Source organism: Gracilinanus agilis, chromosome 4 (genome assembly GCF_016433145.1).
Source record: "Gracilinanus agilis isolate LMUSP501 chromosome 4, AgileGrace, whole genome shotgun sequence".
Classification (NCBI taxonomy): Eukaryota; Metazoa; Chordata; class Mammalia; order Didelphimorphia; family Didelphidae; genus Gracilinanus; species Gracilinanus agilis.
This window is the reverse complement of record NC_058133.1, coordinates 436,012,645-436,077,711: the sequence shown is the minus strand read 5'-3', so window position 1 is coordinate 436,077,711 and position 65,067 is coordinate 436,012,645. Positions and strand designations below refer to the sequence as shown.

The following is a 65,067-nucleotide window of genomic DNA, read 5'->3' as shown; positions in this document are numbered from 1 at the left end:
TCTATCTATCTATCTATCTACAAAACAAACATTAGAAAATTTAAATACAAGCTTTTCAGGGAGGTGTTTACTAATTGGAAAGATTAGGAAAAGTTTGAGTATAAGGTGGTTTTTTCATATATATATATTTATATATATATATATATACACACACACACACACACACACACACAATATAAAAACAGAAGGCAAATGACCTTCAGAATTGGGCTGAATTAAATATTTTGAATTCAGCCCCAATTCAGTATATGTATATATATATATATATATATATTTTGAATTCAGCCCCAATTCTGTCTTTATATTCTAAAACAGGGCACTCTGGCATTCCACATTTCCCGGGATGTTCACAAATGTAACAACTCCATATATACCTTATAACCCTATTGTTGAATTCAGGAAATAATAATATATAGGAATTATATAGCTCCTTTTAGTCTCACAACAACTCTGGGAGTTGTGTAGTCCTGTTATCTCCATTTTATAGGTGAAGAAACTGTGTCTGAGAGAAATTAGATGTCTTGCCCAGAGTCACAGATCTATTAATTTTATGAGACCAAGGTGAATAAGTGGCTAGAGAAACAGGTTGGGAGATGGGAGGTCCTATGTTCAAATCTGGTTTCAGACAACTCCTAGCTGTGTGACCCTGGGCAAGTTACTTAACCCCAATTGCCTAGCCCTTACTGCTCTTCTGCTTTGGAACCAACACTTTGTACAAATTCTAAGACAAAAAAGTAAGGATTATAAAAAGGTTTCTGAGATCCTGTTTAAACTCATGTTTTGATTCCAGGTTCAACACAACTTTCTTGAATGGGTAAAAATGACAATCAACAAGAATACTCTTTCTTGGTCAGGGTCATACCCAGAATATGGCAAATGGGATTTACCTAAGAGAGCTGCATTAGCAGTTTAGAGGGAGATAACAACTCAAGTAGTTTTTCAGCAGAGGAGAAAAAAACCCCACAGGGTTTAGCAGCTATTTGGCATGGATAGTAAATTAAGATAGGAAACTACCAGTTTGACATCTCTATCTATCTGAACCTTCATGTTCTCCTTCTACCTCATCTGAATCTCTGTTGAGTTGGTGTGCATTGTGGGACTTGCTTCCAAAGCAAAACTTCCTACTTATTGTTCTGAATGTAGGGAAATGAGATCCAACTTCCATCTTTTATTTAAACTAGCAAAGATGATCTCATGAACAAAGATCAATAAACTGGCAGTCAGTGTCTACATATAATTAAATGGGCTACTAAAAAAATAAGATATTGGGTTAATTTTGGACCAGGCATAACCCAAGTGCTTAGTTCTTTAAATTCAATTTGAAAAAAAAAACATTTAATGAGTATGAAGTATGTGCAAGGCACCATTTTAGCCCTTGGAACTCTAAAGACCAAAATGACTACAATCCTCACCTTTTAGGAATTTGATTTCCAAACCTTGACTTTCTCTCTAATTGTAGTATGAACATCATTGTTGGAAAAAACCATGTTATTTCATCAGTATGAATAATCTCTCCATGGATAAGTCTTCCAAAAGATTGAAGATCATGAACTGGAAGAAATCTTGGACATCTAGTCCAACTTCTTCATTGTACAGATGAGGAAGATGCATAGACATTAAGTGATTAGCTTGGAGTTACACGATATATATTAGAAGCTAGACTTGAATGGAGATTGTTTTGATTCTGAGAGGAGCTCTCTACCATGCAACACTGAACCTTGAGGTAGGTAATAAAAGGATGATTGTCTTCAGTTGCTACAGTGGATAGACTGCCAAGCTTGGAGTCACAGAGACTTGAATTTTAATCCAGCCTCAAAATCTTACTAAGTGCCTGATCTGGGCCAGTCTTCCAGGCTGTCTGTCTTAGTTCCATCATTTGCAAAATAGGGATAATAATAGTAACTAACTCCTCGATTTGTTGTGAAGATGAAAGGAAATAAGATAATATTTGCAAAGTGTTTTTGCATACCCTAAAGAACTGTATAAATGCTCACTCTTAGCTATTTGTATTTTTACTTCTGTGTGCTACTTTCCTCATGTTCAATCAATATGATTTTGTCAAAAGGGAAAGAATAAAACATTGAAATGATGTTGAGACACCTTTAGAGAATGGAATAATCTCTAACCTTGGAGTTAGTTATGATTTTATCTCTTTCATTTCCTTCATCCTTTTCCTCCCCCTTCCTTCCTTTTTGGCTCCCTTAAATATACAGACCTCCTCCTGGAGCAGAACATTCCACACTCTCTCACTCTCCGCCCTTTCCATCTCCTGCTCGAGACATGGAAATCGGATCGTTTGTGGCAGCAGTGGCTACCAATGCTGCTCCTGTCTGGCTTCTAGCTCTCCACAGACCTGCTAATCAGTGCCAGGTTTCCTCAGTTTGGTCCCACTGCCAAAGAAACAATGGGGTTTGAACAAGTCTGTTTGGGAGATCACTTATCCCTTCTCAGCAAAGCACATGAAACCACTGTGTGCAGTTCTTCAAAAAGAACAACCTCCCATTAACTCCTCTCCTTCCACTAGCTCTAGATAAACATCTGAGCCTCAACCCACCCAAAGAAAGTTTTTCTATCAAGGGCCATCAGGGTGTGTCACAGGTATGCCATGGAGGACCCAGGATTTGTGCAAATGGGGTAAGGGGTCAGGTGAGAATCACATCTCCCCTTTTCTTCTAATCTTCTTTTTTGGAGAATGCTTTCAGTTGTCATTTTAATGGAAACAAGGAATTTGAGTTGCCACCTACTATTATACCATCCTGTACAAAATGGACAGGGACTCAGAATAAGAGTTGCTATCAGGATAGAAGATGGATTTGGTGAAGCCAAGACTAAACCATTAACGGAAACTTTTGGTTCAAAAGCAATTATCCATGAAAGCTACAGTGTTTCTTCATCATCAGATATTTCTGAAGTAAAAACCCTTCTGCAGTATATTCTTCCTTCAAGGGACACACACATGTATGTGCGTGGATACATATATGTCCACATATATATTGCTAAGGAAAATCAATATTTCAAATACTCTCACATACCTTTCAATATTTACATACATGTATTCAATAAGAGCTCATTTAATTTTCACTAACTGGAGATCTGAAATACTATCTCCTTTTAATATGAAAATGTTCACGGATCTTAGCCTAAATGCCTATTGCTTTAAGCACTGCATTCCTAAGTAAAAGAGCAGAGTTCCAGACAATCCTGCAATCCTAGTAGTTTTATTTATAGCATTTTGTTTCCTGAGAGAAGACAGGAAAACTAAGTCACTGACTTTCCCTTTCTTTTGTCTGGCTCCTCCTCCGTCAGCAATCTGGGATTGCCTTTGGTGGAAAAAAGGAGAAGGGGGGGCTGGTACAGAGCCCTAAAGAGGCTGGATTTGGAATCTCCTTCCAGGTACCCCAGAGCAAATTGTCAGATCAGAAGGAGAAATTATGTCATTCTTCCAAAGGAATGAATTAAAAAGTGCTTCCTCCTGTGACTGATTGACAGAAAAGGGGGTATATATAAAGGAGGGAGCTGCTGCCTAAAAGTCAGTAAGAGAAATTCTAACCTCAGCAGAGTGCATACTGAACACTTGAGAAGTTTTAGAGTAGGCTTTTCAAAAGGATTTCAGCTTTCATTCCTTCTGGGTTCAAATTGGAGCATCATTTTTCATTGGAGTTTTTTTTAAATATTAGGTAAGTGAAAATTTTAAATTCACAATTTCCTTGTACTTTCATTTTTCTGAGAATTATTATTGTTTAAAGGAAAAGGATAGAACATTGTATAGGCAGGTAATCTTTACTGTGTATATCTATGTATATAGCCCTATGTGAGCAGTTGCTATTTCTATGGTTAAAAAATTCTTTTCTATTATATTACAAGAGCCAGGATAATTATTTTTAATGTTTACTTATAATGCTGCTATTTTGTGAGCTGGCATGTTTCTTAAGTTTTTGAATCATTTTCTTCTTTCCTTCCTTCTTTTCTTATACCTTCCTGTGAACCGTGTATATTCTTGAAGATGCCAAAGTTTATATTTATGACAAATCTTACTTGCTAAATTTATTTATGGGGGGGACCATTAAGATGCATTTAGAAATATTTACTACATCTTGACAGTTTCAAATTTCATTGAAACTTTTGCAAAACCTTGGAGAGATGACACTGCTGCTAACTTGGAGCATGCTTACTTAATGAAAAAAGGGCTTTCAATATTAGTTTTCCCCAAATGAATAACCTCATTAAAACTCCATGAAAACATACTATTCGTCCCATAGATTACTTTGTATAGAGGTAGTCATTTCCCAAAAAGATTAGGAGAATTTTAAATGTGTTTATGAAGTACAACAAATAGAAAGTTGTATTTGGCTGCCAAACAGACATGGGACCAAATTTTTTTGAGGCATATTCAGATGATTTTGTGCGGAGGGTAAATAAGTGCATCTTAGTCAAGTTACTTTGCCTGCATTGACTATTGAAGTACTTCTAAAATGGGGGAAATTTTATTCTTATTTTCAGGAATTTTAAAAAATCATGTTTTAATATCCTGCCACAAAATACTTTGGGATTAATTTGCAAAATATAAACATAGACATATAATTTGAATTACTTTAGAGATGAGAGAACTAACTTTTAAAGCTAATGGATAGATATTTCACAACTCAATAATTCTAATACCTCTAATAATGTTTTTTGGTCATTTGAAAGAAAATATTTATCTACTCCCCCTCATGTCTTACTTTCCTGTTGATAATGAGATATAATTTCATTATTAACCCCATTTTAATAATTACATAATCATAATCAAATAATTTTAATTCCATTGTGTAAAGGTACTACCATAAGTTAGTGGAAGAGCTAGCTAGGACTTTTAACCTGGTAGCCACAGGATTCCCCTTCCTCTTGTTCAATGGTTGGCTCCCATGGCACTGGAAGAAAGCACTGACTCTGGAATGACAGGATCTGGGTTCATATCCCATGTCTGATGCTAGAATTTATGTAAATTTCTTAATGTCCAAGGCCTCGGTTTCTACATCTATAAAAGGAATAGGTTGAATAGGATTGGGTCTTTGAGGTCCCTTTCAACTCTGGAATTATAATCTTGGGGATAGTTCACCAAGACATCCTTGCCAGACTCAGGAATTCTGCTACCCTGAAATGGAGGTTGTGGTTTTAAGTAAGGAAGAAAATGAAGAACATTGAGACGGCACATACATGACAGTGAACATCTGGCTTAGCAACAAAAAATGTAGTAAAGAAATTCCAGATGTTTGGTCTGTGCCACCTAATCAGCATTTGAAAATAGTTGGCTACATGAATGAATTTTATAATCTAATTCTGCATTTTTAACAGTGTATAGAAATAGCTTTAGGCACTTAGTTTAGAAAAAAGTCCTTTAAATCATAAAATCCATTCCTTTGTCTTCTTATAGGATTTCAATTAAATAATTTCTTAAAGTTATCTATCTTTTGGTTTATGTCTCTTGAGAAAGAATCTCCCTAAATATCTTGAAACTAAGTCATCTCAATATTCTCAATATTATAATAGAATGGATTTTATGTTCTAACCTTCATTTAAAATGGAATGACATTTAGAGATATTAAAGGATTTGTCTTAGGTCATGCACATTAGTAGTAGAACTGGAATAATCTCCAGATACCTCTAGTCAAGGTAATAGCAACAGGTGGTATAGTAGTGAATAAAACACTAATTTTGGACTTGGGAACACCTGAGTTAAAGTCCAGTCTCAGACACTAGTTGTGTGACTGTAGGCAAGTCATTTAACCTCTACTTGCCTCAGTTTCCCCAACTGTAAAATAAGGATAATGATGGCATCTACATCCCAGGGTTGTAGTGAAAATCAAATGTTTGTGCTTGGCAAATGGTAGTCATTATTTAAATACTATTGTTATTACTGTTGTTGTTGGTCAGGAGACTTTCTCTTTGATATTGCAGTCCCTTGGATAGATCCCAGCAGTATGGGCACTCTGGTCATTGGTTCAAGTCACTGTTCATATATATCTTCTAATCCTATGTAATTCTTGTCCATCCTCTGTAGAGGGTGTAGTCCTGTTCTCTTATAGAAGAGTTACTCAACCCCCTTTCTCTGGAGTTTTAATATCTCATGGATATCAACACCATGACTGGGCTATTTATTTTCAATCCATTGCTCTTAATATATGGTAGATCCACTCTTCTTTATCTAGTTGTACATAACTTGTGACTGTGTGACTTTGGACAAGTAATTTATCCTATCAGTTTCCTTATTTGTACAGTACTTATTTGTGAAGAGGCTGGAGTAGGTAGCTTAAATGATCCCTTCCAGCTCTAGACCTATGATCCAGTGATCTGGTATTATTTATGTTCTTTCTAGTTCCACCAATTCAATATTCCTAAGAATAAAATTTGCAAAGGTAAAACATAATTAGAGTAAGAATGGTCTATGTGAAATGTTTAAAAATGGAACCTGCATATATAGCAAATGTTGCAATTTCTTCAACTTTTATGCAGTGAGAATATCTTCTATTCAATCAAGCTAAACAAAATATGTATATAATCTACCATAAATGCTATTTAACTTAAGGGGAGCCTCCTTACATAGGCACCAATGTTTCTCTTTAGATCACTTTGTCCAAATTGCCATTTCACTGTTTGAAATGTAGTACAGTGAAAGCACTTTGGCCTTGGAGTCTGTAGTATCTGGAATTATTTCTTGATAATAACTCCATGATTTTAGGCCAGTTATTTAATCCTTCTGAACTTTAGCTTCTCAATCTATATAATGGAATAATTACTGGTATTTCTTAGCCCATAGGGTGTGGGATTTGTGAAGGAAGCACTTAGGAAAAGACCTTTGTAAATAGAAACTGCTAAGATCATTTTAAATAATAGCAATCGACTTAAATTCAAGATTGCCACAGTGTCTATCACTCAATTTCCCACATGACAATATACATCTGTTTTCATGTAATTATGAATTTTTCAAATGATCAAGTGACTAAGGATCTTGTATGAATGATTAAAGTCAGTTTTTTTCTTCCTCTTGGTTTACCCATAGGTGTGATGCTACAGGGAGGTAGGATGCTCTGGTGGCTGGTCCTCTTGGCTCTCTGGGTATTCTCCAGTGCCCAAGGTATGTACTAACTAAACACAGCAAATCTCAAGATTTAACTCAGATAAAAATTGAGAGCTGGCCCAAAGAAATATTGTCTTTTAGAATAACTCACCCAATTTAAATGTCTAGCTAAAAAGGTAATTTCTCTTGTAGTTTTAGGTACACTGGATTAAAACATGATGTCACAACATGAACCTTTTTTGTCAATAAATTTAGACAATGACTTTAGGTTGTTAATTAAAAGAAAAAAACTATATGTTTATTTCCATTGGCTATAAACTAAAGTTCAATTATTGCCCCCCAAACACCTCAGGCTACAATAAAGACAAACAATTGGCCTTTGCTAAATAAACCAGTTTAAGCAAATTAATTCAAAATGCTCTTTTAAAAAATTAAGTCTATATTAAGGAAATAAAATAAATTCACTCTCCTTTCTGCATAGATCAATTTTAAAGCAGAGTTGTTAAAACAATTGAGATTTATATGTGAGATGGAAAGAGAATAGAATAGAGAAACTAGAATTTAATTTTTTTGTATGAAATAAAAGAATGATTTCATTAAATGTTTATGAAGTCTTCATAACTGATATGGTGATAATGGAAAATGCACATCTCTATATATTTATTTCCTACAGGCCGTTTTTTCATTGGTTAAAGCCTTTGTTTCTTTACCATTAACTTTTGCAGATGGTGATGCGGAAGATGATACTTCCTTTGACCTATTTGAAATCAGTAACATAAACCGAAGAACAGTTGGTGCCAAGCAGTTCCGAGGGCCTGACCCTAATAGCCCAGCATATCGCTTTATTAGATTTGATCACATTCCCCCAGTGAAAGCTGAGATCCTGAAGAAGATGATAAAGATGATGAGGCAAAATGAGGGCTTCTTCCTCACTGCCACTCTAAAGCAGGACAAACATTCACGGGGTACCCTCCTGGCTTTGGAAGGTCCTGGAAACTCTCAACGGCAGTTTGAGATTATATCCAATGGCCGGGCCAACACTCTCGACCTGATTTACTCAGGAGATAAGTTGCAGAATGTGATTTCTTTAGAGGATGTGGATCTGGCTGATTCCCACTGGAAAAACATCACTGTGCAACTGACAGGGGAGACCTATGGCCTCTATGTGGGCTGCGACCTCATTGACAGCTTCATTCTGGAGGAGCCCTTCTTTGAGCAGCTGAAGGCTGAGAATAGCAAAATGTATGTGGCCAAAGGCTCCATCCGAGAAAATCATTTCAGGGTATGTATAGAATTTCTTAGAGTGAGAAGTCAACTTGGATAGGAATGAAAAAAAGTAAATGGAAATCTTTTAAAACATTGGTTTTGCTTAACCTCACCAATTGGACATCTTTAGACTGTTGTCAAGGTAAGATAGAGAGGCTACATTCCTGAGTCAAATAGGTAGAATCTGACAATATGTATTCCCACATTCCAATGAATATTACTCTCTTCAATTGCGTGTGTATATTCCTGACAAAGCTCCTTTCCTAGAGGCCAAACTACTATCAATTCCCACATACGAATTATGACCTTTTGGTTCTGAAAAATCAGTCCCATTCAGATTCTGTTTGATGATGCAAGGCTATTTTCACTATTTTCTATAGTCACATTTGCATACCTGATTTGTTGATTTTATTGTCGTTTCCCTGTTTTTGAAGAGTTAAAGACTAGCCACTCATGTCAAGATAAAGACTAATTTGTGAGAATTTATTTCAATGCAAATGCTTTTTCATTTAATTTGGAATGAGTATCTTTCAGCAGAAGTACTCATAACTTACAGTGGAGTTTCTGTGCCAATATTTTCTTCCAGTAGTTTTGCTCTTGGAAATATGAGTATGATTAAGCCTGGTTAATGATTTAAAAACATTCAATTCTTTTATTTTGGTATTGCATTATTATTTAAAAAATAATCTAGCTACATTTGTTTGGTTGGATTCAGAGTTGGATGGATGACTCACCTCTGGTTTATTATGTTATTGGAGCCTAGTATTTTATCCCTTCAGGATGCAGCTTTCAAAGACCTGTAGACTATGCTTCAGTGACAAATTATTTGTACCATTGGTAATCACTGGAACTTTTAGCATAACGCAAGGGAACTTACACACTAAGGAATTTTAAGAAAAGGCTAACATTTTTTCCCTTGAATGTCATTCTTTCAAAATTTTTTTCCTATTTTTAAATTAATAGCATTCCAGGTCTTTTTGTGGAAGACTTTCCTTTCCTGAGCTAGAAATTCTTCTATGCCAAGGGTAGGGAGGTCCTGAGTTTCATTGGAAGTGGTACAAGAAGAACACAAAGGATACTGGGCCAACTGTTGATAGGAAAGAATAGGGATCTCATGCACTCTTTATTCTCCTCTACTGGCCTTCAAGTTTACCCTTCATCCCTCTTCTTGGGCCTATAATCTCCTTAATTCCCACGGGATGTCCATGAGGGTCAAAGACGAGGGAAAATGGACTGCTGTGACAGAAGCAGCCATCCCCTGCAAGAAAAAGTGCTACTAATGCCAATGCCTATAGCAAAAACCTGGCTACCCCACCTTTACAGATTCCCAAAGGTATGACCTTTGGGATGTGATTTCATGAGGATACACCCTGAAGATAACTACTTATCCAATGATAAAATTTACAGTTGTAAATTTTGAAAGAAAATCATCTTTATTTTACCTTGATCATTTCAAAATGTTTTCCCTTTTGTTTTTATTTTATTTTCTTTATAGGGTTTCCTTCAAGATGTCCGTTTAGTTTTTGAAACTTCTGTGGAAGATGTTCTCATCAAGAGAGGATGTCAGCGAAGCCAGACAGGTAGAGATATTTTACTTAAAGTTTCATTCCATAGTTCATATTTCATAAAATTTTTATTTAAATGTATCTCTGGAAAATTAATTTAAGTCTACTGAATACATTATATTTCATATAGCTTGGATAAAGTACCACTCAATTGCAGATGCTGACAGATGGAAATGATAAATTACCAGAGGCACTAACTTTGAATGGATTTTGTATGGTGCGAAAAACCTTTTCCATCTCAAAATTTTTTCAAGCCAAACATCACTGTCTTTTATAGTAGTTCTGAGCATATGCTACTTACAGAATCTGGCTCTGTTAAAAAGTTAAATGAATATAATCTTCATGAAGAAAGGGATTCTTGTAGGGATTGCTTTCATCCAAGATTTAAAATCTTTCCTTTATCATATCTAGCCAATGGTAATATAACCAAATCATCACGATCCGTGTCGTCTGGAGAAAGGGATAGCTTGGATTTCCAGTCAAAATTCAAACATTCTCATCTTAGTCAAAACATCACATCACTATCATTTCCAAATTAAGAACAATTTAAAGCAATGCCTCATAGAACCAAATCATGGGAATATACAAATTGGCCTTTCTTATGCTGCAAAATGATGGCCACAAAGAGGCCTTCAGCGATGAGGATGCTTAAAATGAAATTCATCAATTCATTCAATTATTGTAGTGACCTCCAAATTCATCCTTAGTAGTGTATAAGAGGAACAGAAGACATTGCTTGAGATGTTGTAGTGGTAGAAGCTCCAACTCTAGTTAGATTTTGTAAAATATAAAGGTGATGCTAATTTTTAAAAATAAGCTTAAATTAGCTAAATAAAACCATTATTTTCCATTTTAATTTCAATACTGTGCATTGGTCCCAAGGCAGAAGAGTGGTAAGGACTAAGTAATTGGGGTTAAGTGACTTGGATGGGATCACATAGCCAGAATGTATCAATGGCCAGATTTGAAACCAGGACTTCTCCTTTCCAGGCCTGGCTCTTTTATCCACCCAGCTGCTCTAAGTAATAAGAATTTAATTTTATTTACTCCAATACATTGTGTGAGTTATTACTGTCTAGGCTTTATTGTACTCTTCTTAGCTGTAGCTCTGTGACATAGTATATTTTGACACAAATCATCTCTCAATTTGCCACAAGTGCATAATTTCTAAAAAGTATTAAAAATACATAACTCTCTTGAAAAGAGCATGTGAGAAATTAAGATTAGAGAGAAGAAACTAATTGTATTTATTTTGCCTGATCCTCAGGAGTACTCTTTTCTTAATCATAAGAGTGGACACTTCTAAATAATGAAAATATGAACACATACAGATTTTTCATTTTTCACCTAGGTTAGCCATCATGTTGGAGGATAAGGGACTAGGGTTAGTTTTATTAAAGATCACCTTGATTAAGGTTGATTGGCCCTAAATTAGTTAGTGACTCTGATCAGGTGGCTTTTTTCAAAAGAAGATAAAGCCCTCTTCGTGGTCTTAAGAGCAATTCTTCTTGGAACCAGGATTGAAACACATCATATGCCTTAAAAGCCATTTATTTTTATTTCAGCTGGAATTATGAGTCCCCAAAGTAACAGCATTAAATTGTTACCAAAACTAGTTTTTGAATATTTGTGCAAAGTAAGCATAGTCTCTAAGAACTCAGTGAGAATAGAAACAACCAGGCAGTTCCTATGGGGTTAGTGGATAAACTTTGTATATACACTTGATTTAGGTAAATCTTAGTATTGCTTTTACCGTGTAGTATGTGGAGTGAAAGAACAAAGTAAAAGTTGGAGAAGTGGAATGATTCAGTTAAAAACAAAACAAAACAAAACAAAACAATGTTGAATTGAGAGTCAAAAGATGAAGCATTAATTCCTGCCTCTCCCATTCATTATCTGTTTGAATGTGGACATATTGCTTGAGCTTTCTGAATCTTGGTTTCCCTATTTGTAAAATGCACCTCTGAGTTGTCTTCCAGTTCTAAATCTATGATCCTATGAGTTGGGATGGATTGTGGGGTGAATGAATATCGGGTGGAATGTATATTGATAAATGTAGAGTTCATGTCAATCATAATTTTTTTAGACCTGGAAGCATTTTTGAAAGCTGCTAGTCCTGTGACTATTTTATGTGCATGTGTGTTTATAAATGCACATACACACATCATGATGACAGGTAGATAGAACACAGAACCTGGAGTCTGGAAGATCTGGGTGTTGGGCGATTCTGAGCAAGTCACTTAATGTTGTTTGCCTCAGTTTCCTCATCTTTAAAATGAGCTGGAAAAGAAAATGGCAAGACATTTTGGTATCTTTTCCAAGAAAACTTCAATGGGGACATGAAGAGTTTGACATGACTGAAATGACTGAATGACAACATATATCATGATATTAACTTAAACATGTTATCTTTAAAGAGACAAACCTGATCTATACATACATGTTGTATATATGTATACATTGATTATATATATACATATATACTTATATTTGTAGCTATCTTTCTCTCTGATTCTGTCCCCCATTCTGTCTCTTTATTTTTGTGTGCATATATATACATAAACATATATATATATATGCTTGTGATTTAATTGGTGTCATAACTCCCAACCTGAGAAAAAAAATTTCTCCAATAATGCAGATCAGCACCTGATCTTCATCTTATAGTCTGAGGATATTGCCTGCAATATTGAGAACTTAAAGTGTTTTGTTCAGGATAATAGTCATTATATGTCAGAAAGAAGACTTGAACTCAGATCTTTCTGGTTACAAGGCTGAACTTTTATCTATTATGCCATGCTACTTCTTTCCAAATATATCAAAATTGGGTAAAAACCTAGAATCCTATCCTCTGAAACTCTAACATGCCATTCTCTGGGACATGAACACACTGTCCTCCCCGGGCTTTGAACAAAAGAGTCCCTAAAATTTTAACTTGTGATTCCCTGGGATTCTAACAAAGTATCTATGGGGACTCTGGAAAGCAATGGCAAACACGATGGTCTTCAAGTTAGAAAATATCAAATACTCATTGACTTCATGATATTGAAAATCACTTTATTTTCCACAACAGTCTCCTCATCTATAAAATAAATGGTTAGATTAAGTAATCTCGAATTCCATTTTAGCTTTGAATTTATCCCTCTCTCCATAATATATGAATATATTATGCATATGCCTATAATAATATATCCTATAATAATGTAATATATAGTATATATGTATGCATGTACACATATACACATGCATACCCACACATATGATTTGACATCGGGAGAGTAACTATTACAACCATGATTTCGGGGGGGGGGGTGATGCTAAGGAAATGTATTATTTGATGTGAAGCAACAGAGCTGTTACTAGGTGTGGCCTTCAGGGCTAGGATAGACAACCTAAACAACCTACAAGCATTCTGGAGGTATATTTGCTCCCTCTGGCATAGACACCTCCTTCTTACTTGCTACCCTTAGCAATTTCTAGTTTCCCATCTAGTTGTAGCTCTTTGAGGTTCACAACAGGACACTGATAATTTAACAAAAATGCTGACATTTAAATATATAATCGGAAGGATATGTATTTACTAGATTCTACCTGTTTCTAAAGCATTGGCTTGTGACTCATTTATATCAAAACTATTTCCCTGACAAGTAATTGGAGCTCTTCGTCTCATATCTGACATGATCTCAAACTTCTGTGACTCACCTGCAATCTGGAGCTTAGAGTCAGATCCCTTCCTATGAAAGATGGCAAATAGCTTTGCAGAAGCTTAGAGAAAGTCAAGGTCAACTGATAATTTATTGCCCTAAGAAGATACCCTCCAGGCAATGACTTACTCTTCCTGTATATAAAGCCAGCCATGTGTGTCTCTATGCAACTCAAATGACTTAGGAGAAGCAATCACTAAATTTTCGGAGTGACCATTTATACCTTGGAAACTGGCAAATGTTCCAAATCAGAGCTTGATTATTTGTCCTGCTTATTGTCTGTGCTTAAGAAAGTGAAAGAGAAAATGTGAATAATGTACGTTTGACTTAAAAGTGTGTGGTGCATACATTATTTTTGGGGGGCAGAGTCTGATGTTAAACTTTTTGTAGCACGCTGCTGCTTAGATATCCAACAACTGAGACAAGCCCAGAAGTCTGAGTTTCTATAAGCTGTTTTAGAGAAAATAGATTTTTGAATTTTTAAGGATGAAATTCATGCTTTTTTTCTTCCTTATGAGAGATATTTGTGAAAGCCTGGACAGTTTCCTATCTATGAAGATGTGATCAGTTTTTCTATATGAGTTCATCTTATCGATCCTCTTTGAAAAGGGCTAGGAGGAGTGTAGGGAGTAAATGCTTGTTTCATAAGGTAGTATGGCACTCCCTGTTGTGATAACAGATCTTAAATTTGCTCTTAAAAGTTGAAATATGAAAGTAACCATCTCTGTTGTGCTCTGTGCAAAGACATGTTAAAGGTGAATGATTCCACATGTTGAGAAAATTGCAGCAACTTTAAGATAGCCAGTAGCAGATACAGAGAATAGAATAGTTTTAACATCACTATCTTGGGTCAAGAGGAAAGAATGCAGAAGATATTCAGCAAGATTTCTTTTGTTTAATAATTGTTAACTGTCGAATGTGATACATTGGATCAGAGAACACCACCAAAGAATCTGAATTGCTAAGTCAATGTGATTATTACTAATGATTTATTTTTAAACTGTTACTTTCTGTCTTAAAACCAAAACTAAGTTTTGGTTCTATAGCAGAAGAGTGGTAATGGCTAGGCAAGAGGGGACAAGTGACTTGCCCAGGGTCACACAGCTAAAGAGAGTCCACTGAGTCACCTTGCTGCTCCCCATTGCTATTATTAAGAAGAAAAAAATCAGTTATTCAGCACTTACTATATGTTAGACACTGTGCTAAGTATTTTATGAATATTATCTAAATTTGTTCCTTACAACAACCTTGGGAAATAGGTACTATTGTTTTTATTTTTTTTAAACCCTTAACTTCTGTGAATTGTCTCCTAAGTAGAAGAGTGGTAAGGGTAGGCAATGGGGGTCAAGTGACTTGCCCAGGGTCACACAGCTGGGAAGTGTCTGAGGCCAGATTTGAACCTAGGACCTCACATCTCTAATCCACTGAGATACCCAGCTGCCCCCGTATTGTTTCTATTTTATAGTTAAGGAAATTGAGGCAGCAGTTCAAATCATAGTTATTATGTCTGAAACTGGATTTGAATATAGGTCTTCCTGATTCCAGGCCTAGTAATCCATCCACTGTTCTACTTGGCTGCCTCATAATAACATTGAAAAAATTAACTAGAAATTGTCTTACCTTATTTAATTAGATAGAGAGTTTCATTACTAAATGTTATAATTTAAAATCCACAAATCTGTTTGTTTTTTGTAAATAAGTAAGTTGAACACATATAAGTCCAGAGAATGGAGTTCCTGGTCATCATTTAGTGGCAGGTGACCCACAAGGAGCTGGATTGATGTTCAGGAAGATGAGGTGCTTCTCTCAATATCACGATTTATGGGGTACTGAAATGGTTCATCTGCTCTAAATATTTTTAGATTATTTGAAGCTCACAATTCATTTCTTTGGTTGAAGATATTGCCCTCTCTAAGGATGCTCATTTTAAATGCAGATAACTGGGAGGAGCAACACAAGCACTGATTAATTAGCAATCTTTTAGTCTGAATCATCTTATAAGAACTAAATTCCTCTTTGAATGAAAACTAGATGAAAGAACAGAACCCAGAGGGAGAAGGAGTGTTTTGGCAGTGGGGGAATAAAGAAATTATTTTGAAATAGAAGATAGCTTAGAGAAATAAGGACTTGGTTATGATGTTCTGGGCACTTAGGTGTAGCATATGAATTTTGCTCACTGTGGATGAGGTGGCTGATGGAAAGACAAACTTAACTCAGCTGTTAGCTTTTCTTAAAGGAAGTCCTTGTCCTGTAGACTGTTTTTTTAGTCCCAGAAAGAATTTCACTTTCTTTAGCTCTTTGCCCATGCCATTAGAATGAAGGAGAGTTTGAAGGAATGAGCTGCTACATTTCTGTCCATAAACAGATGTGAGGCAGATTGCTTTATCCCAAGCCAACAATGCAGTTTCTAGTTGATTTTGTCAGCAGGTGCCATGTTTCAAGAAACAAAATACTCATTCTCATACCCTACTGGCCAACCACAGTGGATTCAAATAGCTTTCAATATTTGATTCACTGAGGGGTGCCAGTAGGACAAGCCAAGTCCCAGACCATATATTCAAATACAAGTATCTGCCTATTTTCCCAGGTTAGCACTGAATATATGACCTAGTTGGACTATAATGTGGGGAATAGAGGGGTTAAGATGAGGACATTAACCCCAATGCAATTACTCACACAACAAAACACATCGGAAAGGGAGAAGTAAGTGTGTTACTTTGCCAAGAAGGAAGACTTTCCTGATGTTCAAAAGAAGAAGAAGCGCAATTAGCCTAAACAGTCTGGCTAAATCATCCTGGCATTTATGGAATGCTTTATAAAATGGAAAAGGGAGAGCTCTGATAAGAGACAATATTGGAATGGAAACTGCCTGATAAGCCTAAATGGAAAGAACTGATGAACAGAGAGAGGTTCAATAGTTTAGTGGGAAGAGCACTGGAACTGGAATATAAGAGATCTGGGTTCAAATACTAACTCTCACATTTACTAGTTGTATTACCATCAAGATATTCAACCTCTCTAAGGATCAGCTTTCTCATTTTTAAATAGGGATAAAAATACTTTTGGTACCAACACATATAGTACCTAATCTTTTGTGAAGCAAAAAATGGGATATATATATAAAATGATAGAGATGTCAGTGATCTTTTATTTGGATCTTTATTCTTCTGTATTAGTTTATTTTATACCCATAGAAGAACCAAATTCTTTTTTCTTACATCCCTTATAAACTCACTTTAAACAGGACATTATACTACTTACCCAAAGGCTTTAGAATATACAAGAATGCTTATGCTGGTGAATAATATACCCCAAGTCTGAGAATATATCTGCTTTTGAGAATTAATTTTTATTAATCCATTTGGAACCACTGGAACTTCTATACTTATTCTGTATAGAAATAGATACTCCAATTTCTAAGCACAAATATAAACCAAGGAGGTACTGACCATATATGGCCATAGCATCTAATTTTTACTAATGTCTATCTGGTGCTTTATGGTTACAGAACACTCTCTCTCTCTCTGTCTCTCTCTCTCTCTCTCTCTCTCTCTCTCTCTCTCTGTCTCTCTCTCTCTGTCTCTCTCTCTCTCTCTCTCTCTCTCTCTCTCTGTCTCTGTCTCTCTGTGTCTCTGTCTCTCTCTGTCTCTCTGTCTCTCTCTCTGTGTCTCTGTGTCTCTGTGTCTCTGTCTCTGTCTCTGTCTCTGTCTCTCTCTCTCTCTCTCTCTCTCTGTCTCTGTCTCTCTCTCCCATTCTCCCTCTCCCTCTTACAACCTACCTATATCTATCTATCTATCTATCTATCTATCTATCTATCTATCTATCTATCTATCTATCTATCTATCTATCTATCCATCTATCTATCTATCTATCTATCTACCTACCTACCTACCTATCTACCTATCTACCTATCTTCTCTGTTCATCCATCCACTTGTCTGTCTGCCTGTCTGTCTGTGTATCTATCTATAGCTATACACACAAATATATTTATAAATGTATACATTCCAATATGATGTGGAGAAAGCAGGGTAGATGTTGGTACCTCCATTTGACAGTAGAGGAAACAGATTCAGAGATAAGAAACTTACTTGAGATAACACAATTGAACTAAAAAGAAAAAGAAAAAAAGAGAGGTCTAAATCTCAAACAGAAATCCTGTGACTTCTATATGAAGTTGTTTTTTTTTTTTTTGGTGATACCTTTCTTATTCTCATATCAGCCAGAATGCATTGCAAATTCTACATATTATGCTATTCTACAGAGTACAATAGTAATATACATTTCCTTTAAAAAAGCCATGAATAAAGTTAAATTGAAATAAAATGAAGATGATAAAAATGTTTATAAAAGGAATTCAGAGTCAGCAGAAGAGCAGAGTGCCAAGTATCTAGTGCAGTACCATGCATCTAGAAAATGTGAGAAATCTTTGCTTAATTGAATGGTGGTTTTTTTAAATAGAGAAAAATGGATTATAGCTGAAAAGGGCTCTGGAGATGGGTGGAGATCATATGTTAAACATTAGCTGTTGTAGTTCTAGAATTGAATGATAAGTATAATTAAGGCATATAAAGATGAGATAGCACATATAAATATGATTTTAAAAGTAAACTTGTGTACTGGAATAGTGGGCTAGTGTTGGTTTCAAGAATGAACAAATGAATGAAAAAAACATTTTAGTGTTTACCATTTGTCAGGCATTGTGTAAAGTTTGCTGAGGATTTAAAATATAAAAGCAAATATAATTCCTTCCTTCAAGCAGTTTAAATTCTAATGGCAGAGACAAAACACAAGAATGGCGATCAGAAGGGGCATATTGGTTCAGAACTTTAGAGGAATGGTGAATGGGAAAACCTTGATTCATGACTTCTTCTTGACACACACTATCTGTGAGTCCTCAAGCAAGCCATTTAACGTTTAAATGCCTTAAGCAACATTCAGACTTGAAAGTACAAATGAGTTATAATTTTTATTAGTGGAGGAATGAAATCACATGTGGTTTAGACCAAAGAAAATGTAATCATCTCAGTGAGGCAACAATTTAATGTTCAAAGGTAAGTCTGCCTTTGTTGTTTAGGCTATGAACAAGACACTGCTCCTTTTGGGGGCCATTAAAATTAATATGTGAGAGGGCCCCTAGGGGGCTCAGTCAATTGAAAACCAGGCCTAAGAGATGAGAGGTCCTGGGTTCAAATCTAGCCTCAGACACTTCCTATCTGTGTGATCCTGGTCAAGTCACTTAATCCCTATTGCCTCGTCCTTATCACTCTTCTCCCTTGGAACCAATATACAGGATGGAAGGTTAAGGTTTAAAAAAATTTAATATGAAATTCTAATCTGGGCTCTTTTTCTATAGATTTATGGCTTCTAACTCAAATTCAAGACCAGAACTATTTTATGGGTTCTGGATGCCTTCACTGAATGTTATATATCCAGGTTTCACTCCAGGACTGTGAACCCAAAGAAGACAATCTTATCTGTGGGAAAGATGAAGGCAAGAGAAAGTTGGTTAGAATTAGAATTAAAATTGGAACTACTAGGAATAAGTAATTCACTTGAAGAGTAAAGGAGAGAAACTCTGTTTCTAACAAGTGGAGGAGGAGGCAATAGTGAATATGCTTTGTTTCAAGAAATTGATGTTAAGGCAATCAATCAATCAATCAATCAAGACTTTTCTTAAATTCCTCTTTTGTGTCAGACTTTGACCTGTTCTAACCAATATGGATATAAAGACATCATTATGCAGTCTCTGTCCTAAAGGGCTTATATTCTATGAGGGGAGGTGGAGTGCGTGAGTGAGTGTGTGTGTGTGTGTGTGTGTGTGTGTGTATGTGTGTGTAATACAAGTTATGTTGATGGTTGGAGGTGAAGGGAGGTTATAGCTCCAAGGCTCTGGAAAAGCTTTACTGAGAAATGTGAGATGTTAGCAAAAAAGAGACGGACCCATGGAGTAAAGTGAAAGTTTCTTGAGTGTGAGAGAAACCTGAAATGAATTAGCTGAAGGAGTTATAAGGAAGACTATTTGGTGATAGGAGAGACAGGCAGTTGAGATGATGAGTGATCAGCAGGAAAGAAGGGTATGCAGTGGTGTTTTGGAGTTGGAATTGGGAAGAAGAAGAATTCAGAATCAGGGAGAGAATAGGAGAAAGCCATATCAGTGTCAGTGTCAATACTATATGTGATGCTTCTTTATGAAGTTGCAAATGTAAACTTCCTAGAGCACTGAGTATTTTCTCTTTATAAATAGAAAACTTTCTTTTGCAGTGGACTGTTTTCTAAGTGGTAAGTCAAATTCTGTGGAATCAAAGTGGACTCTCTTGTGAAAAAAGAAAAGTTGTAATTAGAAACAGCTCATTTTCAACTCTTCTAGTTGCCATGGGTATAATTTAGCATTGAACCACTCCAAAAACAGATGCCACTCAACTCCACCTCTGTGGCTGGCATATAATTCCCCAAACAAGCTATAATCAGAGGTCCAGTGTTGCAACTTTTCTTTGTTATTTTCTCCTACAGCTGAAATGAACACCATCAATGAGAGCACAGAGATCCTCCGCCTTAGCTCAACAGAATATGTTGGCCCCAATACAGAAAAAAATGCAGAAGTCTGCGAGCGCTCCTGTGAAGAGTTGAGCAGCATGATCAATGAAATATCAGGACTGCGAAGCCTGGTCAACACCCTTACAGAACGCCTAACTAAAGTAGTAAGTTCACCTAAGATTAACCTAGAGTAGCAAAACATGGAACTATGTGGCTCAGTGGAAAGACCATTGATTCTGGAGTCAGAAGATCTGAGTCACATCTTCCCTCTTTTGTTTATTCCCTTTGAGATCTTGGGTAAGACATCTATAATCCCTGGGTCTGAATTTTCTTCTCTGTCAAATGAGGGAGTGTGATTTCAATGGTCTATGAAGCAGTGTCTATCTATGGATCTATGATATTTTATAATAGAATGATATTTCCTTAAGCTTGGCTGAAGGGTGACTTTATATGTGGCTGAAGGTATACCTATTGATTCTTTTTTTGGGACAGAGAAATCTGGTCACAGGGTCATATATGCTGGGATATGGATATGAGAAATGTTTGCCCTAGAAATTCTAAATGGAATGTTTGACAAATAGTTTTTTAAAGACTTTTGGAGTTTTGTTTGTTTGAGTGCCATTTGATGTATGAGTCCACTGACAAGAGAATGGAACATGAATAAGGAATGCAAGTTCTCTAATTGTTTTATGTCTAGTTTGTCTATTTTAAAGAATATGTAGTATTTGTAGGAGATATGTTAACATTTTTTGACTTATGGCTAGTTGTCAGGGACCTGGATTGGACTATAGAAAGAAAGTGAAAAAATATGTCATTGAGGAAGAATTATATGAGGAAGAAATATTGTCTTTAAAAAAGAAAAAGGGCAATAGAATCTAGATTTAATTAAAACATAATGAATACGTTTACTTCTGCATAGTATTAGGGACTATGATATTAACGGGAATATAATAATGGTGAGCAAGAACAGAGATGGATCATCTGGGTCATGTTATTCAGTCAATTTTGGGGAGAAAACAAAAGAAGAGAAACATCTATGACTGTTATGTAGCTATGGAGGAGAGTCTATTCTGGCTAAAGAGATGGTGAATGTTCAGATTCTAAATCAGAATTATACTGGACAAACATTACTATTTCTTGCCATGTTTTTTGTAGAGTTAGCAAGTTCAGAAGTGCTCAGAAGGAAAAGGAGGAGAAGGAGAAGGAGAAGAAAATAGAGGAAGGAGGAGGAGGAAAAGGAGGAGAAGAAGGAGAAAGAGAGGGGAGAAGAAAAATACAAGGAAAAAGAAGGAGGAGGAGGAATGAGTATTGGTGGTAGTAGCAGAAGTAGAAAGAATTGTTGAAGTGGTCATAGTTTTAAGTTTCTACATAGCTCTGTTGATTTTCTTCAACTGATTATTAATCTTTATTAGTCTAGAATTATCTAACACAAAGTTGAATGGGCTTGATGTATTAATAATGTTTCTTATTAATGACAATAACAGTTACAATAGGTAACAGTGCTTTAAGGTCTTCAAAGTTTAACTTTATCTACATTATTATATATTTGAACCTACTTGAAGAGAGAAATAGTCGACCAGAAATCAGAATGCGATCTTTAAGATTCGTTAATACTGACTGGGAATTGAACCTTGGACTTCACTTAGGCATTTTTGTGGATGTCTTTAATTTCTAGACAAATGACAATCAAGTTCTTTGGGAACTCGTTGGTGTCCCTCTAAAGGTGAGGAACCAGACAGCATGTTGGCAGGATGGTCGTTTCTTTCAAGATAATGAGACCTGGGTGGTGGACAGCTGTACTAAATGTACTTGCAAGGTAAGAATGTGGATGCACTTTCCCTCTACAAGATGGGAAAAGGAGGGGTGGTAGGAGACACACACACACACACACACACACAGAGAGAGAGAGAGAGAGAGAGAGAGAGAGAGAGAGAGAGAGAGAGAGAGAGAGAGAGAGAGAGAGGCATAACTATCTTTCCATCCTTCTCTAACATGTAGGATACAAACTCATTCCTTGAAAAATTAAAATGTAGTTGAAAATACATTATATCTAATAGATCATTCCATGTTGCAATATATAGGAATTAGAATTCCTATAACAGGAATGTAAGAATTAGCCAGAATCTAACACCCTTATTTTACAGACATAAATGAGTTAAATGATCTTTCCAAAAGTAAATGGACAAGAACCTAGTCTGTCTGAATCATGACTTTGTATATCCTTGTTTACAAGTTCTTTCTCATTAAGACATTGAAGCTTAGTATAAATTTTTGGGAAAGACAAGACTTGAGTTAGTTAACAATGCATATAAATGATTTAGCCCTCTAGTATTCTCTTTTAACTTTGCTTGTTTGTCGCTGTTTTGGATATTCATGCCACTTTTTAAAACCCCACCCTTTCCTAATAAAATGTGTGATAACTGCTCTTTCTTTCTGAACCAGTGGGGAAAGTCAGAAGATAAAGTGAATGGGGAAAAAAAGATCTCTTGCTTCTTGCTGCCAGTAATTTTTAGACAGAAGGGCAGGGATGAATGAACTTTTATATCTTTCCTTTTTATCAGTGATTAGTAGTCCTTCCCTCCTTCCTTCCTTCCTTCCTTCCTTCCTTCCTTCCTTCCTTCCTTCCTTCCTTCCTTCCTTCCTTCCTTCCTTCTTCCTCTCTCCCTCTCTCCCTTCCTCCCTCCATCCCTGCCTTCCTTCCTTCCTAGATGTGGCTATTTTGTTTGTGTTTATTAAGTGTTTTAACATCAGAAATTTTTGAAATAATTTCATTTGTAGAAATTTAAAACCGTTTGCCACCAAATCACCTGTCCAGCAGTAGCTTGTGCCAATCCCTCCTTTGTTGAAGGTGAATGCTGTCCTACCTGTTCTCCTTGTAAGTATCTCCTACTCCAAGTGGGAAAAACTGATTTTATACAAATTAGAAAACCTAGTGGTATAATGGACTGATATCTGACTTGGAGTCAAGAAGTCATGAGTTCAATTTGATCTCAGGTACTTATTAGCTATGTGACCCTTGACAAACCCCTTAACCTCTCCCTCAGGCTCCTAATCTGTAAAATGAAATAAATAAGTATTTATTAAGTACCTATTATGCACCAGGAATTGTGTTAAGCACTTTATGAATATGATCTTATTTTATCCTCATAACAATTCTGCAATAGTTACTTTTATTATCTCCATTTTATAATTGGAGATACTATTATCTCTCAGGGTTGCTGTGAAGATTAAATGAGATATTTATTTGTCAGTATTTATAAAGTGCTTTGAAAACTTAAATCACTATATAAATGCTAGGTACTATTACTACTACTACTATTGTTATTATTATTACTACTACTTTTATTTAGTGTATGGATGTAATTGAGGGAAGAGAAGTGATAGTGAATGCTAAGAAATAAGTAAAAAATCCAGTCTCCAGAGACTACAGTGCTTTAAGAAAAAGAAATAGAGTATCATTTTCATTTAGATGACTTGAATTCCTCTAAAGTTAAAAAATAATTATTATTGATCTATAAACATATATGTATATGAATAAATGAAAATATTAATAATAATTTTAGCTCACATTTACATGGCATTGCTCTTCATCACAACTTGCTATCCTTATAATTGCCCCCTGTGAGTCATGATTTGTAACTTTTGTTAATTTCCAAGGAGTAAATGTTCCCACTGAAAATTTAACAATCGTCTCTCATGAGTTGGTATGAGCTGGCTTCAGCTCACCTCTCAATCTAAACAAAGATTTTTATTTAGTTTAATTTTACACATTTTATTATTTTTATTTTTATTATTATCCTTGTTTTATTTATTTATTTGTTTATTTTTTAATTTTATACGTTTTAAAGAGCACTTTTAAAAATGTAAAACAATATATAATTTTTGTGCTCGAATGACCCATCTATCCCTGAAAGTGAGGCTTGGACTTAAGGAAATTTTATTTTCTCTGTTCTCCCAGTCAATGACAATGAAGAAGGCTGGTCCCCGTGGGCTGAATGGACAGAATGCTCTGTCACATGTGGCTCAGGAACACAACAGAGAGGACGCTCGTGTGACGTCACCAGTAACACATGCCTGGGACCCTCCATCCAGACGAGAATGTGTAGTCTTGGCAAATGTGACAACCGAAGTAAGTGGTGGAGGGTTTTGTTCTTGGAAGCTTCCCGTTTCCTTTAGTGCTGTTATCCTGAATGTCAACAACCTCAAGCCTTTTTTTTTTTTTAAGCTTGCTCTTGTGCTTAAGACTTTTTTTGTTACCGAAATGACATTCCATAGTTTTCCATTGCTTACTGAAGGGACCCTCAGTGCTGCTGAGAAACCTTTTTTCCAGCTCAACCCCACAGAATGTTAGAAATGTAAATTTAAGATATTCCTTATTCTAGTTTTAGTAAATGTTTCACTTCCTTCCTTGGTTTCAACTTTGAAATATCCCTCAGTTGACAAGGCAAACATCTGGATTGGGGTGAAGTCCTCTGGGTGAACTTTAGTTATTTCCTTCCTCATTTAAACAACATAGGATAGTAATCTCCTTCTGCTCTGTTCCTACATCTGTTAGTACGGCAGGATGGTGGCTGGAGCCATTGGTCCCCTTGGTCTTCCTGCTCTGTAACCTGTGGATTGGGGAACATCACTCGTATCCGTCTCTGCAATTCTCCTGTCCCACAGCTGGGAGGAAAGAATTGTAAAGGAAGTGGACGTGAGACAAAAGAATGCGAGAAAGCCCCTTGTCCAAGTAAGTCTGTACTTACACATCCATGAACAGCATCATCCTGCTATATTTGCTTGTAGGTTGTATTGCCAATTGAAAGATTGCTGTGGACACAAGCTGATGGAAGATATTTATGCCAGGGTCTACTTTTAAAACTACCCCCAGCTTGAATAAAATAAGCAGCAGAAACATTTTCATTGAAATAGAAAATGTTGTACAACTATCTTGGCATGGTCTGCTTTTGGAACTTGGCCTTTGGGATTGATGCCAATTGCCTGGGCTCAATATAGACCTTGTATGTCTTATTTCTGACTTCCCTGATGTTTAGCAAAGACTTGAGTATAAAATTAAAATAAAGCAACCAAAAAAAAAATCCCTCAAACTATAAAGGCAATTACAGTACTGTTATCTTGAAAGGACAGATGGCTTAGTTATGAAATTATAAAAAAGTCCCCCTCCTCCTTCTCCATTATATTATAAGGGATGAGGTTTGTAAAGGGCAGGGTAACTCTGAACAGATTTTCCAAACTTCAACAAAATTATAAAATATGAAAGTTCAAATAAAATAGCGAAAACAGGACATTGTTATTTTCATTATGGAGGAATTATTTCTTTACCAAATGTCTTATTACAGTCTTTCTTTAAATGACTAATTCCCTTAGTGGTCTGATTCATATGTAACTTTTTAGAAAAAATGAAACTGTGTTGTATAGTGAACAAGTCCCTAGATCTGGAATGAGAAGACTTGAGTTCAAATCCTGCCTCTGTTACTAACCTGTCTGACTGTGAGCAAATCACCTCATATCTGTGAGGGCTTAGGTTTCTCATCTTTAAAATAGGCTAGATGTAAACTGGACTACTTGACCTCTCAGGGACCTTCAAGCTCTACCTTTGAGGTCCTTTGAGTTTATATAAAGTGAACTAAATTGGCAATACAATAGTCCTTATAAAATTTAAAATTATGTTTTCTATAAATTTAAAAATAATCCTCTTAAATACTACCAAATTAAAAACTTCTTATATTTTACCTCAATAATATGGAATCTTTAAACTGACCCTCTACCAATTATCTGACTAAAGATGATCCCAGGCAGCTAGTTGGTACAGTGGTTAGGGTATGGGTCCTGGAGTCAAGGCCTGAGTTCAAGTCAGATCTCAGACCCTTACTAGTTGTGTGACCCTGGGCAAGTCATTTATCCCTCTTTGCCTCAGTTTCCTCATCTATAAAATGAGTGGTCCACAACCTCAAAAGAGGTCATAGCTGGACACTACTGAACATCAACAGATATTTGCAGTTATATAATAAGTATCAATGGAAAAAATAGGATTCACCCAAAATATGACATCGTGAAGAGTTAGACGTGATTGAAATGACTAAACAACTAGTGACAATCTAGGCTCTATATGAAGATCTTCAGGAGGATAACCTACTACTTCCTGACTATTATACCTTTAGATACTTCTAACTGTTAGGACATTTTTTCTTGATAGAGTCAAAATTAGCTTCCCCTCTAATTCTTCCATCCCTTCTTGTTCTAGAGAATTTTTTCCATAAGAAAATAGAATTTTTTATATGTTCCTTGAATAGAACTATCATATCCATGTTTTGCTAATTGACATCAAGGAATTAAATCAATTTTCCCAGGTAGCTAATAATAGAACATTTATGTTGTATTCTCAGGCTTACAGAGAGCTTCCCTGATAACAACTCTGAAAGGCAGATGATATGAGTCCTATAACACTCTTACACATATGGAAATAGTCTCAAAGAGTTAAGGGAAATGTCCATGGTCATACAGAATAAGACAGAAATAGTTTGCTTTATCTATTTACATATATTTTTCACATCTGCATATGTATACATGTATAAATGCTGTCTGCCTCAGTAGAGTGTAAGGGCCTTGGAGGCAGGGATTTTTAAATTTTTATTTTGTCTTTATATTCCTAATACCTAGCATAGTGTAAAAACTTAGAGTCACATAGTAAGCATTTGATAAATGTATGTTTATTTGTTCAATCATAGACACCATTTATATCCTCAATTAAATTAAAATTAAATTGAATTAAAATTAAAGTTAACATTAATAATTTAAAAATTAAAAAATGGATTCCTCCTTTCATTACAGTTAATGGCCGTTGGAGTCCATGGTCTCCCTGGTCTGCCTGCTCAGTAACATGTGCAGGAGGGATTCGTGAGAGGTCCCGGGTCTGTAACAATCCTGAGCCACAGTATGGAGGAAAAGATTGTGTGGGAGATGTCAAAGAACACCAGATGTGCAACAAACGGAGGTGTCCAATTGGTAAATATGAAATAATCAATGTTTCTCTTCTGATCTGGCAACACTAGGAGCTCTGACTTAGTCTTTGGCTAGAAATAACCTAGATGCTCTGTTGTGGGCATTATACCAGGGGTGGTCTGGACTATAGCTGGAGAGGAGTCCATCACACAAAATGAAGCTTCGGAATAGAGTGGATGTGACTTCGTCTTATGTTTACTTTAACACGATTAGCATTTGGGATGAAAAAATAGATCAGATTCTCCTTTGCCTCCTGTCTTCCCAGATGGATGCTTATCCAATCCTTGCTTTCCTGGAGCAGAATGTAATAGCTTCCCTGATGGCTCTTGGTCGTGTGGCTCTTGCCCAGTTGGCTATCTAGGGAATGGCACTCATTGCGAAGACCTCGATGAAGTAGGTTGCCTTCCTCGTCTGTCATATCCCAAAGCATTCCCCTGCCCTCAGGATAAAATCCAGGCATCACTTGGAGATCAGAGAGTTCAACAAACCAGTTGTTTTGCTTGTTTCCCTACAGTGCACAGTTGTCACAGATGTCTGCTTCATATCCAATAAAGTTCACCGCTGTGTCAACACCAACCCAGGCTTCCACTGCCTGCCATGTCCCCCACGCTACAAAGGAACCCAGCCCTTTGCAGTGGGGCTGGACGCAGCCAGAACAGAAAAGCAAGTAAGTGATGTGGATGTGAGGTCAGTGGGCAAAAGATCAGCTGTGTAAACTCAGGGTGGAACACTTTCTAATGGCAACTCAGCCAAGAGCCACAAGGAGAAGAGAGTGGGGGAGCATCTGGTCTCAGATCAACTGGGGATGAAGTGCACCTTCTGTTGGTGGGCTGGTTGGCACAGGTCTCATGCTTCATTTAGGACGGCACTTGTAAAATTATTTCGGGGAGTTTGGCTTTCTCTACTCTTGGACAAAAAAAAAGTCAGATCAGGAAAATATCACAGTTGGGTAGTGAGACTCAATTGGGGAAGTGTAATGCAACTGTAAAAATGTAGTTTCACACACTCATTAAAATAAAATACTCAGTAATATCAGAGGTGAGATTGGATTCCTGATCTTTTGAGCTACTAGTCTAGCCATCTTACAGTCTCTCTATTGCTTTATAACCTGTTCCAAATACTTTTTAGCCTTATTGAGTATGATAAATGAATGCATAATAATTTGAAAAAGTTGGCAAATCTTAAAATCAGTAAATTGATAAAATTTGATAAATCGTTAAATTGATAAATTGTTGGGGTGTGTGTGTGCAAATTTCTGCAGTTCATGTAGGCTGGAGATGTCAAACGTGGATGCAGCCAGCAACATTCCTAAGTGTAGCCTGGAGCAGATTAAAATATAATTTGGAAATATTAAACAAAATAAATAATAATATACAAACTTAGATAGCATTACATTTTAAAATTGATGTTTAGGGATCCCCATTTCTATATGGTTGATACAACTGATATAGACCGTTGAATACTCCTGCCTAGAAATGTATATGTGAGGAGGAAGGGAAGTGGGGAAGAGTGTGGAGAGGGATTTAAAGACAGAGAAACCAAGATGCATTAGTACTTGTGGGCTTCTTGTCACTTAAAAGGAAGTGTAGATTAGTTATATCAAACCAGATGGATAAAGACTTCTGGTTTCATGAATTCTTTATTTTCAATTTTCTTTATTTTATTCCAGTAATGGCCTTGTCTACATCTCTTTAAAGGCAATGCTATGTCTTGTCTATATCCCTAGTTGTGCCTCATCCAAATAGGTATTCAGTGGGTGTTGGACACTGATTTATTCAGATGTCTGGTATTGCAGGTTTGTGAGCCTGAAAACCCGTGCAAAGACAAGACTCACAACTGCCATAAACATTCAGAATGCATCTACCTGGGCCATTTCAGTGATCCAATGTACAAGTGCGAATGTAAGACTGGTTATGCTGGTGATGGGCTTATCTGTGGGGAAGACTCTGATCTAGATGGCTGGCCCAATAAAAACCTGGTCTGTGCAACAAATGCTACATATCACTGCATTAAGGTAAGTGGGAAGTTATAAGAATTGTGGTTAAGAAGTAAAATCAGATGTGTGTAGTATGTGTATGACTTAGGGAAGCTAGTTTTGTTATATTGCATCATTATAATATAAGGAGGCAAGGAACAATTATTTATCAGGCACCGACTCTGTACTATGCTAGGTACTTTATATTCTCTTACTTGATCCTCACAATAACTCTAGGAGGTCTCCATTTTACATTTGAGGGAATTTAGGCAGACATAGGTTCAGAAACTTGCCCAAGGTCATACATCTATTCAATATCTGAATCTGGATTTAAACTCCGGATTCCAGGCAAAATACTCTATCCCCTGGGACACCTAGCTCTTTAAGTTATCATTCTCATATCATTTCTTTCTCAAGTCAAAGGAATTACAATACTTCTGGGAAATAAAAATCATTTTTTTACAATAATATATAATAGATATGAATTTTATATTTTCCCTCTTATAACCCCAATGGATTTTAGACAATATATCCCTTTTTGTCAATACGTAAAATATGTGAACATATGTATGTAGGAAAAATGTTTATAGATATAACGTGTATATTTTACATGTATGCTAAATATGTGCATACATATATATATATATATATACACATACACCTACACACTCAAATAGTGCATTTGAAGTTCCATCCAATGATGCAGATTGCAGCTTATCCACTCCTGTCCAGCCTGGGCAACTCCTGTGGATTTATGTAAATATATGTGTGTATCTATACATATTTGCAGACATTCACAACTTTATGCAAATCAAGAAATATAGAAAAGAGAAAGAGAAAATTAAAGAGGAAATTGTTCCTTCTAAGATCATTTGTTAACTTCTCAGATTCCATGCTCATTGGACTTTGTTTGCCAAAGTTCTAGTTCATTTATGAAATTTCTCACATTCCAAGAATCACCAGGATAAATAGCTATGTACTTTCATACTTACTTGAAATTAAAGTGCATGGATAAATGAAAAAAATATTAATGAAAAAGTAGTTATTGTAAACTTATTGTGTATCAAACACTATATACTAAGTTCTAAAGAAACAAATGGAAAAAAGAAAACAGTATCTTCTTTCAAAGAGCTCATACTCTTGTTGGGGAGATATAAAACATTAGAGTAACACATTATCTGCAGAGTGGATGACAATTCATCCAAGTCCTAAAAGTGCCTACTTAGGAGCAGATAGGAAAAGTTTGCACAGGAAGGTTTGGAATGTTGGAAACTTACTTTGAATGATAGGAGCAGCGGTTGGAAGGGGAAGCAGAGGCTTTTGGGGGAGAGAACCCTGGGAAGGGGCCTTCATCGCTGGACTTGAGGAGAGATAGAGAACTTTTACCTGACCTCTGGAGTCACCTGTGACTATCTGGAGGTTTCCCTGGATATCTCTTTTCCTGAAGACCTGAGTGTTCCTGCTTCTTATATATATCACTAAAGAAAGTGTTTAACATCTGCCAGTGCCTGGAAGGGGTGATGCATGGGGGAATCTCAAGTTGTACCATTAATTCAGATGACAGTGTTATAGCCTTGAGTGCTTAGACACAGGGTAGATGGCAAGGCTTAGAATGAAGGGTCAGAGGAGATACTAAAACATGATGATATTCTCTCTCACTGGAAGGAAGAGTTTGGGTAATTATTTCCTCCAAGTGCTGTGAGCAGTAAAGCAGTCTGGATTAGTGCTAGGTAATTGGTGGGTAGTGCTGAGAAGAAGAGAAGGGAATGAGAAGGCAAGGGAAGATACCCTTTGTTGGATACCCTTGGGGAGGGCAACTCTTCCTGTTGCCTGACCAGTCCAAATGGATTACAAAAGAGGAAAATTTAAGCTAGTAGTAAGCATCAACTATTAATAAGAAATGAATCAGCAAGTGGACCAAAAGACTAGAGTAAAAGAGTATCTTCCCTCCAGGGCCTTATATTCTGATGGTGGAAGCAATAAGCACAGATACATGTATATTCTGATTACATATAAAACTAATACAAGGTAAAGTTGGGATCAGTGATGGAAAGAGAGCTATTGAGGAGGACAAGGAAAAGCTTTGTCCAGAAGCTGGCTCATGAGTTGAATCTTAAATGAAACCAGAGATTCTAAGAGGTTGTAAAGAAATAGAATACATTACAGCTGGGGACAGCTCCGTTAAATGCCCAGAAAGTGGAAGGAGACAAGGAAAATATATATGATATGGAATCAGAAGACATGGGTTCAAATACCATCCCTGATATTTTCCACCTTTGAGACTTAAAACTTCCTTAAGGTATTTTGAAAATATTAGGCATTTTTATAATTTAACATTTATAAATTACTCTTCTCAAAAAGGACTTTGTGAGATAGAATATTAGTCTCATTTTGCAGATCACTAAAATGAGGTTCTTGGAGAAGTGATATGGACCAAGCTACATAGCTAGTACTTGGAATCTCTATGAATTGAAACCAACTCTTCCAAGCTGCACGCCTTTTTTTTTTTTACCAAAAGGCAAGCCTTAGACTCATCTTGAAAATGAGGGTGCAAATTTTATAACCCCCCCATTTTTCTCCAGACTATCTAACTATTCCTTGATATTCCCATCACATTCTTGATTATTTATCTGGAATAAAGCATTATCCTTTCCCAAAGATGAGTAAGTGAGTGATTATCACAATAGATGCTTGATAAATGTTTATTGTTTGACTGACAATTCACATAAAATCAATGTGTTCAAAAGCAGCATAGAATAATGACCATAAACATAACTAGCCCATATCATCAACACTGACTCCAGGCTAAATATGGTACTATCCCATCGTTGTGACTAGAAAGATTCACTGTGTAGCAGGGGGCTCCTTTGATAGCTTTTTCACTCTGCTTGATCACAGGTTCTTTGGATCTGAATCAAATTTAATATCAACATATTCTCCTCTGACCCTATTAGCACAACATCCTGAAACATTTGGCTTGAGTTGCAGCATCAGGAAGAGCTGCTTCTGATCAGACAAACAATACATATTGAGCACATTTGGAAGGGCTTACCTTCTGAGGGTTTGCTAATGGGTATAGCAACTTAGAAACAGATGTGTTTCTGATGATCATATTTTGATAGTAGAAAATATTCTCAGGTAGTTCCTATCTACACCTCATTTTGCTTGAGCAATATGATCTTACTTCCTTTTATTTATATATCTTATATATATCTTACTCACTAATAGAAAAAAGGGAGAATATAACATTTTTGAACATTATTCCAAACTCGAATCTATACATGCTCCTCCATCCAAACTTTTTATGGAAAATTGTAGTTCAACAGAGGTTTCCAGCTCATATTCTTTGCATCTAATTTTGTAAGCTAAGGTTGTGAGGAAAGAAAGGGAAGACTGACTATTTCTAAATGCTTTTACAATTTTACAAAGGAACGGTTCCTTATTTTCTTGTTTAGTTGGCTTGGCAAACCCACAGAGATTCACAGCTTAGAAAATAAAATGATCCTTTGTCTCCATTAACCATTAAAAGGTATAAATTTCAGGGCAGAACTTGAAAAGAAATACATTCATCACTTTAAAGGTTGGCTTATGCTCATGTGCTTTTTAAATAAAAGTTTCCTATTGAGGAGGCCTATCTGGCATCTCCTCTATTCACTTAAAAGGGCTGCTTTATTGAATTCATTTTATTGAAACCTGGAAATCTTTTGAAAATGATGACAACCAAGAACTAAGGTTTAGAAGGGAACTTGGACACCATCAAATCTAACTCTTTCATTTCACAAAGCAAACGGAGGTCTGAAAATATTAAATGACTTCTCTCAAGCCACACAGATATTATATGACAGAGAAAAGATTTAAACACACATATCCTTACTTTAAACCATATCTGCATAATTAATTTCAGGATAACTGTCCCCACCTACCTAATTCTGGCCAGGAAGATTTTGACAAAGATGGAATTGGTGACGCTTGTGATACTGATGATGACAATGATGGTGTGGATGATGAGAAGGTAAGACAATTGTTTTAGTTGCATTTCTAACCATGTACTATGATATAGAAAATGATTTTTAAAAAGCACAGTAATTGCTTTGATCATTCTGACTTTTTAGTTAATTAAAAAAAAAACTTTCCAAATGTCTCTACATGTTTTCTCTTGGTAATCCCATCTATACTTATGACTCCATTTGTCCCCTGTTTTTCTTTGTTTCTTTGTTTCTTTCAAATCAAGATATATCTTCTTAGTTTTATAGTACTTTATTTGGGCCTCTTCTGTTCACATTTTCCCTTGTGGCATAGGTAAATTTGTGCATTTAAGACATATGTGTATATAACCCTGAATAACATATGTGCTTTTCTGCCCCCAAAGTGGGTATTTTTTCCATCCGTGCAGATTGTGAGTCATTCACACATTCACACATTCAGTAATTTTTGTTCTGTTTTTCTCATCAATCCTCCATAAAGTATCTACCCAGTGTGCTTTAGGAATTCTTCTAGGTCTTTTCGCATCTTATGTGTCTAGTGCATGAGTTTTCCATCTGTTATCCCTTATTCTTTATGCAGTCTACCTCTTTTCTCAGTCATTTTCTTTTCTAAACAGCCTTCCTTCTATCACTGATTATGGAAATAAGTCAAATGAGATCACCTCTACAAAGTCCTGCTCTCTGGCTTTACTGGGACATAGAGATGAACCAGGAATCTCAAAGATCTGTGAAAGAAGAGCATAATCTCTTTCATATCTTTACCATGCAAAAAAAAAAAAACAACCTCAATCATTTTCCAGCAGAATCCATTTAGGTACTAACCAACCTAGCTAACTGCAAGGAATAGTCCAGTCACTAGGTATCAAATTCTTCAGCCATAGTAACCCTTGCAACTTCAGCAATATAAATACTTTGGAGAAAATAACTGTTATAGCAATCATGGCAATACTTCGCCTTTTCCATCTAAATGCTTCCTATTAGAACTCTTTGTGCTGAGAGGCAGTGTTACATAGTGGATAAAGGAAGGTTTTTTGGTAATAGATTTAATCTTATTTAAGAATATTTTGAATTATGAATACTTGGGTTCAAATTTTTCCTCTGACACATCCTGGCTTGTTGATCCTGGAAAGTCACTTAACTTCTCAGTTCTCTAAGTGCTTACCTAGCTTTAACTATAAATTACAGACAAGGTCCTGAGTGATATTGGGAGAAAGTTTCCTCATCTGGGAGTTCTCTGTGTTAATGACATCACAAGTCCAGTTCTTATTTGTCTAAATTTAAACTTCATTATATATAATGTAATTGGGGAAATTGTGACAAAGATAAATTACATAACATGATATAAGAGTTAAGAGTTTGATTTCAAGTCTATCCATTATTAGACTTCACAACTAGAAGAACTTTAAGATTTCTTAAGTCTTATTTCTATCATGTCTTTGACTAAACCATATTGGCTTTATTGTTTTCATTTCTAAGACTTTTCTACCTGACAATAAATACCTTATAATAAATGATACATTAAATAAAAGACTTTAATGCTTAATTGAGCAAAATATCAAAAGAGATATTTGTAAAGCATTTAACAGAGTGAGTGGCTGGCAGTAGGCATTATATAAATGCTATTTCCTTCTTTTTCTTTCCCTTCAACTCAAATAAGCATTTTCAACTTTGCTCTGATCTGCTTTCACTTAGATTCTTTCTTTTGGTTTTCTAGGACAATTGCCCTCTTCTCTTTAATCCTCGTCAATCTGATTATGACAAGGATGAGGTTGGAGATCGCTGTGATAACTGTCCTTATGTACACAATCTTGCTCAGATAGATACAGACAATAATGGCGAAGGTGATGCTTGTTCTGTAGATATAGATGGAGACGGTAAGTTCTTTGTTTTTATTTCTCACTGCATTTCATATATTTTTATGGTAAAGTATTAGAAGTAACTGTAAACCAATATCTATTTTGTGGTGGTTTGGTGTGATGCTTCAATCATTTTATCAATTACATTTGATCAACCTAATTAACTTTATAGAAACTCTCCTCTATGTATATATACTTCTGTTTCTTATGTCCTTGTTTCCTTCTGAGGTGAATTATCTTTGGCCTTATTGAAATAGAAGCACAAAGTTGATGAAGTTTTTGTTTGCCCTTCATAGCTCTCAATTTCTCCACATCTTGTCCCTTCCATTGCTTCTAGGGGACTAATACCATCTTGCTCCAACCAACCAAATCTTTCTTTGACAAGGAAATGACTTGATAACAGTGACTTATAGTTGGTATGTGTCCAAGAATATATACATTATGTTATAGAAGTGGCTGTCTGCTCTGTCTACCAGGAACTATAAGGCTTCACCATTAATAATATTAATGGACATGTTTGAGATCTTCTTCATTTACATATGTTCCACAAACTCACAGTCCTGTTATCACCCACTTTGTTTCCTATCTTATATCCCCTTTACCATATTCTCAATATGTGATCATGCATTATTGCTGTATGTTTGATGTTCCAGTGATAAGAAACATATTATCTCTGGAAGCCATCCAATTCTGCTTTTGAAGATTTCTTAAATATGAGGACCATTTCCTCTCACCTTCCCCCTCCACCCCCCGATGTCAAGGTTGAATTTATCTTTGTAAAATTTCTACCTTTTATCCTTTGTTCTTCCCTAGGGGACCAAGAAAAAGCAAATCTAAAACTTCTACCATATGACAGCCCTTCAGATACTTACAGAGAGCAATGTGCCCCCTCTGTCTTCTCTTCTGCAGGATCACTATCTCCAGTTTCTTCAGTTGAGGTCTATCCATAGTACTCAAGGTCCTTCACTTTCCTGTTTACAGTTGTTAAAACATTCTCTTACCTATCAGTGTCCTTTCTATGACTCAGTGGTCAGAATTGCAAAGCATAGTCAAATTCTAGTCTAACCAGACAGGATACAGAAAGACTATTGCCTCATGGTCTTGGAAATATTGCCCCTCATTATTTGAATTTTAAATATAGTGTCTGAGATTTTATATGAGTTGATGGCATCTATTTATTGTAGATAATAGGTTTCTCTTACCTCTTGTGCATGTTATTACCAATATTCCTCTGCTTAATCAAGTGATTTCATTTGGAAACAATTGAATATGGAATTATTATTATATAACCAGAGAAAAGAGAACATTTGCACCACTTGCACTCACAGGATCTAAGGCTCATAGACTTGGAGTTACAAGGGATCTTAGAAGTCATAGAGTCCAGATCTCTCATTTTACAGGTGAAGAAATTAAGGCATAAAAGATAAATGACTTGCCCAGGGTTGTACAGTTAGAATCAGATGTGGGATATGAACACATGTTTTTCTGACTCTAATCTATATGCTATGCTTTGTTGCCTTTCAAATTCTTGAATTTCTCAGAGACCTTGAGAGATTTTTGTATTTATATGCTTATGCACATTTGAGGGTAGAGGCCTGGAAGATAACCTTTATTTGTTGAGAGATCTGTACTAAACATCTTCCAATTATACTATTTTATTTCATAACTTCAACTTAACCATTCCCTGGAGCATCAACTAAATCACTCAAGTCTATACACTAATTTTCCATCATCTACACACTCAGTCTCTTCTCTCAATGCACTCCACCCCAAAATCCAGAGTTCAGCTTCATGCTGACTCTCTTGATCACAAGCACCAGGAGAACATTCTAGTGGATCTTTTCAAGCTCAGGGCAATCAATCACCATCTATCCCTTTGAGGCCTTTTCCATTCAGGCCCACAGCTGCTATCTCTTCAGTCTATCAAGAGGTTGAAGAAGTATTATTATTGCCATTAAGCAGATGAAGAATCAGGCCCAGAGGAAGAAAGTAATCTGCACAAAGTCATAGAATAAATATTCAAGATAGCACTTGAACCTAGTCTTCTGGGTGCCATCCTAATACTATTTCCATCACAGCATGCTTATGGTAGCCTAGAAAGATTTTTTTTCCACCTCTTTGATTTCAAATGTTGGCTGAGTTCAGAAACTAGCTCCAATATCTTGTCAACTACTCAGTCCCACATTTCCCCAGGATACTTCCAACTGGTTATATCAACATCATCTCATATTCAGTATGGTTATAACAGAGTTCCTCATCTTTCCCCTTAAATTCTTTTCTCATTGTTCTCACCACTTTTGGCAAAATTACGATCCTTTTAGTCTGAAAAAAACTCAGTATTATCTTGGATGCCTTGCTATCCTTTGGTTATCCCAGTCAGTTGCCAATTCATATGACTTATTTCTATGCAATACATTTTTTCCAGGAATTCAACATCATTTATTAAATTTCCTGAAACAAAAGACTAGAATGAAATTCTGGCAAAGCTTTGCTGTTGGTATTTTCCCACTAGCAATGCTAAAATAATGTAATATCCTACAGAACTCATAGAGTTTCAATGGATATAATCAATTGGTCATACAAGTTTGATTCTCCAAAGGTGTACATTGTAAACACACTCAAAGACTATTCATTATGGTTTATTAATCAGAAAGCCATCAAAGAGAATTATATTTTTAAAACATGAAAATTCTAAGCAATATCCAGATAGAAATTCAATTAATTACATTTGATAAGTCCAAATACTTGCATGGATATCATATTTTCTTATTAAAGCCAAAAATTACTGAAAATAATTTAAGGAATAAGAAACAAAAAAACAGCTTTTTTTTTCTAAATTCAATATACTTCTATATCTTTCTTTGGTCATCTGCAGATGTTTTTAATGAAAGAGACAATTGTCCTTATGTTTACAATACTGACCAAAGGGACACTGATGGTGATGGTGTTGGAGATCACTGTGATAACTGCCCCTTGGTGCATAATCCTGATCAGGTAAATAATTTGGTTATAAAGATGACTAGAGGAAAGATGAACTATATAGCTTATTCTAATAAATACTTGTCAAATGAATGAATTAGCAGACTAAAATGAATGTTTTTAATTATATGACCACTATATGGCAAAGATTATGTGCTTGCTCATTATATATAAAAAAAGGTAGGGCTTTTTTGCAGTGATATTCTTGGCCAAAACTTTATATACTTGTTGCAAAGTATGCATGACCTCTGAGAGCCATGGACAAAATGTAATGGATTTCCTAGTCTTACATTCATTTTATTCTTTAAATTCCAACTCTGAACTTGGCTTCCAAAGGATGCCTTTGAGCATATAAATAATTCCTGTCGCAATTGAAAATAATAAGGGTCTTTAGACTCATGGTATTTATAATCTCATAGTGAAAGAAGAAGGGGCAGCTTTCTTAAAATGGGTCTTTGTTAATATCAATAATTTGAATTGCTTTCTTGCTTCCCATACCCTTTCACTAAAATGAAGTTAATAACTTACTCATCTTGTCACTTTATCTTGTTAGACTGATGTGGATAATGACCTTGTTGGTGACCAATGTGATAATAATGAAGACATAGATGAAGATGGTCACCAGAACAACCAAGACAATTGTCCCTACATATCTAATGCTAATCAAGCTGACCATGATAACGATGGCAAGGGGGATGCCTGTGACTCTGATGATGACAATGATGGCATTCCAGATGACAGGGACAATTGCCGGCTTGTTTTCAATCCTGACCAGGAGGACTCAGATGGTGAGTGCACTTCAAAGGAGCACAATTCTGAATTTTTTTTTTTTATTTTTGACAGGGGGACTTGGTTTTTGGGGTGTGTGTGTATATGTGTGTGTGTGTGTGTGTGTGATTGTTCATTTATAAGCCAGGAAGTCTGTCTAGTAGTGTGCTTATAAAAAACTGGCCAAAGACAGAGAGATATTAATGTGATGAAATCATCTTTAAAATTATAGTGGAAAAAAGACAGTTGCTTTAGATATCATATGGAACTGGACACATGAAATGCTATTCGTTTCTGCATGACTTGTCTGATACATTGCTGACATGTTGCTGTGTTTGCATTCTTAAACAGATGCTAAACCTCAAATGTGTATGTATTTGGCAGTGGGGATAGGTAATGTCAGTATTTTCATAATTTATAAAGGGTCTGGTGATCTTTGAGGAACAAGTCAAGAAAGAGATGAATTGTTGCCTGGGGAATGATGCTATTTTTTGAGACAGAGTTGATGGGAATTGCTAGATAGCTAGATTTCCTTTTCTTTTTAAATTGGCAGAATATAATCATAAAAATATTACAAAATTCTAATGCTCATTAAGGAAAATAACTTTAGAGGAAAAACTAATTTGTGTGAACAAATTATGGGATCTTTTAGATATGTGGAGATCAGGAAAGTTATCTCAATATCACATGTAGCTATGTGGAGAACTCTTGTTAATGGCTCTCATTATATACTATCTAGGTAAAGAAGTACACAAATGCTCTAGTATATGGCCAATGTTAAGCTAAGGGTACATTCTTTAAATCTCATGCCACTCAAAAGACTCATTCTTCCAAGAACTTATAGCAAAGGATCCCTGATATTGCCAGCCAATATCTCTGGGTAAAAAAACACCCTATAGGAAGACAGATTTGTTCAAATCCTAATTTTGGACACAAGTATTCATCCTATGACCAGTGCAAAGGAGTTTGGAGTAGTAGACCCTAGTATTATCATAAGTATTAAGGCAAATAAGTTCATGAACACACAGCTGTCCAATATTTGGAGTTTGTCTTGGGATATTACCAAGTAGGATGGTCTTGGAACTTGTATATAACTCTGAAGAATCTAGTCTCCTTTTCCCAGCAGCTGGATTGTCTCCTTTGCAAAGCATTTAATAAAGGTCCTAGGCTCATAGGATTATAGATTTAGAACTATAAGGTAATTTAGAGTTCATCTTGTCCAACCACTTTTTAAAAAATATATATTAGGGAACTGACACAGATATGTTAAAATGTGACTCATTCAAAGTCACATAGGTAATAAATGTCAAAGCCTGATTTGAAATTCTGTTCCTCTAGCTCCCTATGTAGAACTCTTAAATAAACAAAGAAAGACATTTCATTTTAAAATTCTCTATATTTTTTTAATTTGTAGAATATGATTTTTTGGCACTGATGCCTTGAAAATTGAAAGGAAAATCAAACAAAAATCTTTCAAACATGGAGTTGAGTAAAAGTAGGATGAATTTCTTTGCAAGATAGTGGGTTTCTTTTCACCTGAGGTCTTCAAAAATTGAATGATAACTGTGGGATATTTCATAGATGGGGTATTTGTTCAGGATTCAATTCCAGTTTCTGGGATTCTTCAATATTTTTGGCATAAACTCCTTACAGACATGGTCCTTGGGTTTGACTAATAAAATGTTCCCTTCTTGTGTCCAAGACCATAATACTGGTAGTATTATGCTATGAGTTCTATAGAGTTCAAGTAGTTCATCTTATTGCTCCCAAGTAGGCTCTCTCACACAAACCGTCCCTGATAAATTTGCTAAAATTTGTCCAGGAAGCAAATCCCAAGTAATCCCAATTTCCTAGTTTAATAATCTGACCTAGAGCAGGAAGGAACAGAAAATTAGGGGGGGGGGGAATTATAGGTTGAAAAAAAAACCCAGCTTCAACTAGGAGGCTCATAACAGAATTAGGAGTAGAATTTAAAACCCCCTGATATTATTTTGATTTATTCTAGTATATAAATTCATTAAAGATTTTGCTCCTTCACCCCATTATGTACTATTAACCTCTGTTGATTTATTTAGCACTTTGTCATTTTTGAAGTGTGGCATGTGTGAAAAGATGGAATGAAGTAGAGAGGAGATAGGGACACTGATGAATAAAATATTCAGACTAATTGGTGTGGAAGTCTCAGATCAGGAATATAGACATTAAGACTCTCTAGAAGCTTAACTTCTATTTTCAGAACATGTTAATTAACTTCTATTACACAAAGACTGATCAAATATTGCTCCCTTTTGACTAATTGAGGTTCCTCTCCTTTCCTTTCCTACAGGTGATGGAAGGGGTGATATTTGTAAAGATGACTTTGACAATGATAATGTTCCAGATATTGATGATGTGTGTCCAGAAAACAATGCCATCAGTGAAACAGATTTTAGAAAGTTCCAAATGGTGCATTTAGACCCTAAGGGAACAACCCAGATAGATCCCAACTGGGTAATTCGTCATCAAGGGAAAGAGCTGGTACAGACAGCCAATTCTGATCCTGGTATAGCTGTAGGTGAGTTTCCAAACAAAACATCACACAATTATAATCTTTGAGAGGGTGAAAGTCACAGAAGATACACATATTGCTTTCCAAACTATGTGGGGGGAGGTTAGTGTGATATTTTGAATATTCTTGTTGCTTGGGTGCTGTTTAAAATCTTGCTCACCAGTGTCATCACTACAACAAGAAATGACTGTTAATTTTTAATATTTAGCATACCATTTATAACTGAAACACAGTATTTGGAGTAATCCAGCATATTTTATGCAAGAAAGGAGAAAGTATGGTATTTACTAACTTTCATAATATAAGAATTGGTGCCGTTTTTTCTTCTTTCTAAGGGAAAATGAAGAAGAAAGGCACAATGATGATTATTCTTTGAGATTCGTTGGAATGTTAAATGTAGTAAAGTTTTAAACTTTTATATAAATGAAAGTAGCAAAGGATGATTTATATATCTTGGATGTAACACAGTGTTTTTCATTTTCATTTTTTTCATTTTTACCCTTTCATGGTAGCTAAAACTCTAAAGGACCAAATTAAGGTTATCTCATGAAAACTGATGACCATTGTCAGGGAAGCCAGGATATAACTGTAAAAAGAAAGACTTTATATGAAGTCTTTACATATAAAGGCTCTTTATATAAAAGACTTTATATACAGATAATGTATACTACTAACAAATAGAGAAGAGAGGATAGTGTGAAGTTTCAATTCCTGAACACGTCCCTTAAAAACAAGGCAGAGGATGAACCTTTTAGGATGACTTAGATGTCACCTTGTCTTTAGACATGGGTTTGGATACTATTGTTGTATAGTGGAAAGAGTTTTGTTCATAGTGTCAGGAGACTGGGTTCTAGATACCAACTTTCATATTTATTAGCTGGGTAATCATCAGCAAATTGCATAATTTCTCAGAGTCGTAATTTCTATCTCTGTAAAAATGGAGTCATAACACATTGCTTACCATATAGGGTTCTTTTGGGGAAAATGCTTTATAATTTTTGGAGTACTTTTAATGTGAATTATTATCATTATAGACAAAATCGACTTTGCATAATTTTTCCCTTCCCAGTCTCATGATGTTCAAACAAAAACAAAGAGATAAAAATAAACAAATAAAACAGCAGAAAGCCAATGACCAGAACTAAAATCAAGGGTATATGTAGCCTTTCCTGGATTTTTTTTAAACTTGAAAGAATCTTCCCTGGCTTTTTAATTCCATAGTACATTATTTGTGTCTCTACTACAGAACTCATCACATGTGTAGTTATTTGCATCCTTATCTTATCTCCCCAGTGTGCTATAAACTCATTGAGGTCAGGGGCCACACCTTGTTAGCCATTGAATCCTTCCACAGCACCCAACACATCATCAATCAGGCAACAACTATTTGTTCAGTGCCTTCTACAGTAATGGTTGAGTAATTGTTGGATGAATCAACAAAATTAAGTGATTATTTGTCTTCTGAAATTATTGCTCTCTGACCACATGCGTTTGATTTGAATCCAGGTTTTGATGAATTTGGTTCTGTTGACTTCAGTGGCACATTTTATGTCAATACTGACCGTGATGATGATTATGCTGGGTTTGTGTTTGGCTACCAATCAAGCAGTCGGTTTTATGTGGTAATGTGGAAACAAGTTACCCAGACTTATTGGGAAAACCAACCCACCAGAGCTTATGGCTACTCAGGTGTATCACTCAAAGTGGTAAATTCCACCACTGGAACTGGAGAGCATCTCAGGAATGCTCTGTGGCACACAGGAAACACAGAAGGACAGGTAAGAATACTGAGTCCTATAAAGTGAAGATATCGGTTGGGAGAGGGAGATAAATACCTGTTCTTGTTCAGCTTCTTGGAGTTACATTTTCTTTGAGAAATGGAATCTTGAAAGCTCCTGTCCTCTTCTAGTGGAACCTCTTCATCCCATTTATCTTATAGATGTATAAGTATTTGGGAAACAGTACAGTACTTCTCAAAGATGAAATAATAAGAAGTTTGCATATGAAACTTACTATTTTTTAGATATGCTATTTAATGGAAAATGCCAAATAACGGCTATTATTTTTACTATCAACTCTCTTCAGTGATGACTTTTTTTCTTTTAAATTTCTAGGTACGTACTTTATGGCATGATCCCAAGAATGTAGGCTGGAAAGATTATACTGCCTACAGGTGGCATCTGACTCATAGACCCAAGACAGGTTATATGAGGTAAGGAGGCCTTCAGTTCTTCTGGTTTCTTTTCCGTTACCAAAGCATAACTTACTTTTTTTGTAGTTTTCTCTCTTTCTCAAACAAGATGAGCAATTTAAAGATTAATGGATAAATTCACTAATTAATCCTAGTTGTTGATTCCTTGGAATCTGAGATTCAAAACAGCCTTTCTTTTAATGTTCAGCCTCCCTATGATGCCCAGTTCAGTTTAAAGAAATGTCTGAAAATAAAGTCAGACTGGAAGAGTGTGTGTGTGTGTGGTGGTGGGGGGGGAAGGGGGAATTGGGAAGAGGGGAAAATGGCAGAATTAGCAGTAAATGGAATGGGGAAAAAGTATGTCAGATAAATAACACATAGTATAATTACTGAAATATTTCCTGGTTTGTGGGTAGCATAAAGTTGCAGTTAATATGATAGAGAAAAGGAAATTTAAGGGTAACACCAACCTTATCTATGAAATAAGATTTGCTACTTTGGTAGAAGCTTTTTTTCCTGATACGACAAAATGTCTATGCTGTAAAAAAGATTTTGAAATCAATTTCCACTAAAAGTTAGGGTGGAAAGTCAAAGAAGGTCAAAGGGTGAAATGAATAACAAAGTTAGTCATCAGTCAATAATCATCCAGGAATAATAACTATAATTAGCATCCATATCATGTTTCAAGAATTGCAAACATGTATTATTTCATTTGATTCTTACAATAACTCTCTCTGACAGCTTCTAATATTACCTTCATTTTACAAATGAGGAAACAAAGTCAGAATGAGGTTCAGTGACTTTACCAGGATCACACAGTTAAGCAGAGGCAAATCATTGAATTGTAAATTATTTTGCTAAGTTACATTTAGAATTCAGAATTGATATATATTCAGATAGGATTTAGAACATTTGATCTTAATAACTATTACTAATGATAACCAATGAATATGCATGTTTCTCTCCCTTATTGGTAATCCTAAAAAACAGAAACATTTTTCTTAATTAAAAAATAATTAAAAACTCAACAAATGAAAAAGAAACACCCTATTCCCTGTTTCACTTTTCAAGCATTAAAAGAATGTACACCTTTTGTATATAATTTGTTTTTTTTTTTTAAAGAAGGCCAAGAAGTTAACTTTCATCTCATTAGCCAAAATTGTCTGCATTGAAATACCAGACAGATTAACACTGCAGTTAGGTTGCCTGGAACACATATATTACTCTAGCATATTTAGTTATGGTGAAATAAATTTTTAGAAAAGATGGGAATTCCTTTGGTGACTCATTGGAATCCAGTAATATTTTTTGACTCAGCCATATGCTTCACAGAGTTTTATTTATGTGTCTAATAAATGGTGTATGGCTAATGGCCAAGCAAGAGTGGGGAATAGTTTAGTGATAACCAGCATAGGTTAGAATAGGTAGAGAGCTGAAGCATTTATAATAATAAACACCATCCCAAGTGCAGCAGATACAAACACCAGCAAGCAAGAGCATCCTACAACTCAAGGAATTTATATTCTAATCCAGGAGCTAAAAGACTAGGAGTTGGGTGGATGATCTAGGGGATATGATTTGTAAATAACAGGGAAGTGATGTGGAGGTATGCTTTAAGGCAAGGTAGGATAAAAGATGAGCTATCAGAGCTCAGCTTCCTGAGGGAGGTGTCCAAAGTTCCAATGAGACAGGGATGATGAAGATGGCCAGATGTTAGGCAGGATGATATGGAAATGGCTGGGAAGTCCAGGTCAGAGGATCTGATAATTCTCAGAGGTGATGGCTTAATATTGCTGGGTCCCAGACTAAAGATGAAATAGGCTAATCATGTATTAAGAGTTTTTATAGAGATAGCACAGTATAGTGAAAAGACCACTACTAGATGCAGAATTAAGAGTTGTCGGGATGCTAATAATCTCCTTCTGGCAATACTAAGTATGTAACCCATGGGCAAAGCCCATAACTTCTCTGAACTTCTATTTCATCATCTGTAAAATTGAGGTAATACTATGCTAGATAGAGAACTGGTCTTGAAGTCAGAAAGATCAGCATTTATGTCCATCTTCTGACACTGAGCGTATGAACCTGACCGCTTAATCACTCATTGCCCCAGACAACTCTGCAAGACCACATCAATTCTTGCTGCTGTTCAGAATTGATAAAAGGGAGTTCCCTCACTAAGTGCTTCCTATAGCAATGAAATCATACACTGTCAAAAAATAAAATATTCCTTGTAGTAAGTACTAGACTGAGTTGTTAGGGATCACATAAAATTATATTCATGAAGTGCTTGGCAGAATGTAAAAAGTAATGCACATGCCAGTTATGATCATGCTCATGAGAACCCTGAGGCCAAATGAAATAGTATAAATGAAGTGCTTTACATGTCTTCAAGCACTCTAGAAATGCACTGTACAAACACCAGCAATTATTGTATTCGTGTGTGTTCTCTAGAAAGTTAATTACACTTTTATTGTTTCTTTTCCCATAGAGTTTTAGTACATGAAGGGAAGCAAGTCATGGCAGATTCAGGACCAATTTATGATCACACCTACGCTGGGGGTCGGTTAGGTCTTTTTGTCTTCTCTCAAGAAATGGTCTTTTTCTCAGACCTCAAATATGAATGCCGAGGTAAGTTTTGGTGAACTTTCTTTGGAAATAGTTGACTGTCCCAGGGGTATAATATAAAAATGTACCATATTTTTTCCCTTTGGCTATAATGAAATCAAATTAATATATTGTAAAATAAATCTTTTAGGGGAGAAGGGTTCATAAATGGTGAAGAGAAAAGTAAATCTAGTTAGGGAACAAATGTGCCCTCAATGAAGGGCAATAATGGAGAGATGTCCCCTCACAAATGTTCACAGTTATCATGCTAGGTCCTGCTGGGCAAAGACCTGTCAACAATGACTTGAAAGAGGTTCTTTTCTTGCATGGAGGATATTCAGTCTTGACTGTATTATTTCATCTGAAATCTCACCTTTCTGCCTGCTCTGGAAGGTGAAAGAATTTATTTAAAATGTGAACATTTTTCATAAGAATTATAATAAAAATTTAAAAGAAAGTAAGCCGGGGCAGCTGGGTAGCTCAGTGGATTGAGAGCCAGGCCTAGAGACAGGAGGTCCTAGGTTCAAATCCGGCCTCAGACACTTCCCAGCTGTGTGACCCTGGGCAAGTCACTTGACCCCCATTGCCTACCCTTACCAATCTTCCACCTATAAGTCAATACACAGAAGTTAAGGGTTTAAAATTAAAAAAAAAAAAAAAAGAAAAGAAAGAAAGTAAGCCCCAAGTCCTTGGGGAAAAATCAAATCACTTGGGAAAAGTTTTTGTTTTTTAAAATTGGAATCCCCAAGAATTTTTTTAATATGAGCAATATGCTTATGGATTTTTTTCAGTATCTAAGTTCCTTAGATAGAGTGACAGTGGATAGACACGCAGACGCAGCCTTGGAATCCGGAAGAATTTGCTTCACATCTTGCCTTGCATATATATTGACTGTGTGATTCTGGGCAATTTATTTAACCTTTCAGTTATAAGTTGCAAAGACTATAAGCAGTGCCACTCTCCATTTAAATGGAGTTTTCTCCTTGAGAATTTCCTGTGCTAATGAAATAGCAGGTGAAGTACAAAAATTCCCTATGCTAATGAAATAACAGTAGAAAGTACAAAGACAATTGAAAATTCATAAAGACCTCCGTGTTGTCTAATCAATATCTGGGGAACTGTCCCATATAACTTGAGCTATAATTAAGTCACTACATAACCTTAAGACCATCTATCACCTGGTAAGGAATTAAAAAAGAAATGCCTTTTCTCTATGTAATACCTTATTGCAAATTAAAACTCTGAAGAGAGGAATCTTATAGACAGGTGATGTCCCTTTAACATCCAATCATATTTGAATTATAGCATCAAATATTATATCTAGAATGGACTTCAAGTAGGTAAGATATTTTCAGAGATGAGATGAGATACCTGGGGATCAAAGAACTTGATTAAGATTGCAGAATTAATAAATGGAGGGAGAACCAGAATCCTTACTTCTTTCTCTCAGTGAGCTCATTCTCTTTACTTGAAATAGCTTCATGCATTTTCCCCATAAGCATATGTGTGCCTACTCTTGCAAAGCATTTTGTATTACAGAATAACATTTTGTAGGATTTAGACTTAAAGATCACAAGTCACTTAATTTCCACAGGGCTTATAAAATGAACCAATTGGACTAGATACTTTCCGGATCTATGACCTCATGTTCAAGTCTATATATCAAGTCTTCCTTCCTCTTACAGATAAGGTGATGAGGCTCATAGGGGCAAAGTCAGTGAACCAAAAGTAGCTTGTCACTATTAATTGACTTTATCTCTTTTTCTCCTTCCAGATGTCTGAGCAAGGGATGATGCCTTTCCAGCAAAGTACTGTATGTGCTGTGTGTAACTTAGACACCCCAATTCATCACGGTACTTCCAGCTTCTCTCTCTGTGCCTCCTCCTCCTCCTCCTCCTGCTCCTTGGTCCTTTCCTCTGAGTGGCCTTTCATCTTTCCATTTCCAGGAGTGCTCAGCCAGTCCTATGCCCAAGTGCCTTCTGAGAAGTAATATCAAAAGGACTTTCACACAGTGGCTAATGGCCAATGTGCCATAGAAGTGAAATGTTATATGTTAGGAACTCTCTGTAGAGGGAAAAAAATTGAACATGACTCTGTGTGTCACTGTTTTTGTTTATTTTAAAAGGATGACGTTTACATGTAAAGTGTAATTACTTAATGAATTTATGTATATGTAGCTGAAGAGGATGCTGAGTATAAGCCATGTCTTAAATTAAGCAGGAAAATGAGTGCTAAAACCACTTCTGAATCCAGGACTGGCCTCCAAGAATACATCAATCAACGGGGGCAGCTGGGTAGCTCAGTGGAGTGAGAGTCAGGCCTAGAGACAGGAGGTCCTAGGTTCAAACCCGGCCTCAGCCGCTTCCCAGCTGTGTGACCCTGGGCAAGTCACTTGACCCCCATTGCCCACCCTTACCAATCTTCCACCTATGAGACAATACACCGAAGTACAAGGGTTAAAAAAAAAAAAAAAAAAAAAAGAATACATCAATCAAGAATGAATAGGGGTTAAATCAAGGCTATAGGGCTGCAACAAGAGTAAGGAAGGAGTTGTAAGGTGGTATATGGGTCACAGAAGTCAGAGTAATGTGTCCAACTGATTGGCGGTGTTCTTGAGGAGAAAAACCCACGGAAAAGAACCAAGACAGCCCACACTTTCAAAGAAATCTTTCTGCATCAAGACCAGGAAACAGGGTACCTAGCTATAGGTCCTCATTTAGTAAAAGATTGGAAGAAAAGTCAGCCTGACCAAAACAAAATCTGGCTATGTGTTAATGAAGCAGAGCGTCCCAGCTTAAGTCTCCAATTATTGCTGTAAATCACTCTTTTTTATCTGTGGTTTTCCATTCCCTGATTTCATGTGGGTTGTTATTGTTTTTCCCCTTTGATACATTTTCCCAATCTCTGCTGCTGAAAAAAGAAAAAAAAAAAAGAAAGAAAGCCAAACAAATGCACTTTGACATGTAAATCCTGATCTGATCTAGGCTTTGCAAATGATGGCAATGTTACTATTACCTAGTTTGGTAACATATTAAATTAAGGTTCCAATTATAAATGTTTGTTAATATTTATTAGATGATTATTCAGATGCAGCTACATTCTCTAATAACTTATTTTAAGCATGTCATACTTTGCCTTTATAGCACATTTTTGAGAAATAAAAGTATAATGATCATATAGCAATGTGTACATGCTGCTGAATCAGTGTATGTACCTCTCAAAATACAAAGCCTAATAGTATTATTTTGTTACATACCATGCTATAGAGTATGATAGGATAAAATAAATAATAATAAAGAGTTTATAAATGGAACCTTTATATATATAGTTACCCCCAATTTTAATTCACTATTTCGTAATATTATCTGCCTGTTGTATATAGGATGTTTTCTTGATTGGATACTGAAGGGAAACCAGCATTTAGTTTAACTAGATCCATCAGTTAATCAGTTATTCACTAATGTAAAATTGTGGAATATCTTTTTTCCCCTTTGCATTAAGTTGCATGTGCTTTCTGCCCAAGAAATACTTGCTGACCAAATGTGATGTATGGACTAGAAAACTTTCTCTTGCCTGACCCTGGGCAAAATCTCTCTCTATCTTTTTCTTTCTGATGGAGATTTTTATTCCTGTAACAATAAGAAATAATCCATACTTTTTGACATTGTTGCACATTTTATTATATTTTCATATTAGCAAAATTTTAAAAATGTTTCTAATGGTTACTTTTATTGTGGTTTTGGTTTTGTAATGTTTGCAGTCTTTCTCAGTTCATGCTTCTGGTTTTTGGAACTGTATCCCCAATTCCAAGTAAGGGTGGGGAAGACTTCATTAAATGTCACAGTTATAATGGCCGTGTAGGAGTTTGGTTATTGGGAATTGTTTGATTAAAACGCTACATCAGTGTGGGACAATGATGTTAATATTTAGACTGTACCATATTTTCCTTTGTAAATTATTTATGATGTTCTTCTTTTAAAAAACTCCTCGTACAGACTGATGAAACTGCTTTGTTTTGCCAAAGACTGTAAATAATTATTTATTTGTTTACATGGACAGAATTTTACCATTGAAGTCCTTCATTTAGCTAGAGACTCATGTTTATACTTTAAAAATTAATAATGAAAAATAAATTGTAAAACAGTTTTATATAAAAGCTTTTCTCTTTACCTTTTTTTATAAATTGAAAGGATTGTTTTCTTCTAGGAGGGTAGAAAGTGGTAAAAATGTCAAAAAGGACAGACAACTTTTGTTACCTAAACAAGCCTGTTGCTTGGTTACAGGTTGTTTCAAATATATTCTTCATCTTGTAAACTATAAGTTTTCTGGTCCCTTATGGAGACGCTCTATTTCTACACAGGTCTCATAATATCCCATGGAACCTCCCAACACTGTTTATGATCCAATCAGTTAAAAATTCACCCCTGCTGCTTCTTGTCATTGTCAAACAAAGTAGGGAGCAGATTTTTCACAGTGGATATTGGCAAGCATGATGAGAGTGATTCAGACAAATTGAAACAACACAAGGGGGACACCCCTCACTAATACAAGTTGTACTTGTCTTGACCCAATCAGACACTAAGAAAAGAAAAATAATAACATTTAGTAGGCAAAGAAATTTAAAATTTTATTGTGCAATAACCATCCCCCCAAGTATTTTAAGAAAATAACAACATGATAACTTAGTGAAATAGTTCCCAAAGATTCCTCATCATATTTTGGGCAGACTATGATGAATTAGAAGGAAAACAACAGGTTGGGAGAGAGATGAAGGAGAGAAATATTACAAAAGGAGAGGCATTTGGGGAGAGTAGGGAAAGGAGAGAAGAGAGGAGGGAAAATGAGAAGGTAGAGTGCAAAGGTAAAAGAAAAGAAAAGAGAGGTGGAGGAGAGAAGAAAAGGATTAAAAGAGGAAGAAAATGTTACAGAAAGAAATGAATGTATTTAATTGAAAACTTATGTAAAGTAGATCAGAACTCAATCCAAAAATGAATCAAGAAGACATAATATGGTGATTCTTGATGGCAGTATCTGAACTCAAGATCCTTGTGATGGCAGTAGTTCCAAAGTGGTTTAATCATTTAAATTATGGGTAAAAAAGACTAGGTCCTATGGTAAAGATCATATTATCACAGAATTAAAGTATAAGGGACTTTTAAAATATAGTAATATAATGTTTGACTCTGAGAAACATATTGAGGCTTTTGAGGACAGTACCCTTCATTAGATATCAGATAGACTAAATGATCTCTGAAGGCCTTTCAGTTCTGAAATTCTCCCATTCATTCATTCAATCAATCAGCAAGCATTTATTAAGAACCCACTATATAACCACACTGTGTTAGATGCTGAGGGACAGAAAGGAAAATCAATGAATCTGTTCACATCTCCAAGGAATTTATATTCAGATTGAAGAGAAAGGCATATATCAATATATGCTATATATATGCTAGATGTGTGTGTGTGTGTGTATATATATATACACACATATATATATATTGTGTAAACACACACAAATACATAAAATGTAGGTTTTGGGGTAAGTGGGGAGAGTATAGGGAAAAGCCTCACATAGGTTATGATTTTCTGGAAACTAGGGATTTGAAGAAGTGAGGAAGAAGCACCTTCCAGGGATAAAGAGCAACCTGTGTTAGTAAAATGGAAATGGAAGTTGGAAAGTCATGCATGCTTGTGAATCAGCAAAAAGGCTATTTTTTTTTCTGGTCCACCAAGTGCATGAAGGGAAAAATACATTAACAAGCCAAGAAAGATAGGTTGGAGCCAGTTTGTGAAAGGTTTTGAATGCTGAAGAGAAATGTTTCTTTTTTATCTTGTTGAGGAGAGGAGCAATCAAAGGTAGAGCTCATTAATCAATGGTATCCCATGAACTGTGATGGATTAGAGAGGAGAGAAACTAGAAAGAGAGAGACAAATTAGGAAGCTATGACAATCATCAGAATGAGAAGTGAAGCATCCTGAACTTGGCCAATGGTCAAGTGAGCATTGCTAGAGAAATAGATAGTAAGGGATGTTGTGGAGGTAGAATTGGCAAGATCTTGACAGCAGATTAGACATGTGGTAGGGACATAGTGAAGAGTTCACACAAAAGGATGACTCAAATGTTGTAAACCTGAGTGACTAGAGGAACAGTGGCTTCCTTTTCAGGGATAAGGAAGCTCAGCATTGGTGGGTTTTGGGGGAAGATGAGAGTTCTGTTTTGTATAATTTGAGATGAGAAGACTCTAGCACATTCAGTTCAAACTGTCTTAAAAAGAAGTTGGTGAGGCAGGACTGAATCTCAGTGATCCTCTGATATGACTACAAGGCTCATAGGGTCCTGTCAGGAGATGTTTGGAAGGGATTTAACACTAATTTGTTAAAAGAAATGGTTGCTAGGGGAAAATCTTTTTTGCTATATATGTGGGCTACTGTACGTGGCTAGGTCTAAACATATTCCTCTCTCCTTACAAAATATCAAGGGTGAGGTATGGCTTCACTGGGGCTTTCCCAGTCATAACTATAAACAATTCCTCCTCAGGGAAACTTTGAGTGAAGGTCATTGGCAGACAACTGTTTTGAAAATTAGTACTGTTTTTGCTTGTGGCTCATTAAATATGCTGTTATTTTGAGAAAGGGCAGAAAGCACACATTCATAGATATACAAAACTTATTTTTAATAAGAATGTTAATGGTTTCAACTAGATTTATGATAGCCAAAATAAAATCAGAAGGCTGACTTCCAAAGGAGATGAGAGATTTAAAAAGATTTTTTCAAGATTCAGTATTTGGAGATGTCCATCAACAATTCCATAGGCAGCCAACTATTAGGAAAATAAGATAGTTCCTGGTATGGATATAGTTGGGAAGGTTCCATTCAGTTCTGGAGAAACCCAGACCAACTCCAGCCTAGTTCAGGTCACCTTAGGAAACCCTAGAATGAAGCTCAAATCTCCTGGGATATGGATCACAGGATATACCAAATGGTTCAGTGACTTTTGCTCAGCCTGTTTAATCCCCTAAAGAGCACTCAAATGGCACATTTTTTTTCTGGATTTCTGTTCACTTGCAACTGGTAAAACTACTTGATGCAACTGAAATCTCTTTTTCCTCCTGTAGGTGGGTGGTATATACTAAGTTGAGATGAATTTAATATATGGGACTTTTTTGATTGAGTAAATGAAAATATATTTATCTGTCAGAGAAATAAATGACAAACCATTCCAATATCTTCACAAAGAAAACAAAGTCTATAAGGTCATATAGAGTAAGACATGATTGAATGGCTGAATGATAATAACAACAAAATGGCGCAGCACTCATTAGGTACTACTAACTGTTGAGGACACTAAGACAAAAGGGATATGGTCTCTCTCCTCCAGGATCTTCCATTCTACTTGGGAGAGCACTTATGGATTTGGAGGTGAATGATGGACAGGAAAGAGAGATGTTGATTTTGTTTTCATCTGGGCAGTTATAAGAATGGTCAGTGTAGTCACAGGACAGTTAGTTGTCATATATATTCCAGAAGTAGCAGTAATATTAATTTGATTACTATTTTTTTTGGATATACATTTTTTATTTTTTTAAATTTTAAACATTTTTAATATTCATTTTTAACATGTTTACATGCTTCATGCCCCTACTTTCCCCTTCACCATCCACTCTCCCCCCACCCATGGCCGACGCTCATTTCCACTGGTTGTAACATGTGTCATCAATCAAGACCTATTTCCAAATTGTTGATAGTTGGATTGGTGTGGTAGTTTCGAGTCTACATCCACAATCATGTCCACCCCAACCCATGCATTCAAGCAATTGTTTATCTTCTATGTTTCCTCTCTTGCAGTCCTTCCTCTGAATGTGGGTAGCGTTCTTTACCATAAATCCCTCAGAGCTGTCTTGTGTCTTTGCATTGTTGCTGGTAGAGAAGTCCATTACATTCGATTTTACCACAGTATATCAGTCTCTGTGTACAATGTTCTTCTGGCTCTGCTCCTTTCGCTCTGCATCAGTTCTTGGAGGTCTTTCCAGTTCACCTGGAACTCCTCCAGTTTATTATTCCTTTTAGCACAATAGTATTCCATCACCCACATATACCACAATTTGTTTAGCCATTCCCCAATTGAAGGACATACCCTCCTTTTCCAGTTTTTTGCCACCACAAAAAGCACAGCTATAAATATTTTCATACAAGTCTGTTTATCTATGATCTCTTTGGGGTACAAACCCAACAATGGCATGGCTGGATCAAAGGGCAGGCAATCTTTTATAGCCCTTTGAGCATGATTCCAAATTGCCAGCCAGAATGGTTGTATCATTTCACAACTCCACCAGCAATGCATTAATGTCCCAATTTTGCCACATCCCCTCCAGCATTCATCACTCTCCCCTTCTTTCATTTTAGCCAATCTGCTAGGTGTGAGGTGATTCCTCAGAGTTGTTTTGATTTGCATTTCTCTAATTATTAGAGATTTAGAATACTTTCTCATGTGCTTATTGATACTTTTGATTTCTTTACCTGAAAATTGCCTATTCATGTCTCTTGCCCATTTATCAATTGGGGAATGGCTTGATTTTTTATACAATTGATTTAACTCCTTGTATATTTGAGTAATTAGACCCCTGTCAGAGTTTGATTACTATTTTTAGAGCAAAAGGTAATTGGTGGAGGATGACTCTGATTCTGGGAATGAGGGTATGTAGCCCAGCACTGATGAGGGCAAGGTGTCCTATGACGTCTGGGACAGATGGATGTAGTCTGCAACTAGCTAGGAATGGAGGAATGATCTGTTATGGAGAGGTACTCTTCTAGGCATGTGTGTATGTGTGGGGCTGGAGGTTGGGAATAGGCAGGTGCAATAATAAGGAAATGGGAAATATACCAAGACATCCATCTTGGCTGGATTTGAAGCATGGTCTGGGGCCAACCAGATATAATCGATTTAGATGAACTTCTACCCAATCATTGGATAATCAGACTAAGTTCTAATAAAGAGCTTCATTTTGAAAAGATTGGTCCATCTATAGAGACAGACATGTCCTCTAGTTCAGAGAGGACTGACTATTCCAGGATGGAAAAAGAGGAGAAACAGCAGAAGGGAAGATCCCACATTGATATAAGAAATCAAGTCATTGACCACTTTTGGGTTGAATGAAAATATAATCAAACAGATATTATAGAGCACAGACAACAGAGAAAATAGTAGGACCAGCTCCTATTGGTGGATTTCTGTTGTAAAGGAACAAAGGTAAGACAATAAATTTGGACTGAACCAGATAACAGAGAAATAAGAAAAGTCTCAGGCACTATCCTTTTAATGGTCTACTACCTGTTACTTATGACTCCTTCCCAAATGTTACTTGTCTATTTGATCATACAGTTTTTCAGTTTTACCAATTTAAAGGACTCCTTCTCTATTTCACCTCAGTCACAAAAAAGTAGGTCATATCTTGTCTTGGAGTTGCATCACCCCTAAGATTTCTCATTTTGAAATTCCATTCTCTCCTGACTTTCTATCCTCTTATATTTTCTAACTCACAGTGAACACAATTTTCATCATCATCGTGTCCTATAATCATTTGACCCGAACTATTGTTCTCAGCTCATCTTTTATTCTTTGGTCTACTTCTCTTCAGACCCAAGGGAGGTCAAATAGAGAGTGAGGTAGGGAAACAAGTAAAAGCAATGTTATGGAAGCCATGGGAGAAGAAAAAGTCTAAAAGAAGTGATGTCAATAGTCTCAAAAGTTACAATACATTGTCTTTTTCTTCTGCTGTCTCTCTATCTTCTTTGACCATTTTTAATGGATTACAGAAGTGTGTGACACTGGGTCTCTTTTCTTATCATATCCTTTTTCTTGGCAATGTCCTTCACACTTATCACTTTTTTATATGATTATCTCTCACATGTGTCTCTGATCATAATTTCTATTCTGAATTCTGTTATGACATATTCTTCCCACCATGCAAAGAGTATTACCACCAAATTGGCCTAGCCCAATCCTTAAACATCTTGTGTTCTTTTCTTTTATGAATTTTCTCATGCTGTATCTTATAGTCAGAATGTTTTTAATTATATTCTTAACCTGTTGAATTTTGCCAACTTTTACAAATACTGCTGAAATTTCTGCCTCTTCCATGAAGTCTGCTTTAGTTCTTTTTAACCATTTTATGAAATGATGAACTAAGGCTCATGTACAGTTTTATTTTACAACTTTCTAATAAAGTCAATATGAAATATTGAAATTATATTTATCTGTTTTCTCCTTTTGCTAAATCGTGTACTCCATGAGGGCATATATTTTATTTATTGCTCCTAAGTGCATTTCACAGTACTCTTAACACAGTAGGAACTCAATAAATGTTTGTTTAAATAAAGAACACTAGTGAAATGTACTTTTAAGAATTTAGTGATCCTTGCGTGTCCATGCAGGCTATTTAATATTTAATTTAATTTCCTTTTTTGATAGGTTAATAATAGGTTTTAATAGGCTGATAATCTATTAGCCAGTAGATAGATGCCATTAGGATAATAAACCTTTACTTAGCAAATCATTTGACAGAATTCTCATAAGAAAGAGAACAGAGGTAGGGGGATGGTCACAATATTCTGGGCACAAAAGGTATTTTGCATAATTTTGAATTTGGATTTTAGTCTGAGTTTATAGCTTTAAGTCATCATATTTGAAGAGAGCTTCATAGCTTTAAGTCATCATATTAGAAGAGAGCTATGTTAAAAAAAAAGAAGACAAAGAAAGACACAGAGAGGTAGACAAAGAGACAGACAAAAGGAGACTAAGGGACAAAGAAAGGAAGAGAGGAAAATAGAAAGACAGAGAGACACAGAGCCAGAGACAGAAAGAGACAAATACAGAGAAACAGAGAAAGTAATGAAAGGAGCATGAGGGTCATTTTAAAATTCCTTACAAGGAATTCAAGACTTCTGCCAGTTTGGACTTGTGGGAAGCAATTGTATTCTGCCAAAATAATCATGCCTTTCCTTGATGGGAGAGGAGGGGATGATAACTTTCAAATTTGCTTTTGGGATTTATAGCATTGCTGGATTAAAATTTCTGGACTCTGTAAAACCTTACTGTTCAATGGCTTAACCATCTGTCCTCATTGTATTTTCTCCCATTCTCCAAGGATCATTATTTCACTGGAATACAAGATATGCCTATCTTTAACTTGACACCTGGGAAGAATGCTTTTTCTCAAACCTGTAGTTCCGGGTTATTGATGGACAAGTGAACCTTGCTTTATATAATAAATGAGCTTCTAAAAATGCAATTCAACAAATATTGACTAAGCATTTAATATGTACTATACAATACATTGCTTTTTGTAAGGAATTTTCAATCTAATTAGCATTGTGTCACTTAATTAGTTTTACTTTTTTTGCTACAGTGATGTTATAGCAGCCCATCTCTGCACATTCACCTTGTATAATTCTTGTTCATGTCCTTAATAGGGATTTATCCAATATTTTGCTTTCTGTCCTCTATTTTTTTTGCATTTCAGGGATACCAATGGAGAACAAATGCTTGTCACTAAGGATCCCTTGTCATCTATTAAAAATAATATTACAGAAAATTACTCTGTAAAATGGATAATTCTTTTATAATAAGACTGATTTTCATACAACTTACTTGTTTTGTAATTAGATTCAATCAATCACTATGCTAAGTGTTGAGGATACAAAATGAGGCAATAAAAGGCCCTGCCCTGCAGAAACTTACAATTTAATAGAATAGGTAACATACAAAAAATTGTATATATAGATCAAGCTATGTAGAAGATAAATAACAAATAATTTAACAGAAGAAAGAATTGGAATTAAGAAGAGTTGTAGAAGGCTTCCTAAAGAAGGTGAGAATTAAGGTGAGTCTTTAAAAAAAACAAAACTAGGGAAATCAGTAGTCAGGGCAGTATTTACTAGTAAATGCCTTCCAAATGGATTATATTTTTATTTATATAATTTTTTATTCATGTAATATTTATATATTAAACTTTCAGCTACACCAGACCAAAAAAACCACAACAAACAAAACAATAAAAACAGGAAGGAGGTGAACCTAAAACCATTTGAAAAATTTATATATCTGAAACTAAAAATTTTGGAACTGCATTTTGAGTGTGTATTTGCTTGATGTTTGTTCTCATGATGAGGTATAAAAACATGACTGCTAAGGCTCTATATTTTTTCTGTGCAGACTATATCAATTACACTCAGAATTTCTGACTTTAGTCCCACTCCTGATCCTACTGGTTATGTACTATATAAAGCTCTGCAAAGAAGGCAAAAACCCAAGAATTAATGCTTTATCTGTTATATATATGTATATATATATATATATTAACTTTTGCTATGATGTTGTCAATAGTTTCCCTCAAGTTCAATAATTTATGAAGCTCATTGTAATCGGAGGCCAAATTTAAAATGTAACTTTAAAATAATTCTCTGCTTCTGTGGTCCTATACTCTCTGGGAAACATTCTTTTTTTTAAAAAATTAATTAACTTATTTTTAAATTTTATTTATTTAATTAATTTATTTAAAATATTTTCCCATGGTTCCATGATTCATGTTCTTTCCCTCCCTTCTTCCATTCCCCCTCCTAGAGCCAATGAGCAATTCCACTGGGTTTTACATGTATCATTGTTTAAAACCTATCTCCATATTATTAATATTTGTGATAGAGTGATCATTTAAAGTCAACATACCCAATCATATTTCCATCAAACCATGTGATCAATCATATGTTTTTTCTTATACTTGCAGAGTTCTTTCTCTGGATATGGAGACCTTTCTTTCTCATAAGTTCCTTGGTGTTGTCCTGGATCATTGCATTGCTGCTGGTAGAGAAATCCATTACATTTGACTGTGCATCAGTGTATCCGTCTCTGTGTACAATGTTCTCCTGGTTCTGCTCTTTTCGCTCTGCATCAATTCCTGGAGGTCGTTCTAGTTCACATGGAATTCCTTCAGTTGATCATTCCTTTCAGCACAATAGTATTCCATCACCAGCATATACCACAATTTGTTCAGCCATTCCCCAATTGATGGACATCCCCTCATTTTCCAGTTTTTTGCTACCACAAAGAGTGCAGCCAAAAATACTTTTGTACACATATTTTTCCTTATTATTTCTTTAGGGTACAAACCCAACAGCAGTATGACTGGATCAAAGGCAGGCATTCTTTTAAAGCCCTTTGGGAATAGTTCCAAATTGCCATCCAGAATGGTTGGATCAATTCATAACTCCACCAACAATGCGTTAGTGTCCTAATTTTGCCACATTCCTTCCAACATTTATGACTTCCCTTTGGCCAATCTGCTAGGTGTGAAGTAGTGCCTCAGAGTTGTGTTGATTTGCATTTCTTTAATTATAAGAGATTTAGAACACTTTTTGTGCTTATTGATAGTTTTTATTTCTTTATCTGAAAACTGCCTATTCATGTCCCCTGCCCATTTATCATTCGGGGAATGGCTTGAGTTTTTGCACAATTATTTTTGCTCCTTGTAAGTTTGAGAAATTAGACCTTTGTTAGAGTTTTTTGTTATAAAGATGTTTCCCCTAATTTGTTGCTTCCCTTCTAATTTTGGTTGCATTGGTTTTGTTTGTACAAAACTTTTTTAATTTAATGTAATCAAAATGATTAATTTTACATTTTGTAATATTCTCTATCTCTTGCTTAGTCTTAAATTCTTTCCTTTCCCATAGATCTGACAGGTATTCTATTCTATGTTACCTAATTTACTTATAGTTTTGTACTTTATCTTTATCATTTACCCATTCTGAATTTTTCTTGGTATAGGGTGTGAGATGTTGAACTAAACCTAATCTCTCCGATACTGCTTTTTCAATTTTCCCAGTAGTTTTTGTCAAACAGTGGGTTCTTGTCCCCAAAACTAGGATCTTTGGGTTTATCATATACTATCATCTTTCTGAGGACATTTACCCAAAGTCTATTCCACTGATCCTCCCTTCTGTCTCTTAGCCAGTACCATATTGTTTTGATGACTGCTGCTTTATAGAACAGTTTAAGATCTGGTACTGCTAGGCCCTCATCCTCTACCTTTTTTCCATTAGTTTCCTTGATGTTCTTGATCTTTTATTCTTCCAAATGAACTTTGTTATATTTTTTCTAATTCTATAAAAAATTTCTTAGTTGTTTGATAGGTATGGCACTGAACAAGAAAATTAATTTGGGGAAGATTGTCATTTTTATTATATTAGCTCATCCTACCCATGAGCAATTAATGTTTTTCCAATTGCTTAGATCTAGTTTTAATTGTGTGGAAAGTGTTTTGTAGTTGTGTTCATAAAATTCCTGTTTTTGTCTTGGCAAATAGATTCCTAAATATTTCATATTATCTAGGGAAGTTATGGGCAAACTATGGCCCACCCCAAATGCAGCCCTCTGAAATGTTCCATCTGGCCCTTTGACATCATTGCTAATCTGATGAATACAATGAGTTTGATACAACACAATGAAACTTTGAAAAAGTTGCCTTAGAAATAGACTGACAGACAAGCATTTTCTTTCCTTTGGCCCCTTCTTTAAAAAGTTTGCCCATCACTGATCTAGGGTGATTTTAAATGGAATTTCTCTTTCTATGTCCTACTGCTGAGTTGTGTTGGAAATATATAAAAATGCTGATGATTTATGTGAGTTTATTTTGTATCCTGAAACTTTGCTAAAGTTGTTGATTATTTTCACTAGCTTTTTAGTTGATTCTCCGGAATTCTTTAAGTAGACCATCATATCATTTATAAAGAGTGATATTTTAGTTTCATAGCCTACTTCAATCCTTTCAATTTCTTTTTCTTCTCTAATTGCTACTGCTAGTGTTTTCGAGGAAACATTATCTGACAATGGCAAAGTATAGCAAGAAAGATTGCCTACACAGATGGGTTTGTTTTCTTTCCTATTTTGGAGAAAAAGAAAAGGTTTTAAATGATAAAATACTATAGAGATGTATTGTTTCTTATTGTAATGAAGATAGATTACTCACAAATATTATATAGAGTAAAACATACATGTAAACAAAGCAAATGGCAAGCATTAAATTCATTAGTACAGTTCTTAGCTAGGAATGTATTTATCTACTTTAATACATGCTAATAAACTATTCCTCAGTGCAAGAGGAATATATAGGCTTATTTCTCATACTTTGGGCTAAGCTACTTTAACTTCTAGAAGCAAAGAAGAAATCCTAAGAGGAGATAAAATAATCATAATAGTTCCTAAACATCTATAAGTTATTTCTATTATGTATAGAAGCAAAAAAAATCAGTACAGATTTTTATAAAGCATATAAAATAAATATGTGTTCCTACTTGAAAATTAGTACCTCTGATCATTCTTAGTGAAAGGAAATAATGTTTGGGCTTCTCAATAATATTCACTTATGTCCAGATTAGTAAAAATAATTTACTTCCCTGAAGTGCTACATTCAAATTCAGAAGTATTGGAAGCTACAATTATGTAAAATATGGCAATTGGTTCTAACCCAAAGGAAATATGCAATACAAATTTGAATAATGTGGTCTCATCAGAGAATTTACTTTTTAACACTAAATGGGTCTTGGCTATAGTGACCCCTTATCTATTGTTAAAAAGGTAATGGAGAAACACAGAGTTTTGTGGTATGGATAATAGAAGGGCCTGTTCCTCTCTTAGCCTGATAGACTCTACTGGACTGAGTCTGCCAAGCTGTCTCCTTTTAATAGTTGCCCAAGGAAGTAGCCAATAAGAAGTTGTGTATGTGGTGCCAACTTCTCTAGCTCTTGACTTGGGGCTGGGTTTGTTGTTGATGTAGGCTGGTATTAATATGCTAGTTGGATAACGCTAAGATTCTGACTACGTGAAACAAATTCCCCTTCCTAATAGCTTAGATGTTTCACTAATTATTAAAGGTACTCCAATCTTTGGGTTGAACTTATTAACAGGATTTATTTCTTACTTAACAAAGGGTTAGGAACAAGGAAATAGGATAATGAGCTTGGGAAATATTAAGCTAGATCTAAATAGAGGTGAACTGAAATCAACACTATATGGGTATGTTTTTCTTTCTAAGCAGCTTTGTTTTCCCTTCAATTGATTCTAATAGAGGGAAGAAAATAAGAGAAATAAAAGATTTGGAATGTCTGCTTGTTTACTTGAGTATTTCAATAGTTAGGAAAATAGTCATATGAAAAATATTCTAAATCACTATTAACTAGAGAAATGCAAACTAAAACAACTCTCAGGTACCACTTCCCACCCATCAGACTAGCTAATGTGACAAAAATGGAAAATGATAAATGTTGGGAAGTATGTGGGAAATTGGCACACTAATGCACTATTAGTGGAGCTGTGAACTGATACAACCCATTTTAGAGAATAATTTGGACCCATTTCCAAAGGGCTATAAAATCGTGCATATACCTTTGATCCAACAATACCATTACTAGTTTTGCATCCCAGAGAGATCAAAGATACAGGAAAAGGATTTACTTGTACCAACATATTTATAGCAGTTCTTTCTCATGTTGGCAAAGAATTAGAAACTAAAGATATGCTCTTAAATCGGGTAATGGTTGAATAAGTGGTGTTATAGATTTTAATGGAATACTATTGTACTACAAGAAATAACTAATGGGATGATCACACACACACACACAAACACAAACCTGGAAAGATTTATATGAAGTAATGGAAAATTAAGTGAGCAGAACTAGAGAACACTGTACACAGCAACAGCAATAATGCATGACGGTCAACTGTGAATGACTTAACTGTTACCATCAATTCAAGGATCCAAGATAACTCCCAAGGATTCATGATGAAAAAGACTATCCACCACCATAGAAGAAACTTATGGAGTCTAAATCCAGATGAAAGTAAACAAATATTCACTTTACTTCCCGCATGAGTTTTTTTCTTACATACACAGTATGTCTTCTTTTACATGACAAAAATGGAAATATGCTTTACATGAGAGTATATTATAACCTGTATCATATTTACATGATGTCTTGAGGAGTGGGGAGAGAGGGAAGGAAAAAAGGAGAAAGGAAACATGGATCACAAAATATCTGAAAAAGATTATTAAAAGTTGTATCTATATGTATTTTGGAAAATACAATAAAAAGAGTTAAGTAAATGGTTCATGGGAATAAATGTTAGCTACAATATATGCTTTTCACTGCTTCTCTTAAGAAAGGGGTTACTTTAAATAGGGAAGAACTTTTTTCTTTATTTCTGGCTATAAAACTACTTTCTGGGAAAAATAAATAATAGACCTCTACTGAGGATACTTCTTGGAATTTATTTTAAAATTCTGGTCTCCCTAAATCAGTAAATTGTGGAAATAGGACCAGGTTCATCTAGAATGTAATTGAAGTAGACAGCTAGACTTTGTAGTGGATAGAATATTATTAGAGCTACAATGCAGTAAATTTAAGTAGGACATAATAGGAGTGAGACTAATAAAAAGTCTAACTGGCTACTTCTGTAAGAATGGACAAGATATTTTAATTCCTTCAACCTCATTTTTTTCACCTGTGAAATGAATGATTGAACTACATGATCTATATGGTTTCTTCCTGTTTTAAATTTCATGATTGGAGATATGGTAAGAATCTGGAACTAGGACAATGAATGTGAGAAAGAAATGAAAGGATGAACATAACAGGTTTTTTTAAAGAAGAATAGACAAGGCACAGTACCAGATTATCTAAAAGATCAAAAAAGAAGGAGGAGACAAATAGGACTAAATGTTTTAAAAACAATGGTACCCTTACCAGAAAAATGAGAATAAGGACAGAGAGACATTTGGGAGAATGGAAGTGGGAGAGAAATAAGGAAAGAAAATGAAAATCAAAGTTTATATTTATACATTTCTGAGATGTATGAGGTATTCAAATGGAAATGCAAAGGAAGTAATGGAAAAACTAGACCAGAAACTTGACAGGAGGTTGGTCAGAAGGTCAAGGCTAGATATGAATACATATTAGTCATTTTCATAGAGAATAGAGATGAAGATGTGAGAGTGAATAAAATTCCAAAGAGAAGGGTCTATTTAGAGATAAAGCCAGATTAGAACTTTGGAAACTGCCAAAGTTAAGTCAAGGAAAGATATAGAAGAGAGGGTAGAGTTAGTTAAGCCAGGAATTATGTAGTCACATAGATTCCAAGAGAGGGTAGAGTTAGTTGAGTCAGGAATTATGTGATCACATAGATTCCAAAGGGAAAGGGAGCCTCAGAGAAGACATGGTCAGTAACAAATAGCAGAATGGACAAAAAGAGTAAAGATTAAGAAAAGACTGCATGATTTTTTGATTAGGAAGTCACTGCCTAATGTTGAGAAGGAAGTTTCAAGAGAGCAATGGAGGCAGAAGCCATATTGATGAGGTAGCTAGTGCTTTAGAAGTGAATATAGTAGTCTAGACATTAGAAAAATCACTATATAAGAAGTAAAATTGGATAGTAACTAGAAGGAGGAGGAGAAAGGACAAGGAAGTTTTTTTTCTCTATATTTCTGAAGATTAGTGCATATATGCAAAACATGGAAGAAGAGACCAAAGGAAAAGGAGACTAAAGAAGAAAGAAGGAATAAACATTTATATGACATTTGCTATGTAGTAATTGGGCTTTAGAAATATTATCTCATTTGATTCTCACAAAAACCTGCCAGGTAGGTGTTATCATTCACATTTTGTGGTTGAGATAACAGATAAACAGATTAAATAACTTGACCAAGTTCTTACAGCCAATGTGTCTGATGTTAACTTTGAACTCAGATATTACTGACTCCAGGCTCAGTATTCTATAGCCACCTAGTTGCCTATAGATTCTGGAATAAAATTGAAGGAATAAATGGAGGCTTTGTTCTTGGAAGGAGATAGAGTACCACCTTTCCCTTTGATATAAGAAAAAAAGGAAGAGGAAATGAGCATAGAGGCATAATTAAATGTAGAAAGGTGAAGGAATTCAAACCGGATGGTTTCTATATTCTCAGTTAAATTTAAGAACAAGCT

At 35.5% G+C, this 65,067-nt stretch overlaps 1 protein-coding gene across 1 annotated transcript; it reads left to right on the top strand.

The window, feature by feature from the left end:
- Positions 1-7,044: 7,044 nt before the first annotated feature.
- On the top strand, positions 7,045-48,391 carry THBS2 (thrombospondin 2). The gene is made up of 21 exons (XM_044675809.1): positions 7,045-7,114; positions 7,783-8,339; positions 9,819-9,903; positions 20,105-20,292; positions 21,804-21,944; positions 22,907-23,003; positions 24,087-24,257; positions 24,684-24,860; positions 26,963-27,136; positions 27,399-27,526; positions 27,648-27,800; positions 28,929-29,147; positions 33,013-33,120; positions 34,806-34,965; positions 37,823-37,941; positions 38,480-38,714; positions 41,021-41,248; positions 42,749-43,020; positions 43,357-43,454; positions 45,925-46,064; positions 47,815-48,391. Exons 1-21 carry the CDS (start codon positions 7,045-7,047, stop codon positions 47,820-47,822), a joined length of 3,528 nt encoding a protein of 1,175 aa, XP_044531744.1. The 3' UTR covers positions 47,823-48,391.
- Positions 48,392-65,067: the final 16,676 nt, after the last annotated feature.

What these genes read in the sequence shown, in the direction of transcription:
- THBS2 (XM_044675809.1), top strand. Translation starts at nt 7,045, where the DNA reads ATGCTACAGGGAGGTAGGATGCTCTGGTGGCTGGTCCTCTTGGCTCTC. An exon ending in CAAACGGAGGTGTCCAATTG is followed by an intron (nt 27,137 to 27,398) that starts GTAAATATGAAA and finishes CTGTCTTCCCAG; the next exon opens with ATGGATGCTTATCCAATCCT. An exon ending in CAGCCAGAACAGAAAAGCAA is followed by an intron (nt 27,801 to 28,928) that starts GTAAGTGATGTG and finishes CTGGTATTGCAG; the next exon opens with GTTTGTGAGCCTGAAAACCC.